At 52.2% G+C, this 71532-nt stretch overlaps 1 long non-coding RNA gene across 2 annotated transcripts; it reads right to left on the reverse strand.

The window, feature by feature from the left end:
• Nucleotides 1-6241: 6241 nt before the first annotated feature.
• Nucleotides 6242-30361, reverse strand: LOC103784345 (uncharacterized). 2 transcript variants are annotated; one of them, XR_609968.5, is made up of 4 exons: nucleotides 27427-30361; nucleotides 25720-25882; nucleotides 24985-25149; nucleotides 6242-7629 (listed from the first exon to the last, which is right to left on the reverse strand). It is a non-coding gene; the product is annotated as an uncharacterized LOC103784345 (long non-coding RNA). The 2 variants fall into 2 exon arrangements; XR_010112167.1 differs by having other exon boundaries at nucleotides 6242-9530.
• Nucleotides 30362-71532: the final 41171 nt, after the last annotated feature.

The following is a 71532-nucleotide window of genomic DNA, read 5'->3' on the forward strand; positions in this document are numbered from 1 at the left end:
CTCTGGAGTGGCTCTCATAACTCAAAATCTCGGCCAGTGATCTACCTTTAGAAAGCCACCTCATTTCTGCATATCAGAGAGGCCATCTCACTCCTGTCACACATGTGTCACTGTAAGCACATGTATTTCAGAGAAGACGTCTGTGCTCTGCATCCGTCTCCTCACAGAGCTGCGTGAACAGACATGAGTTAAGGGCATGTACTTTAATGAGGTTGATAACTTTAATCACATACTGCAAAACTTTACTAAGTTCAGGCAACATTTTTCAGCTACCCAGCATTTCTCTGTGGATGACACAGTGCATAGACTTACATCCAGAAGCGACCTCTTTGACACAAGTAGTGAAACCAGAAAGCCATCCAGTCATGGCAGCCACTCCCTCTGTGTGTACACTGACAAAAAATGGCCAGTTCAGTTTTCCTGATACATAATCATTGAAAGACTTGAATAGTTCTGCAGCTGTGGTGTTGGTTGGCAACAAAAGTGCACCTAACATAACCTCGTGCACAGCCTCCTGAAAATGGATCTCACAACAAGCATTGTTGCCTTGCTATCAACATCAGTAGACTCATCAGCCTGGCTTGTGTACCACGGTGACTCATTAATCGTCTCTGACAATTGTGCCTCAATATCCTCTGGAATTTCATCAATTCCTCTAGGTATGGTGCTAGCCAAAAGAGGAACACGTGCCACCTTTTGAGCTGCAGCCTCTCCTAAAAGTTCACGACAAATGTCCTTAGCAGCAGGCAAGATCAGCTGTTCACCAACAGTAAAGGGCTTCTTAGCTTTAGCAATGCAGTTAGCCAGTAAGAATGATGCGCTCAGTGCAGACACATTTGAAGTGGTGGCCTTCAATCATTGCTTCTGTTCTTCGTGGTCACACTTTTTTTTTTCCTTTTGAAAAACTCCAAAGGCTGGTCTTTTAACGCAAGGTGCTTGGTCTTCATATGGCGAAGCAGTTTTGAAGGTTTCATGGCTTCATTGGATAATCATCCCATATTACACCAAGTGGGCTTGGAAAATGTGAATCACCTGTTGGAATGAACCTGCAATTTAAGTGGGATTCGTGGTATTTTCTATTAAATGCAGCTTGCTTCTCATTGGCAGTCATAGAGTCTTCTGCTGCCTAACCATTGGGACTTTCCCCCTTTTCAAAGCCCTCCTGTGATGTTTCTTTTTTACTCGTTTTGGCTAGGGTTAGCTCGTGGGCTTACCAAAACTGTGACTGAGACAAGCGTGCAGTGCGGGAAAGAGGCATGAACAGAAGTGGTAAATAAAATAATGGGTGGGCCTCACATGGACTAAAATAAGTGTAGGATTCCAACTTAAAGCCTGCCACCAGATGCAGCTTAATTGTCACCTGCCAATCACTAATAGGGTTTTGCTATGAGTCTGCAACCAATTGATTTATTAGGGTCTCTGTGCAGTCAGACCTCTCTGCTAATGTTAATCTTCATTTGCAGCAGCTCCCCAGCAGTAGCCTCAGATCATCAGGCAGTAGATTCTCACGGTGAGTGTGCCACCCAGATCCCTCACATGCACAGTTCACAATAGGGTTCGTGCTCCTATAAGAATCTAATGTTGCCGCTGATCTGACAGGAGGTGGAGCTCAGGTGGTAATGTGAGTGATGGGGAGTGGCCGTAAACACAGGTGAGGCTTTGCTCACTCGTCCCAGCTCACCTCCTGCTGTGCTGCCCAGTTCTTAACAGGTCATGCACCAGGGTTGGTCCATGGCCCAGGGGTTGAGGGCCCCTGCCCTACAGACTATCTTGCTGCAGGTGGAATTTTAGGCTGGTGGTTTCTTCCCTTTCCTTCCACTGTTCACAGGTAGCATTCCATTGCCCCACGACTTCCATAATTTCTGTGGAAAGTCACTCATGTGTCCAGTTTTCTTTCTCCTTTGAAAGTACCATGGAATCATTCTTTTGCCAATCTTAAGCTTTTTTCCCCTTGTCTTTATTCTATTTGTGTTTACTGAATTTCTTGAACCTGTGAGTTGATGTCTTTAAGGGTTTGAAAATATTAGCCATTCTCTCTTCAAATACAGTTCCATTATGTTCCTTTCTCCTTGCAGGATGGGATTGTTGAAAATATTTTCCCCATGTCCTTCACACTCTGTTACATTTTCTTCATTTCCTGTTCTTTCTGGGTTTCAGTTAGTGTATTGTTTATTGATTTGTCTTTCAAATTCCATTTTCAATTAATTAATTCCATTTTCAACTATAGTCAGTTTATTGGTGAACCCATCTGATGAATTATTATTATTATTATTATTATTTTTTGAGATAGAGTCTCACTCTGTCACCCAGGCTGGAGTGCAGTGGTGCAATCTCAGTTCACTGCAAGCTCCTCCTGCTGGATTCAAGCGATTTTCCTGCCTCAGCCTCCCGAATAGCTTGGATTACAGGTGCCTGCCACCACACCAGGCTAACTTTTTTATTTTTAGTAGATACTAGATCCTTCTGGGGATTTAGCTGGGAGCCATCCATGCCATTCTACAATCTGGTGAACATCTTGGTGAGAAGAGCTGCCACCCTTGCTGCAGGCCCCTCACTTTAGGGCTTTCTCTCTTGAGTACTGTGAGATAACAGGAAATTCCACTTTATCTTCCTGGCCCAGCACTGAAATTTTGGTTCACGTGGTTCTCATTGCTTTTATTGTTCTCTAAAGTCTTTAAAACTATGGTTTTTGTAATTTATTCCATTTTTTCCCCTAGATTTTACAGTGAAGTACACTCTGCTGATATTTACTTCATCTTACTCGGAAGTGAAAGCCCCACTGATTTTTTTAAAATACGCTAAAAATTAGCCAGGCGTGGCGGTGTGTGCCTGTAATCCCAGCTACTCAGGAGGCTGAGGCAGGAGAACCGCTTGAACCTGAGAGGCGGAGGTTGCAGTGAGCCAAGATCGCACCACTGCACTTCAGCCTGGGCGAGAGAGCGAGACTCCATCTCAAAAAAAAAAAAGTTATATAAAATATTGGGGTTTCCTTCATAAATGTTACTCGGGCCAACTAGTAGACTAAGTAAAAAGTAAAAGCTTTGTGTTTGTAGAGAGAACTGAACATTTATGGGATGAAAGCTGGGGCGTGGGAGAAATGGAAAATGCCCCAGGGCCGCTGGCCCTGCCCTCTCCAAGGCCTGCTCATCGCCCTAAGCGTGGCTGCATCTTCTGCTCCCTCTGGCTACCATCAGCGTGGGTAGGAGGAAGCCTGGGAAGATGGGGGGAGGGGAGCAGTGCTAAAGGGGGGCAGTGGAAAAATCCACAAGGTTGAAGAGAAATAAAAACCACAGGAGGGCCTGTCTGGAGTATTTTCCCCACCAGAGCTGATAACCAAGAACTAATGCGTCCCACGAAAACCCAGAGTGCAATGGTGGCTGGGGTCACTCTCTTCTCCCGACGTGGCCCTGTGTGCCCCTCCTGGGCTCTGGGGACTCGCCTCCGGTTCAGGAGATGGAGAGGTGGTCTCCAACACTGCAGAGTCGGCCTGCTGTGCTGGCACGTGGCAGGAGTTCTGTGCCTGGCACTTTGGCACTTGTGAACTGACTGCACCCCGGGAAAGACAAAAGGAAGGACCAGTGCTGTGGCGTCTGTTTGCCTGTGAACTGCGACAGAGACACGAGAAGTGTCCCCTTGTTATCGTCAGCCCAGGGAGAGCTGTGTGGAGGATGGAGACACCAGCCATCAATCTCCCAGAGCACGCGGTATCTCTGTTTAATAGCTGATAGAGCGTCTCCAAAGGGCTTTTTTTCTGCCCTTTGTTTAAAATGACATATAATGGGCCTGGACTTATCAGTGTCTCTAAATGCATTTTCTGTGCTCTGTCCCCACTGGGGGATTTCGTCCTTTCTAATGAATATATGCAGGATTGATTTTGAACTTGGTATAATTTAATCCATCAATTTAACATTAAATGAATATGCAAAGGGAGCCTCTTTGTGGATGAAGACCAGAAGGCGACGTTCTCATTCATCCGAAATGGACCTGAGCAATGAAAATCGTCCGCTGCTATTCGTATCTGCTATGGGGTCTGTGACCGGGCCGTCTGGGGACGGGTGAGTCCTGACGCACCTAAACCAGCCCACAGCCCCTCAGCGCCTCCCGGGCACGGCTCACACTCACTCAGAATGGAAGGGTGTGGCTGCTTAGGGGCCTGGCTGCCACGCTGAGAGCTTTCTGGTCAAGCCACGCTAGCATTGAGCTCTGAACTCAAGGCTGGAGCCCGATGGGGAGCTCGAACCCATTGTGCCGATGCGTCATTGAAAGTTACACGCGTGCCCAGGACTGGACAACAGGGTGAAGTGATGTCCGATTTCTTCGATCCTAATGGTCTGTCAAAGCCTTTGGAGAGCGGATCATTTATAAAGCTCAAGGCCACACGGCAGCGGAAGAGCAGTCCTCCAGGCGCGCACAGACGCCAGGAGCTCGGGAGGTCAGAAAGAGCCGAGTGGTTGAAAACACAGCCCCTGAGCTGACAGAGCGGCTGAGTCATTGTCGATTGTGCTGAGTGCGGCCGTGATTCCCTGACTCACCTCTCTGTGTGGGGGTGGGAGCAGGGATCCCCTTTTCCGCAGCTGTTGGTTTCTCACGCGCCGGGTCTTTCCAACGCCTCCCACTCTCTGACTGATAGTCTGTGAGCCCAGCAGCAAGGCCTTTGTTCCAGGGAAACCAGAAGTGTTTCTGGCCCAAGGGATCCCCCACCCAGGCCCTTTTCAGATCCATCGTGCGCACTGCAATGGGTCCGCTCCTGGGTTCTCCACGGGGACTTGAGGGCTTGCTCTAGAAACCAAGCCTCCTCTGGGATCTCAATTATCAATCATGTCCCCACCCTCCCCCATCCAGCGACTGGGCTGGGAGCCTGCTGTGATGATCGGAAGGCAGCAGAGCCCACGATGACACGAACCACTATTGTATAGACCTCCAGGACTCTAAACTGACAGGGGCAAGCAGATATAGAGCAGATGGGCCCACAACCTGGGGCAAAAAGGAACATTTCTATTGCAAATCCACACAATTATTGTGTTTGGCAACGTTTTTCTTTGCACAAACTCTTCCACTCTACTTCCAAAGAGAATATGAGAGAGACTTAGCGCACACATTCGATTTTCACGATTGGAGACTCAGCCTCAATCAAGGAAGAAGAACTCTGGTGTTCAGGGAGCTCTGCAGCAGCCAAGGCTCATACTCCAGTAACATCTGTGCACTCCCTACAAGGCTAACCATGGAAGTGCCCTAGAGTGTCCAGGTTCATAATCACCCCCTCCTCAAAATGACTTCAGGATGGCTAAATGACCTTCCTAAAGTGCTATTAATTCAACCAGAAAGTCTCATTTCCCACGGGCACTCACGGAACTGAGGCTGCCTCTGGCTTCCCTGTGAAGCCTTGTCCCTGGCCCCACTTTCTCTCCTGCTCTGTCCTGTCACCGTCTGTGACTGCTGTGCTCTCTAATCCCGATGGCTGCCTCAGCCTCCAGAAGCCAGGCTGCACCACCTCCCTTTTGTCAGGGCCCTGCCCATGTGCACAGGCCCTCAGGGTCTGCAGAGCCCAGCTCAGCCCATCCCCAGGGCTCCATGTGTTCACAAAGGTGCAGCCCTCCCAGGTCTTCCCAATGTCTTCCACAACCCTCCTGGCGGTGACTCGGGTTCCTCACAACTCGAAGGACACCAGCTCTGCCTGTGTGTGGCAGGACTCAGCCCAGCACCATGATCCTCCTGGACACCCAGCCAGGAAGCACAGGGTGCAGGTGGCCCAAGCTCTCCCCATCGGGCCGTCGCTTCAAGCCAGGCAGCTGGCTACACTGCCTAGGGAGCCTTCCTGACAGTGTGTTCAGAAACAGCAATGCCAGCCAGCAAGGACTTGGTGTGCAGCCGTGAGCACTGGCCTTGTGAGTGCGGGGGCTCGGCACGCTGGCACTGTGCGTACCTGCAAGGCCTGGGTCTGGACAGGCGGGGGCGGCGTGGTCTAGGCCTCCTTAGAGCAGCCCCGAAGCCCCAGTGCTGTGGCCGAATGAGCTCCCCATGGTCAGGGCACTGTGTCGTTGCCTCCTTAGTGGGGACTGCAGATCTACATGGGGGCCCATGGCATTGCCTGATGCGGTGGCTGCAAAAGCCATATGGACTTGAATGATGAGCACCTGAGCTTCCCCCTCAGCTGAGCTGAGCTGAGTCTTTAGAAAATGAATCCTTGTTGCTTCCCATACGAAATAAGTGAGCCTGAGCTGTGGCCAATGGACATCAATGTGGACACGAAGAAGAAACAATCATATTTATTGTTATAAAATAGACTTGCCCAGTTTGTGTGGGGTGTGCCTGGGATGTGAAGGGAACAGAGTGTTCGCATGTCTGGGGTCCCCCGTTCGCTCAGCTGTCATGGGAAGAAGCTCCTTCTAACCTCGCTTACTCTGAGGTGAACGCAGGTGGCCTCTACCCATGCCCTGGCTGGAAAAGAGCCATTCCTTGGCCCTGAGTGCCGCGGGAGGCCGGGGGAGCCCCACTGCCTTCTCCATTCTCTTCCCAGCAGGTGCCCACCCTCCATCTAGATCCTGGGATTGTGGGCCGATCCGGCCCCAGCCCCGTGAAGGTGCAATGCTTGAAGGTGCAATGCTTGAAGGTGCAATGCTTGCCGCCAATCTCCACTGCGCAGAGCTGACCAGGTGCAGGGGACAAGGCCTTGCTGGCACAGGTGCCTTCTCTGGGCTGATTTGCACCTGGCTGGGGGCTTCGTGAAGAAGTGGGGCCAGGGAAGGAGGGCCCTTCTTCACAGTTCTCCGTGTGTCACTGCCATGTTTCTCTGGCCAGCATGGTGTCCCAGAAGCTCTTCCCCAGGCCCAGCAAGGCCGCCCTCCCTCCTTTGTTTCCAAGCTGCCGGTGATGAGTTAAATGAATGCACAGCGAGTGTCCAGAATCCCCCCGCCCGTCCCCCGTGTACTCACTGCTCCCTGGGTGGTGACTCTTTTTGGACCCCGTAAGTTCCAGACCCCAGCTGGGGTCACACTGGGCACCTTTCCAGAACATGCCCTGTGTCCCCTCTGTTGCAGATCTGAGTCAGTTCCTTTGTGTGGGGCAGGATAGATGGCCCTGCCCAGGAGAGGTGGCTTCTGCCTGGTGTGTTGGGGCCCACAGAACCCACTGGGATGCCTCTCAAGGCCCCGCACTGGGAAGGCAGGGACAGTCCAGCCGTGCACTGCGACATCTGAAGATGGTGCTTCTGTGTTCGACTGGTCCCAATGTGGACATAAAGAAAGAGTTCCTTTCCTGCCTAAACTTACAAGAGTGACTTTAGTTACAAATCAGCTGTTGGATCAACGTGTACATTTCATATTTCTCCTGTGGGTTTAGTTGCTCAAAGACTTGAAATTTTAATATTGCAGCAATGATTGTGTTGATGCTATAGAAGTCACTGGAATTGTTCTGCACTTTTCACAAACACTTTGCATGGCTTCAGAATTCTTCAGAGTAAACCGGCTTCCTGGTTTCTCAGCTCCAGCTTTGATGAATCCTGAAGCTGTCACCTTGGGAAGTTACGCTGGGCTTCAGGTGTCAGGTGCAGATTGCACAGATGGGTCCCATCTCATTCCCCCCGAAACACCAAACTGCAGGAAAGAGAGTTTTTACGAAAAGGCAGACCTGCTGTAACAGAGAGGACAAGAGAGTCAATATCAACAGAACAGGACCTTAGAAGCTAGGAAGCAGGAGAAGTGGAGACTTACTTAGCAGAACCAAGAAAGTGAAATTCTAGGTCTGGGTGAGAGAAGCTGAGACAACCCAGTTATGCTGCAGAACCTCTGGGAGGCTCAGAGTCATTATCTCCAGTGGGAGAAAGTGGCGTGCGGGAATGCCTAAGTACCTGGCGATTTTCTATTTTTTTAGGGTAGGTGGTGGGTAGTGAGTGTTTCTTTAACACATAAGTTCCACTATCCTGGCTAACATGGTGAAACCCCGTCTCTACTAAAAAATACAAAAAATTAGCTGGGCGTGGTGGCAGGCGCCTGTAGTCCCAGCTACTCGGGAGGCTGAGGCAGGAGAATGGTGTGAACCCGGGAGGCGGAGCTTGCAGTGAGCCGAGATCGCGCCACTGCACTCCAGCCTGGGCGACAGAGTGAGACTCCATCTCAAAAAACAAAAAAACCATATTAAGTTCCACACAGGGAGTTGTGTTGAAGACACCTGCACAGCAAGAAATCCCAAACACCACCCCCAACATCTGCAAATGTGAAGTGAGTCTCAGTAAGAGCCCCTCATCCGCTGGCCGGAGCAAAGGCCGGTCACTAAACAGGTAAGCTCTCCAGAGAACCAGATCAGCCACGGGTCGGGGGCTTCCTCCGCGGGCGCCTTCCCCGGACACGTATTTACTGAGTGGTGAACGGCATCGTGCGGCCTCACTTGCTTCGTGTTGATTCGGTGGCCAATAAGAAAGATTTCTTTTCTCTTGATCTTTCTAGTGTCTCCCAGGAAGTGACATTTATCAATGGTCAGTACGTTTAATTGATGATTTGGGTTACATATTCAATTTATTTATACGTGCCTTGTCCCATGAACAGTTTCAGTAGGTGTTTTACGTATTCCCGATCGATTTAAACGACGCACAGTCATTCCCCTTTGCAGTCTTGCAGTGTGGAATACAGGCTAACTCTGTTCATAATCTTAGCCTGTAATGCTGACTACAAATTGCCATTGCTTAGTCATTGTTAGCAGAACTCATGATGTGGAGAAGGAGCGGGAATCCCTTTCGATGGCGATGGACTGTTTCTCTGATGCTGACGATCTCTCCCCGATACCGCCAAGAAATTGTCTACAGAGATCAATCTCTCCTCGAAACTGTGGGTTTGCAAAATCACACATTGCTTCACTTTAATAATTTCGTAAGTGCAGAGTTGAGCACTAGGCCGTGGAAGACCCTCTGGGGAGTTATGGAATGCAGGTCTTGGACACTGGTTTCTGCCACCGTGCCTTGTGGAACAAGGGACCCCAGAGAGAGCCACAGGGCACTGGCCCTCAATGGGCCCACGTGTGCAAGAGGGAGACAGCCCCAACTGGGGTTAGCCACGTGCTCTGAGAGGCCTGGGGCACAGCCCTCTGTACTTCAGCATCCGTGAGAGATGAAGCCACAGGAGACCTTTTCTGCAGAGGGAGGGGCTGTGTGAGCTCAGAGGTGCAGGCAGTGCCTCCCCCCAACCCTGACTGCCTGCGCCAGCTCCCACCTGGACTGAAGGTGCTGCTTTTCTGCAGGTTCGCTGGCTAAGGACTGAGGAGGCAGCTGCACATCCTCTCCTCTGTCCGTGGTGTCGTAGCAAGTGGCTCTTCCTTTTTCTCACCGTGCAGTTGGTCTTGAGGTGAAGCTCAGAGCACAGGACACATTGTTTGAAACTGGTGAAGCCGTGTGTTGTACCAGGCAGCGAGAGAAGACATGTGGCCTTATTTCCCATGCGATGAGTTTTCAGAGTGATGTGAAGACGTGCCCTCTTACTGAGCACCACCTCTCAAATGGCCGAGGGCTCCCACGTGGTCCACTTGCAATGTGGGAGGTCATCCTAGCAGAGGGCAAGGGAGGGGAGCTGGCTGCAAAGGTGGACAGTCAGGCTGGAAGGCCTGAGACCCGCAAGAGACCGCTCTGCTACAGGACAGGGGGCTGGTGTTTCTGGAGACGGTGTGCTAACTCCGAGGGCCCAGGGAGGGCCATGCTCCTGGGAGCCAGCCTCTGCAACCTGGCTTTCTGGGTGCCGTGGGGCGGCGGGGCTGAGCCTGGCCTCTCCACACATGTGGCCAGCTGCCACTCCCCAGGGGTACAGGTGATGTGCAGTCTGCACACAGGGGCCCAGGGGCCTGTTGCCTTCCTGGACACCCCTGCTCCCATCTTGGGGCTGGTCAGCTCAGCCCAGAGCGCCTAGTATCTTCTGAAGTTATTTTCTCCTCTTTACCAGGAAGAAATGTTTGTAGTAAAAGAAACGGTGGCATATAATTTTGGAAAACAAAGGTATTTTGAGGGCTAATGCTTGTAGCTGGGTTTCCCAGATGCAAAGTTTGCACATTTTATTGTCATCCTTCCATGTTTTGTGCATACATGATCGAGAAGTGTGTGTGTGTGTGAGTGTGCACGTGTGGGATGCCAATGTGTACATGGTACAACTGTGTGTGCACAGGTGTGTGTTTTTGCTCTGAGTGTGTGCGGTGTGTGTGTTATGTGTATGTTATGTGTTGTGTTGTGGAATGCCCATGTGTGTTATGTGGTGTGTGTGCCTTGTGTGCAGGTGGCATGTCTGTGTGTGTTACATGCCTGTGTTGTGTGCCCATATCTATGTGATTGGTCACTGTTGTGTGTGTTGTGTGTGTCTGTGCACTGGGTACTCGCTATGTGTGTCGTGTTTATGTGCATGGCGCGTCTCTCTGTGGAGCTTCGTGGGAATGAAGAATCAGGTTAATCTCCCAGCTCTCAATCAGAAAAGGACAACCAAAATTTGCAGTCGCACAGAGAAGATGAATTTGTTAATGCCTGGCTGGACTTTCCACTCAGGTCTTAACCACCTGGAATGCTGAGGTGCAGCATATGTGATTGATGAAACAGGGACGAGGGTGGTTTCTGCTGAGCACTTCAGGCATGAAATTCAAACTCAGCAAAAGAGCCCCCTTTGCCAGCCCCCTGCTGCTGTCCCAACCCAATTGCTTGTCCCGCTCTCCTTGGAAGATGGCAGCCACACTTGAGTGGGATATCAGAGTGGCTGCTTTTCATCAGGAAGAGGCAGAGACAGGCTGAGTCAAGTGGAACCACTGCTGTCCCCCACTGTCAGGCGGCCCCTGCCCCCACTTGGAGCCCACCCAGGGGCAGCTTTGTCTAGACAGGGAGGGGCACAAGGACTTGAGCTGAGCAGGGCACTGGGCAGTGGGGGCAACCCAGTGCACTGTGCTCAGAACTGCCTCGACCCAAAGCCAGACAAGTGACCGGGCAGTCACAGCCCCATCTCCTCCCTGCTAAGCACTGGCAGGACCCGCAGGGGAGGAGGAGGGAAGGCACTTCCTGCTGCCTGGACATTCTCCACTCTCAGGAGCAGCACAGACCTGGCCACTCCCATGAACAGAAAGTACCCCTGCAGTGTTGCCCTCCCACACCGTAGGCCACACACCTGGACATTCCACAACATATAACATACACATAACACACACACACACTGCACACACTCAGAGCAAAAACACACACCTATGCACCCACAGTGGTACCACATACACACTGGCATCCCACGGTGTCCCATCTGGCCACAATTGTCTCTCCGCTGTTAATGGCTCTCAGGACACTGCACATAGGGTAGCAAAGGGCAGTGACCCATGACAGATGACATGCAAGTGAGCTGAGCCCTGATGCTCTCCAGCTTCCTGCCTGAAGAGAGTCTCTCAGCCATGACACAGGCAGAGGAGCCCAGGCACGGCCCACAGCCTGGCTGAACGCAGGAGACAGAGCCGAGAGTCTGTGGAGGTGAGAGAAAGTGACGTTTGCCCTACAGAGTCCTGCAGAAAAGAGACAGACGTGGGGCGCAAGCTCCTGGGATCCACAGCAGGTCTGGGTGGAGCAGCCCAGAGTGCTGCTCAGTGCACGAGAGAAAGACTCACGAAACGGGAAGGAGGCTCCAGGAAGGAGTAGAGGTCAATGCCCAGCACTCACACTGGGCCGGCTGCCTCTCCTGCCAGGCAAAGTTGAATACACATTGGGTAGAGCACACAGGAGAGTGTTGCCTCGGTACTGGAGAATAATTCATCCTTAATTGCTCACCTCTCAGGTTCTGCCTAATAAAGCTTAAAAGCAAGATCCAAAAGGATCAATCTTGTTTCAAAGAAACTCAACGTTGTCCTTGGACAACCCTCAAGAATATGTATAGAATCCGAGGAGCCAAGATGGCCCAATAGGAACAGCTCCGGTCTACAGCTCCCAGCGTGAGCGACAAAGAAGACGGGTGATTTCTGCATTTCCATCTGAGGTACCGGGGGCATCTCACTAGGGAGTGCCAGACAGTGGGCGCAGGCCGGTGGGTGCGCACACCGTGCGCGAGCCGAAGCAGGGCGAGGCATTGCCTCACTGGGGAAGCGCAAGGGGTCAGCGAGTTCCCTTTCCGAGTCAAAGAAAGGGGTGACGGACGCACCTGGAAAATCGGGTCACTCCCACCCGAATACTGCGCTTTTCAGACCAGCTTAAAAAATGGCGCACCACGAGACTATATCCCACACCTGGCTCGGAGGGTCCTACGCCCACGGAGTCTCGCTGAGTGCTAGCACAGCGGTCTGAGATCAAACTGCAAGGCGGCAGCGAGGCTGGGGGAGGGGCGCCCCCCATTGCCCAGGCTTGCTTAGGTAAACAAAGCAGCCGGGAAGCTCCAACTGGGTGGAGCCCACCACAGCTCAAGGAGGCCTGCCTGCCTCTGTAGGCTCCACCTCTGGGGGCAGGGCACAGACACACAAAAAGACAGCAGTAACCTCTGCAGACTTAAGTGTCCCTGTCTGACAGCTTTGAAGAGAGCAGTGGTTCTCCCAGCACGCAGCTGGAGATCTGAGAACGGGCAGACTGCCTCCTCAAGTGGGTCCCTGACCCCTGACCCCCGAGCAGCCTAACTGGGAGGCACCCCCCACCAGGGGCACACTGACACCTCACACGGCAGGGTATTCCAACAGACCTGCAGCTGAGGGTCCTCTCTGTTAGAAGGAAAACTAACAAACAGAAAGGACATCCACACCAAAAACCCATCTGTACATCATCATCAAAGACCAAAAGTAGATAAAACCACAAAGATGGGGAAAAAACAGAACAGAAAAACTGGAAACTCTAAAAAGCAGAGCGCCTCTCCTCCTCCAAAGGAACGCAGTTCCTCACCAGCAACGGAACAAAGCTGGATGGAGAATGACTTTGACGAGCTGAGAGAAGAAGGCTTCAGACGATCAAATTACCCTGAGCTACGGGAGGGCATTCAAACCAAAGGCAAAGAAGTTGAAAACTTTGAAAAAAATTTAGAAGAATGTATAACTAGAGTAACCAATACAGAGAAGTGCTTAAAGGAGCTGATGGAGCTGAAAACCAAGGCTCGAGAACTATGTGAAGAATGCAGAAGCCTCAGGAGCCGATGCGATCAACTGGAAGAAAGGGTATCAGCGATGGAAGATGAAATGAATGAAATGAAGCGAGAAGGGAAGTTTAGAGAAAAAATAATAAAAAGAAATGAGCAAAGCCTCCAAGAAATATGGGACTATGTGAAAAGACCAAATCTACGTCTCATTGGTGTACCTGAAAGTGATGGGGAGAATGGAACCAAGTTGGAAAACACTCTGCAGGATATTATCCAGGAGAACTTCCCCAATCTAGCAAGGCAGGCCAACGTTCAGATTCAGGAAATACAGAGAACGCCACAAAGATACTCCTCGAGAAGAGCAACTCCAAGACACATAATTGTCGGATTCACCAAAGTTGAAATGAAGGAAAAAATGTTAAGGGCAGCCAGAGAGAAAGGTCGGGTTACTCTCAAAGGGAAGCCCATCAGACTAACAGCTGATCTCTCGGCAGAAACTCTACAAGCCAGAAGAGAGTGGGACCAATATTCAACAATCTTAAAGAAAAGAATTTTCAACCCAGAATTTCATATCCAGTCAAACTAAGCTTCATAAGTGAAGGAGAAATAAAATACTTTACAGACAAGCAAATGCTGAGAGATTTTGTCACCACCAGGCCTGCCCTAAAAGAGCTCCTGAAGGAAGCGCTAAACATGGAAAGGAACAACCGGTACCAGCCACTGCAAAATCATGCCAAAATGTAAAGACCATTGAGACTAGGAAGAAACTGCATCAACTAACGAGCAAAATAACCAGCTAACATCATAATGACAGGATCAAATTCACACATAACAATATTAACTTTAAATGTAAATGGACTAAATGCTCCAATTAAAAGACACAGACTGGCAAATTGGATAAAGAGTCAAGACCCATTGGTGTGCTGTATTCAGGAAACCCATCTCACGTGCAGAGACACACATAGGCTCAAAATAAAAGGATGAAGATCTACTAAGCAAATGGAGAACAAAAAAAGGCAGGGGTTGCAATCCTAGTCTCTGATAAAACAGACTTTAAACCAACAAAGATCAAAAGAGACTAGGCCATTACATAATGGTAAAGGGGTCAATTCAACAAGAAGAGCTAACTATCCTAAATATATATGCACCCAATACAGGAGCACCAAGATTCATAAAGCAAGTCCTGAGTAACCTACAAAGAGACTTAGACTCCCACACATTAATAATGGGAGACTTTAACACCCCACTGTCAACATTAGACAGATCAACGAGACAGAAAGTCAACAAGGATACCCAGGAATTGAACTCAGCTCTGCACCAAGCAGACCTAATAGACATCTACAGAACTCTCCACCCCAAATCAACAGAATATACATTTTTTTCAGCACCGCACCACACCTATTCCAAAATTGACCACATACTTGGAAGTAAAGCTCTCCTCAGCAAATGTAAAAGAACAGAAATTATAACAAACTATCTCTCAGACCACAGTGCAATCAAACTAGAACTCAGGATTAAGAATCTCACTCAAAACCGCTCAACTACATGGAAACTGAACAATCTGCTCCTGAATGACTACTGGGTACATAACGAAATGAAGGCAGAAATAAAGATGTTCTTTGAAACCAATGAGAACAAAGACACAACATACCAGAATCTCTGGGACGCATTCAAAGCAGTGTGTAGAGGGAAATTTATAGCACTAAATGCCCACAAGAGAAAGCAGGAAAGATCCAAAATTGACACCCTAACATCACAATTAAAAGAACTAGAAAAGCAAGAGCAAACACATTTGAAAGCTAGCAGAAGGCAAGAAATAACTAAAATCAGAGCAGAACTGAAGGAAATAGAGACATAAAAAACCCTTCAAAAAATTAATGAATCCAGGAGCTGGTTTTTTGAGAGGATCAACAAAATTGATAGACCGCTAGCAAGACTAATAAAGAAAAAAAGAGAGAAGAATCAAATAGATGCAATAAAAAATGATAAGGGGGATATCACCACCGATCCCACAGAAATACAAACTACCATCAGAGAATACTACAAACACCTCTACGCAAATAAACTAGAAAATCTAGAAGAAATGGATAAATTCCTCGACACATACACTCTCCCAAGACTAAACCAGGAAGAAGTTGAATCTCTGAATAGACCAATAACAGGATCTGAAATTGTGGCAATAATCAATAGCTTACCAACCAAAAAGAATCCAGGACCAGATGGATTCACAGCTGAATTCTACCAGAGGTACAAGGAGGAACTGGTACCATTCCTTCTGAAACTATTCCAATCAATAGAAAAAGAGGGAATCTTCCCTAACTCATTTTATGAGGCCAGCATCATTCTGATACCAAAGCCAGGCAGAGACACAACAAAAAAAGAGAATTTTAGACCAATATCCTTGATGAACATTGATGCAAAAATCCTCAATAAAATACTGGCAAAACGAATCCAGCAGCACATCAAAAAGCTTATCCACCATGATCAAGTGGGCTTCATCCCTGGGATGCAAGGCTGGTTCAATATATGCAAATCAATAAATGTAATCCAGCATATAAACAGAGCCAAAGACAAAAACCACATGATTATCTCAATAGATGCAGAAAAAGCCTTTGACAAAATTCAATAACCCTTCATGCTAAAAACTCTTAATAAATTAGGTATTGATGGGACGTATTTCAAAATAATAAGAGCTATCTATGACAAACCCACAGCCAATATCATACTGAATGGGCAAAAACTGGAAGCATTCCCTTTGAAAACTGGCACAAGACAGGGATGCCCTCTCTCACCACTCCTATTCAACATAGTGTTGGAAGTTCTGGCCAGGGCAATTAGGCAGGAGATGGAAATAAAGGGTATTCAATTAGGAAAAGAGGAAGTCAAATTGTCCCTGTTTGCAGATGACATGATTGTATATCTAGAAAACCCCATTGTCTCAGCCCAAAATCTCCTTAAGCTGATAAGCAACTTCAGCAAAGTCTCAGGATACAAAATCAATGTACAAAAATCACAAGCATTCTTATACACCAACAACAGACAAACAGAGAGCCAAATCATGAGTGAACTCCCATTCACAATTGCTTCAAAGAGAATAAAATGCCTAGGAATCCAACTTACAAGGGATGTGAAGGACCTCTTCAAGGAGAACTACAAACCACTGCTCAAGAAAATAAAAGAGGATACAAACAAATGGAAGAACATTCCATGCTCATGGGTAGGAAGAATCAATATCTTGAAAATGGCCATACTGCCCAAGGTAATTTACAGATTCAATGCCATCCCCATCAAGCTACCAATGCCTTTCTTCACAGAATTGGAAAAAACTACTTTAAAGTTCATATGGAACCAAAAAAGAGCCCGCATCGCCAAGTCAATCCTAAGCCAAAAGAACAAAGCTGGAGGCATCACACTACCTGACTTCAAACTATACTACAAGGCTACAGTAACCAAAACAGCATGGTACTGTTACCAAAACAGAGATATAGATCAATGGAACAGAACAGAGCCCTCAGAAATAACGCTGCATATCTACAACTGTCTGATCTTTGACAAACCTGAGAAAAACAAGCAATGGGGAAAGGATTCCCTATTTAATAAGTGGTGCTGGGAAAACTGGCTAGCCATATGTAGAAAGCTGAAACTGGATCCCTTCCTTACACCTTATACAAAGATCAATTCAAGATGGATTAAAGACTTAAACGTTAGACCTAAAACCATAAAAACCCTAGAAGAAAACCTAGGCATTACCATTCAGGACATAGGCATGGGCAAGGACTTCATGTCTAAAACACCAAAAGCAATGGCAACAAAAGCCAAAATTGACAAATGGGATCTAATTAAACTAAAGAGCTTCTGCACAGCAAAAGAAACTACCATCAGAGTGAACAGGCAACCTACAAAATGGGAGAAAATTTTCGCAACCTACTCATCTGACAAAGGGCTAATATCCAGAATCTACAATGAACTCAAACAAATTTACAAGAAAAAAACAAACAACCCCATCAAAAAGTGGGCGAAGGACATGAACAGACACTTCTCAAAAGCAGACATTTATGCAGCCAAAAAACACATGAAAAAATGCTCATCGTCACTGGCCATCAGAGAAATGCAAATCAAAACCACAATGAGATACCATCTCACACCAGTTAGAATGGCAATCATTAAAAAGTCGGGAAACAACAGGTGCTGGAGAGGATGTGGAGAAATAGGAACACTTTTACACTGTTGGTGGGACTGTAAACTAGTTCAACCATTGTGGAAGTCAGTGTGGCGATTCCTCAGGGATCTAGAACTAGAAATACCATTTGACCCAGCCATCCCATTACTGGGTATATACCCAAAGGACTATAAATCATGCTGCTATAAAGACACATGCACACGTATGTTTATTGCGGCATTATTCACAATAGCAAAGACTTGGAACCAACCCGAATGTCCAACAATGATAGACTGGATTAAGAAAATGTGGCACATATACACCATGGAATACTATGCAGCCATAAAAAATGACGAGTTCATGTCCTTTGTAGGGACATGGATGAAATTGGAAGTCATCATTCTCAGTAAACTATCGCAAGAACAAAAAACCAAACACCGCATATTCTCACTCATAGGTGGGAATTGAACAATGAGAACACATGGACACAGGAAGGGGAACATCACACTCTGGGGACTGTTGTGGGGTGGGGGGAGGCGGGAGGGATAGCATTGGGAGATACACCTAGTGCTAGATGACGAGTTAGTGGGTGCAGCGCACCAGCATGGCACATGTATACATATGTAACTAACCTGCACAATGTGCACATGTACCCTAAAACTTAAAGTACAATTAAAAAAAAAAAGAATATATACAGAAGTACAAAAATATCCATCACCCAGCAAAGTACGATTCTCAATATTTGGCATCCTGTTATAGACTGAATTGAATCATTCCGCAAAATTCACTTGTTGAAGTTGTTTTATTAATATGGTTAATTACATTGCTGGTTTTTTTTTTTGACAGGGTCTCACTCTGTTGCCCAGGCTGGAGTGCAGTGGTGTGATCTCGGCTCACTACAGCCTCTGGGTTCAAGCGATTCTCCTGCCTCAGCCTCCTGAGTAGCTGGGATTACAGGTGCCTGCCACCATGCCTGGTTAATTTTTTTTTTGAGACAATATTTTACTGTTGTCACCCAGGCTGGAGTGCAATGGCATAGTCTTGGCTCACTGCAACCTCTGCCTCCTGGGTTCAAGTGATTCTCCTGTCTCAGTCTCCCTAGTAGCTGGGATTACAGGTGCCCACCATCACGCCCCGCTAATTTTTGTAATTTTAGTAGAGACAGGGTTTCATCATGTTGGACAGACTGGTCTCGAACTCATGACTTCAGGTGATCCACCTGCCTCGGTTTCCCAAAGTGAGCCACTGTGCCTGGCCCCTTGCTGGGGTTTTAATGTTAAGTCAGTGTTGTAATATGGGCATGAACCTAGTCATGATGTATTATCCTTGTTGTACACAACTGGATAGAATTTGCTAGAATTTTGTTCAGAAGTTGTACATCCATATTAATGAGAGTTTTTTATTTTTATTTTTTTCTGTACTTTTAAGACTGTGTGGTTTTGGTATTGGGGTAATACTGACTTTAAAAATGAATTGGGAAAGAAATTCTGTCTTCAATTTTATAAAAGAGTTTGTGTAGAAATTGTAGAAAGTAAACACTTTCCCCCTCAAAATTTAAGAATAAATCATAAGTGTTAGAAATAATAGTTTCTTTTTAAAACTAACTTCTTTCAAGCCTCCTTGCTTTGTACTAATAACTCTTTGTTAAGCCCTATCCTATGTAGCTGTTAGACATGCACATAGGCACATAGTACCTTCTATGTCCTTGTACCTTAACCAAGATATTTGTGTTGGACGTGCTCATAGGCATGTCCCAGCTCACAGCCTATGCCCCTTCCTTATTTAGAAATGTTATAACATTTATACCTATTTTTAAAAAGTATTTAATTATTAGCCAATCCAGTTTTAGTTTAAATTATGAGGTCTAGCTCCAGCCAACAGAGACAGGACACAGCAATAAAGACCTCAATTAGGAATAAATATTCTAATGTCTCCTTATTCTATATGTACCCTTGCCATTATTCCATCTGCAAAGGGCACTCTTACTGCAAAAAATAAAAGTTACCTCACTAAAAAAACTTTTTGTCTAAATGCTAATTTTTCCTTGCAGCACTGAAGAACAAACATTTTGCATTTCTAACAGAAATAGTATAATTTCTTCCCTAAATGTTTGGTAGGATTCACCAGTGAAGCCACTATAGAAAACAGTGTGGCAGTTTATTTAAAAGTTGATGGCCAGGCACGGTGGCTCATGCCTGTAATCCCAGCACTTTGGGAGGCTGAAGAGGGTGGATCACCTGAGGTCAAGAGTTCGAGACCAGCCTGGCCAATATAGTAAAACCTCATCTCTACTAAAAATACAAAAATTAGCCAGGTGTGGTGGCAGGTGTCTGTAGTCCCAGCTACATGGGAGGCTGAGGCAGGAGAATTGCTTGAGCCCAGGAGGTGGAGGTTGCAGTAAGCTGAGATAGCACCATTGTATTCCAGCCTGGGCAACAGAGGAAGACTCTGTCTCAAAAAAAAAAAAAGAAAGAAAAATGAAAAAAAAAGAAAGAAAAAAAAAGTTGACCACACTCCTAACATGTATTCCAGCCTTCCCCTCCTAGGCATTTACTCAAGAGAAACGAAAGCCTATGTTTTCTCACTAAGACTTTTCCACTTAAATGTTTATAGGAACTTTATTTGTAGTATCCCCAAATTGTAAACCAACCAAATGTTCATCATTAAGTGAATGCATAAACAAACAGAGGATATGCTCATTTTCCTGATTGTAATAATGGTTTCATGGTTGTATATATCTGCCAAAATGTGTCAAATAATACACTTAAATATTTGCAATTTATCGTACATAAATTATACCTTAGGGAAGGTGCTACAATATGAAAGAGTATAATAAAAAATTTATTTTATAGGCAAAAATCTGAAAACAACCATATATGTTGCAAACAGAATAATTACAAATGCTTCTGTAAATGTAAAAATATAACAGTAGAAAGAAAACTTTGATAGGCTGGGCATGGTGGCTCATGTCTGTAATCTCAGCACTTTAGAAGGCCAAGGTTGGCTGATCATTTGAGGTCAGGAGTTTGAGACCAGCCTGAGAAACATGGTGAAGCCCCATCTCTACTAAAAATACAAAAGTTAGCTGGGCATGGTGGCAGGTGCCTATAATCTCAGCTACTCAGGAGGCCAAGGCAGGAGAATTACATGAACCTAGGAGGCAGAGGTTGCAGTGAGCCAAGATTGTGCCACTGCACTACAGCCTGGGTGACAGAGCAAGACTCCATCTACAAAAAAAAAAAAAAAAAAAACACAACTTGATAAATGAGTTAAATAGAAGAGATGACACAGATAAAGAGAGAATAAGTGGACTAGAAGATAATGCTGAAAAATTACTCAGAACACAACATAAAGTCAGACATTTCAAAAATGTCATATAGAGTTTGAAAGATATTACAGATGGGGTTAGAAGTTCTAATATGTTATTGGAGTTCACAAAGGAACTAGTTCAGAGAACGAAGTAACTCTGTAGAGAGTTAATAGCTGAGAATTATCTAAAATTTATAAAAAACATGGATGCCTAGATTCAGAAACACAAATTCAAGCAAGATACATAAAAAGGAGTCTGCACCTAAATGCAATATAGTGAAATTTAAGGATAAATAGAAGATCTGAAAAGTATCTGGAGAAAACATAAAGAACTCATTAAAGATTGATAATGGATTAACAGAATAAAGTCATTTGGTTAAAGAAATTAAAGAACTACTGCAATTAGACTGACAGCTGACTTCTCCATCCTCAATATGGAAACCAGGAGTCAATGGAATTACATCTTTGCAGTGCGGACACTAAGTAATGTCAACCTTTATTCATATACCCAGAAAAACTATCTTTCAAGAAGTTTTCAGTTTCATATTAAAGAAGAAAACAATTCAGACAAATGTAAACAATGAGACGAAGGCCAAAATTACCCTCTTTGAAGTGGTTTTCTCACCCTCTAAAAATATCACCATTGCTATACTCTTCAACTTACCAGTGCTATTCGAAATATGTTTTTTCTTCCTAGCACAATCTATCCCAGAGTCTTTATCATGTTAAACTCAACAATGCGTCTCACTTGCATCACATGTGAATAAAAAATAATGAGAGACAGTTATTTCATCCTGTGTTCTTCCTGAATTCTCTACTTTACTACTTCTATCCCTTAGGGTAAAAAAAAAATTCAGAGAACATTTAGGGTAAAAATGGGAACTCCCTTAATCCCCCCAAATGTGGTAGACAGACCAACATTGTTTTTCATTTCTGCATCTACTCTCCTTTCTTTCTTTCACGTTCAGAGCAAGAATTGCCACCATGTATTTAGGAGTGGTTCCTCCTTTCTTCTGGGCACTTTACTCCTTCTGTCCTGCATGTCTAGTCTCTCAGTTCAGAAGCTCAGCCTGCCTTGCTGGAAAGACTTTGATGTCCTTGTCTTCTGGGTCAAGCCTACGCATTGTTCATGACTACATCGAAGGGTCCTTTTGCTATTAGGCTGTGGGAACAATACCTCTCACCCTGGACAGGTCTTTCAACTGCAGACCCAGCACCCCTGTACAGACTTGGACCATGACTGATATGGTCTTTTTCCCGTGGATGTTTTCACTTTGTCCATCTCCCTCCATTCAGCTGAGACTTCTTTTGAGCAAGAACTGCTTGTTTTCCTCAGCACCTTTGGTGCCTCATGTAACACCTGACATTGATGAGCTGCCATATAGATATCAGAGGAATGTGGAAATAAATTAATGAAATTTTTTTCTATGATTACATCTAAACTTCTGGACCGATGTGTGATGAAGCAGCAGGAGCAGGATGTGGCAGGATACGGAAGGACCAGGAGATGCTGTCAAAGGAGGACAAGACGCTGGGGTGTTTGGGCTGGAGAATGCCCAGGTGGCCAGCAAGTGATGCTCAGATCAGGGGGAGGCCACTGCAGCTGGAGCATCTGTGCAGGCTCTTGGTAGGAATCTTGTGTGGAGCCCTTCGCTTATCCAGTGGTGGAAAAGATTACCTCCAGGTCTCTACTGAACATGAGAGTCAGGATCTGTGGGAGTGCCTGGGAGGCCACTGTCTCTCTCTCTCCAGTTCATCCTCCTTTTGATAAATTAATCTTCTTAAATACTTCCAGCATTAGTTTACTCCATTGCTCACAACCCTCCAAACATGCTGCATTGCCTTTTAAATCAAACCCCCATTTTATAAAAGCCCTCCATGAGAGTCAAACTTGTTCCTGTGATTCCCCTGGTCCCCATGTGCCAAAGCCATTCTGAGCATGGCCAGTAGCTTCCGTCAGCCCCTGCCTCCTCCACTTGCTGTGAGCCTTCTCTTGGGAGTCACCAGGGATTTCCAAGTTAACATATCCAAATCGAATACATGACCTTCGGGTTGTTGGGTTGGGAGAAGGCTTGAATTTGCCCCCACAGGCAGTGGATGTGTCACAAAGTGGCAAATTTTCCACCTCTGGAAGCATCCAAGTAGAGAACAGACTACCGTCTCCTGCGAGTGCTTGAGAAAGCTGGCGGGGGCATTTCACCTCCCAGAGGCTCCTCCCAATGCCAAGCTTCTAAATTCCTGTGAGTTTCAACAATCTGCTGGCATAGATCAATCAGTCAAGTTAAATCAACCAATCATCTCTTTCGTGTGTACTGGCATATTATCGCTTCCACCTCGGCTGCCCAAATAAGACCCCCAGGCATCTTCACCACGGCCCCTTCCTCCTGCCTGTCTGCATGGTGCCTGGCTCCCCATGAGCCCCATGCTGTCTGAGGGAGGGCAGTGCTCACTCATCTTTATGCACCTGCTAGCCACCTTGGAGCAAGCACAGTGCAGACCCTCAATACAGCCTCAGGACCTGTGGGAGGCGGGGAGGTCTTCAGGGAGATACAAGGAAAGAAGCATGTCGCGGGGGCCAGCAGACTTTAACTTTGCCAGGCGGGGGTAGCTGCTTCTGGCACTTCCTTTGCCATCACTTCTGTCAGGGACAGGCTTTTGGAGACAATTATATGAAACCGTACTTCCTTCTGTATTACTTTCCTGCCATTCCTCATAAGCTATGTTTTAATTTTAAACAGCAATTTACAGGGTAATTCATTTACAACAACACAATCCATTGTGATCACAATGCCATACATTTATGTTTTAAGTAATTTTTAATGCTTGTAGCAGCTGGGTCTCTGAAAATAGCTAACATTTTTCACCTTGTGCAGCGAGGGGAGGAAAAATTCTCTGCTCTTTGATTATAGAACCACCAAAGACAACATGCAGTGAGTAGGGCAGTTATAATTGCAAACTAAGAAATGGTTTGCTTGAGAACATAGCAGATCCTTCCGTGTCAACATGTAACTGCCAGGGAGAGCAGGTAAAGCCTGGAGCAGAACTGTGCCCACTCCAGGCTCACAAGCCACTGTAATTTTAAGTCAAATTGATTAACATAAGAAGCATTATTAGGAAGATGGAATTATAGAAAGAGTGGAAATAGTTCCCTCTAACCAAAAAGAGCTGTATTCAAAGGGCAAGAGACTGGGGTTTATTTCTGTTATGTCGTTATTAGAAATGCACACAGCCTGTGCCACAGCCTTGCATGGGTGTGCAGCTGCGGCTGCCACTATGTTCCAAAGGGCAGTACCCTCCAAGGATCACCTGTGCCCTTGCCTACCTGTGCGGCCGCCACTATGTCTCAAAGGGCAGTACCCTCAGAGGATCACCTGTGCCCTTGCCTACCTGTGCGGCTGCCACTATGTCTCAAAGGGCAGTACCCTCTGAGGATCACCTGTGCCCTTGCCTACCTGTCCACAACATTAACTGTTTTTTCTCTCTCTCTTTTTTGAGACAGGGTCTTGCTATGTTGCTCAGGCTGTAATGCATTGGTGCAATTGTGGCTCACTGCAGCCTCAATACCCTGAGCTCAAGACAGCCTCCTGCCTCAGCCTCCCAAGTAGCTGAGACTACAGGTGTGTACCACCACATCCAGCAGACTTTTTTATCTTTATATTTTTAATTTTAAAGGAATCTATTTGCAGAATACTTACTGGCTAATTTTCAAATTTTTTGTAGAGATGAGGTCTCACTATGTTTCCCAGTCTAGCAGGGAACTCCTAGGCTCAAGTAATCCTCCCACCTTGGCCTCCCAAAGTGCTGGGATTATAGGTGTGAGTCCTATACTTAGCTGCCATTTTCTTTTTTTTTTTTTTTTGAGAGTAAAAACTGATTTTTAGTTGTGCTTGATTCAGTTCTCAATAACATGAAAGATCCTATCGTAATAGAAAATTTCACATTTCTAATATCCATTTTTATGGTTCCATTTAAATTGAATATTGGTAGTTTTTATTATTGAAACTTTATATCATGCTTAATCAACTTTTATTCTAACTCTTTTGACACTAATTTTTACCAACTTTTATGTCCTGGTTTTGTAATTCTTTACTTATTTGCTGTTTTTAAATGACTTATATTGGATGAGCCTTTCTAACTTTAACCTTTTAGAACCTTTATAACTTTAACCTAATTGGCATCTCTTGTATTAAGTTTGTTTATTGGTTTAGGCAGAAACTGCCTTTTATTTATTTTTATTTTTATTTTATTTATTATTATTATACTTTAAGTTTTAGGGTACATGTGCACAATGTGCAGGTTAGTTACCTATGTATACATGTGCCATGCTGGTGCGCTGCACCCACTAACTCGTCATCTAGCATTAGGTGTATCTCCCGATGCTCTCCCTCCCCCCCGCCATTTTCTTTTTGAATTAAGATGTTCTGGGAGTGATTAAGCCACCTGTGCTCATATGTAAATAAATCCCTCATTGCTCACCTAGCATCAGAAGTGCGAGGCAGGACCACACGTGCCATGCAGGCACTGGCCTTCCACAGTCATGCCAACGTCCTCTGCCACAGACACCTCAAATCCAAGTCTTCATTTCTTCACGTTTTGCTGACATGCCACATGGAGGGAAGTCCATGTTGGTCTCGTTACCACCTAATGGGATGAGTGTCTCATCTCAAAAGAGCAGGCCCTTCCCGGGTCCCGTGGGGCTCAGCCCTGGACAGACGTGCAGCTCAGATCCCCCGGACAGGGTGCCGGTGGCTCCCCTCATCTCTGCCTTTTCCTCTCCCATTTTAATTTACCCCCTAGAGAATTATGTTAAGATAAAGTGACATACACCTGTGTTCCTTGCCCCCTGCCAATGGCACACTGCGCTAGGCCCATCAGAACTAGAGGAAGGAAACAGAATGTTTGGGAAACTCGTGCTGGTGACCGGAGGAGTTCTGTCCAGCCTCGCCTTCCCTCTCCCTCCCTGCCTCTGTCTCTTCCTCTGTCTCTCTCTCCCTCCTCCTTTCTCTTTTCCTCACTCCCTCTCTCTCCTCTCTCTTCTCCTCCCTTCCTCTCTCCCTTTCCCCTCCTCTCCCTCTCCCTCTTTCTCCTTCCCTCCTTCTCTCTCCCTGTCTCCCCCTCTCCTTCCTTCCCTCCTTCCTTCCACCCCTCTTCCCCTGTCTCTCCCTCCCACACCCCCTCTGGGTGGCGTCAGGTTGGAATCACACAGCTCACCTGGTTTGCCTGCTGGGCACCAGGCTGGCGGGCATAGTGTGGTTCTCCCATGGTGACCAGGCCCAGCGCGTCTCTTTACTGCGTGAAAGGCCTTCCTCTATCCAGAGATTGATAGACCCCGCCTGACACTGCAGAAATGTAATACGAGCCACCTGTGCATGGTCTGTGAGAAGAAACAGGTGAAATTAATTTTAATGATGTATCCTTTTTAACTCATCATCTCCAGAATATGATCACTCGACATGTACTAATATGCAGTTGTTATTGAGCTATTTCACATTCTTCTTCTTATTTTATTGATTTATTTTTTGTACAATCTTTGGAACCTTAGCACCCTTAGTTCAAATGGCCACATTTGGCAGGCTCGGGAGCCATGGGGCTGGTGGGGCCACGGTGGGCAGCTGTAGACCCTGGAGGAGAGTGAGCCTAAGCCAGGCCCAAGCCAGTTCAATGCCTGCTTGATTAAGTAACTCACCCATAGCTAATTCCAAATGTGGCAGAGAGGCCACCAGAGTGTGGCTTGGGTGTGAACCACAGTAACCCCACCAATGAGCTTGTGTGAGGAGCTTCTTTGCAGAAGTGGTGAGGACGGGGCCCGTCCAGGCCTGTCGGTGGCCCTGCTACTCGGCCATGCCAACCCTGCACCACTGGGTCTGCCCAGGCCCTGCTCCTCGGCCATGCCCACCCTGCACCACTGGGTCTGCCCAGGTCCTGCTCCTCGGCCATGCCCACCCTGCACCACTGGGTCTGTCCAGGCCCTGGTCCTCGGCCATGCCCGCCCTGCACCACTGGGTCTGTCCAGGCCCTGCTTCTCAGCAATGCCCGCCCTGCACCACTGGGTCTGCCCTGGCCGTGCTCCTCGGCCATGCCCACCCTGCACCACTGGGTCTGCCCTGGCCGTGCTCCTCGGCCATGCCAACCCTGCACCACTGGGTCTGCCCTGGCCGTGCTCCTCGGCCATGCCCACCCTGCACCACTGGGTCTGCCCTGGCCGTGCTCCTCGGCCATGCCAACCCTGCACCACTGGGTCTGACCAGGCCCTGCTCCTCGGCCATGCCAACCCTGCACCACTGGGTCTGTCCAGGCCCTGCTCCTCGGCCATGCCAACCCTGCACCACTGGCCGTCTCGTGACTGCACCAGTGTCACTCCAACATGAAAGCCGTGGGCAGACAATTATGCACAGGCCACCTTTATCCTTAGGCCCCTCTGAGGGGTGTGGATTGAGTCAGGACTGAAGAAGGTGCACGTGTTGCAGGCTCACTGTTGCCAGGCCCAGGGAGGACTCCTGCGGCATGGAGGAAGCACACAGTGTCACTGGGCCACCCGCTAGAAGCAGGAGGAGGCAGCTCTGCCCACGGCATCCCGGCAGCAGGGTGAGCAACACCTGAGCCCAGTGAGAGAATAAACTCACAACAAGCTGCATGATGTGGGTTTACTACTCACAGACGGGCAGCAAGGATCAAAAGAAGCCTCAAACTCATCATGAGCCGGTCCCCCAAGGCCTGCGAAAGCTGTCTGGGGCGCAGAGTCCCCACTGTGTATGCCCCATTTGCACCACAGCCGAGGGACCTTGGAAGGCAGCCCACCGGGTTCTACACCTCAGGGGCGGCGCTCAGAGGGACCTCCTGCTGCCGGGGAGGGAGGAGCAAAGTCTGCGTGGTCCCCGGTCTGCGTGGTTCCCGGCAGCTCCTCCCTGATCCGCTTACCTAACAGACCTCGGACGGCCCCAGGAGCCCGGGACACAGGCGCAGGCTTCCGCGTGCTCGCCGGCTGTGTTGTTAAACATCTTCATGCACCAGCCCTCCCGGCAGGCCCGGGCTGGCAGAGCAGCGGAGGAGTGCTGGGTTCAGACCGAGTCAGGGTCCGCCTGCTGGTCCTCAAAGCCGTTCCGGGTTAGTTCAGGTTGATTTTCCTCTCTGAGGGCAAGGCCAACGCTAAAGTTGGGAGGGACAGGGGCGGGGACGAGGCTCGAGCTGTGCTGGGCGGTTCCTCTGTATCTTGAGACGCTGCATTTCCCCGCCTGCTGCAGCTCCTCCCAGAACCGCCAGCAAGAAACCGAGAGCTGAGCTGGCCAAGGCCATCAGGGCCGTCCACTGTGGGTGGGAGACGCAGCCTTGCCACATGGCAGATAAAAGAGGCCGAGCAGGCTCTGTCCTCTCCCCTCCCCTCCCCTCCCCTCCTTTCCTGGTATACCCCGGCTTCCCCCTTGCCCTCAGCCCTGCGTCCCGGGCATGGCTTCCATCTCCAACAGAACACAAGGTCGGAAGCCCTTCCCCCAATTTGAGGTTAACGGCACTTTGGTGTTTAGGCTCCATCTGGCTTTGGCCCAAGCTTGGCAGGTGGCCCTCCCGCCTTGCTCTTCTTGGGGCCTGACAGGCTCACCGGCATTGCAGCTCCATCAGGGACAGAGCCCACCATCTCCAGAGAGCCAGCCCCTACCTGAGAGCTGCAGCCCAGCAGCACGCGAGGACCCTGCATTTCTTTCCCGCGGTTGAGGGTGAGGGAGTGTTCAAGGAGGAAGGCCCACCTCGCCCCCTAGAGCCCTGCCTTCCTCTACACGCCCACGCGAATTCCTAGGTGTACGGGTTTGTTTGGATGGTGGAGGGAGACAGGGCCCGTCAGGAGGCACTCTTGGGCAATCATGCAGCCATACAACTTTAGAGCTGGCCTTGGCTGGGAGAGGAAAATCAATCTGAACTCACCCGGAGTGGTTCCGAGGACCAGCGCGCTGACCCTGACTCTGTTAGTGCCTGAGCGCTCCTCCGCGGTCCTGCCAGCCGCGGCGTGTGGGGAGGGCCGGAACCTGAGGACCTGCATGAAGACATTTAAGAACACTGCTACGGTGCATACAAAAGCCTGCGCCTGTGTCCCAGGGCTCTGGAGGCCTTACAATGCCTGTGACCTGCGTCAGACTGACGGCTTCATCCAACAGAGCAGGGGAGCACGAGAGGAGGGAACCTGTGTGCAAACACTGCATTCCTGGGGCGCATGGTCTCAGGGCCGGCTGCACACACCACGCTCAGAACTACTCATTGTCATGGGCTCACTGTGTCTCCCAAATGCATATGTTGACGTCCTAACTCCCAGCGCCCCCAAGGTGGCTGCATTTCTACATAGAAACTTTAAAGAGATGATTAAGGTAAAATGAGGTCATTGGGGTGGCCCCGATTTGCTAGGTCTGGTGTCCTAATAAGGAGACAAGGACACAGACATGCACAGAGGGACGGCCCTGTGAGGACACAGGGAGAGGACACCATCTGCAAGCCCAGAAGAGAGGCCTCGGAAGGAACCGGCCTGGCCACCCCTTGACCTTGGACACCAGCCTCCAGCACGCTGAGGATGAGCTGCTGTCATTTCAGCTGCCTTGGTTTTGGTGCTTCTCCAGGGCAGCCCTGCTGACTCATGCTCACGGCTAGTTCTGGGGTTGGCAGATCCTGCGGATACCTGTAGACACAGGCATGTGTTCAGGCTTGAGCTGGGTGGGGTGAGGGGTGAGCAGCCATAGAAGGAAAAGGCAATCCTCTGGACACACAAACTGTGTTTTCTCTCAAACCCAAACACTCCTACAAGAAGTACAGTCGGTATTAGGATAAAGGCCTCACCACATCCCCCCTGGTTTTCCTCACAGCAAGCTCGAGATGTGGGAACCGCTGCACCCTCCACATCAGGGAACGGACTGAGGGAGGAGGTGACTGTCATCCTGGGGCCTCACGTGGCGCAGGGCTGGGGCTGAGCCTCCCGTTCTGGGGACCTGGACCCAGGGCCTCTCTTGGGGTCTAAAACTTTTGAGGCAAAGGAGATGCAGAGATGCCCATGCCCAGACCCAACAGGCCACAGAGGACTGACTGGCGCTCAGAATTTGATCTCAGAGATCCCGGTAACTCTGGACCTGAGGTTGCGTGAGATCCCCTCCCCTGTGCCAGGTCTCACTGGTGCAGTCATCGTTTAACTTCTGGGATCTTTACAGTATCAGGAAATAACTACGGAAGATAGTCTGAATTGTTGGGCAGCAGAAAACCACCAAAGTTAAGTTAAAAACACAGAAGAAAATCACTCTCAGAAATGCATTGTGAACTCTCCACCATACCCAGTACCGTCTAACATTTTGGCCTGGATGGTTGATGTTGGTGATTTACAGTCCAAGCACCCATCAGCTGCCAAGGGAGCCCTACAGGGGACTGCAGTCCCCACGGCCTGATTACAAAGCAGGGAAACCGCGGGCCCCACGCGGGGGCTTGGGAACAACCCATGACGGAGCCCCTCCTCTGCGGTCGTCTCTCAGGCCTAGGCCTGCTGGGCCTGGACTGTTCCCTCTGCTCTGCTTCTCCAAGTCTCCCGCCTCACACCTGCCTCGGCGGGTGCACAGGTGGTCTCAGAGCTGACGTCTGACCACACCTCTCCCGGGGGCGTTTCTGTCCCTGCTCACAGGTGCATGAGGATCGGACTCCGCCTCCCATCTTGGTTTCGAGTGAAGTGAAGGCTGAGCCAAGAGCTTGCTTTCAGCTTTAGTATTTCCGCAATGAAAAGACAAGAGAAAGCTCTGTGCTCTCCCAGGGCGTCCGCTGGGTGGGAGCCTGTGGCTCCAGCTGCTCAAAGACGAGCCTTCAACTTGAAAGTTCTGCAGCCTGGAAATTGGGAGAATGTTCCCTCTGGAAAATTTCCTCTCACCACATTTTCCTTCCATTTCTTTTGTCTCCATATAGCAGTCCAGGAAACTGGAGAAAATGGGGCAAAGAAAAATAAAATAAAATGAACCCAACATGCAGGTTCCCAACATTCTTCCTTTAAGCACTATTAATGAGAATGAAATGTGATTTTCTTACAATTTGATTCATTCAATGTGTGTTTCTTGGGCAGTGCTCTGCGCTAGCCAAGGTGCTGGGGTCGGAGAAACACTGCAGTTACAGCGGAAGTCGGGGTGACCCCACGGGCTCTTGGTAGCACCTGGCTGTACACACAAGGGAATGATGTTGACGCGGTGACAGGTGACGGCACATGCCCTTGGTGTGATTCTCCCGTTTCTTCCCTTGCCTCCTCTGGTGAACATAAATCCTACCTAGAACACTAAATATCCAGAAACAGACCCTACCACACTTTAATCTATTACTCGTGTAGAACAACGCACAGTAGGCCTGTCCTGAAATTCTCTCCAGAATAACCATTACTTGATTAGACATGGAGTCATAAATGGTATTTTAGCATTCTTTGTTTTATTTATTTTTTATTTATGTTTTGAGATGGAGTCTCACTCTCTTGCCCAGGCTGGAGCGCAGTGGCGTGATCTTGGCTCACTGCAACCTCCGCCTCCCCGGTTCAAGCGATTCGCCTGCCTCGGCCTCCTGAGTAGCTGGGATTACAGGCATGCGCCACCACACCCAGCTAATTTTTGTATTTTTAGTAGAGACAGGGTTTTGCCATATTGGCCAGGCTAGGCTTTCTTTGTTTTAATCAAAGAGTTCTGACTCTGGGACCTTGGAGAGGCAAGCCCAGGCCCACTCTGTGTCACCACTGGCTGCTCCATTCTCCTGCTTGTCATTGATATATGTGGCATGGAAATAAAGGGAGCGCTGGTAACACAGAGGCGGGGTAAACGCACATTAAGGATCGCCGGCCCGCGTGCCCTTATCTGCGTGTGCAGGTCGGCTAGATCCATCACTGCAGGGGCAGCCGGCTCCGGATCTCAGACCCGCCGGAGGCCGGGAGGGAGGAGCAGAGCGAGGAGGACGCCGCGGACCGCGCGGTGAAATGCAGCCGGTTCCATTTAGAAATTTCTGTTGGGGGCAGGGGCAAAGTATCTATAATAATTTTAAGGACATTTCCCAAATGTTTATTTAGATAAAAGATAGATAACGGTCAAGCTCCCGAACCTGCGGCCCGATAACGAGGCTTTATTAATGACCTGCCATATGCGAGGGCTGGGTAATTAAAGTTTTTCCCCCAAAGGAAGGGAGTGGACAAATTTATTTGATGGTTTGATAACCAGGGACACTGGTTGAAAACTATTGATATAATCGGAGCTCATTCGATTTCCTCGCGACAGCCACTCCTATCAGCTAATTTCACCTGTGAATAGTTAATTACCCCGGATGCATATGGGCCGGCCATTAATAACCTGGACTGTCACCGCTCCTTTGTCACCCACGTGTGCCTTTTATCTCCTGAATCTCCTTCTTCTTTTTTTTATTCCTTCCCATTCTCTCTCTTAAAAAAAAATGCTTGGGAAGACAGATGTGAGCTGTAAGATTCCGCGGCTGTGTTAGAGGAGGCGCCGGGGCCTGGGTGCAGAACGAGTCTCCAAGTGCCGCGTGAGCGAGGGTGGGTGGCTGGAGCTCCCGGGCCAGCCCAGGCGGAGGCGCTGCCTCCAGACCCAGCCTGTGTGCAGAGGGGCTGGCGGAGCTCGGACGCCGGGCTCGCTGGCCTTTGCCGATGGACCTCGGGTGTGTCCAGGCCGGGCGAGGGCCGGCAGCTCCAGTGAGGCGGGACCTCACTCTATCTGTGTTGTGCATCCTGTTCGAGTTTCTGGGTCCCGAGCTTGAGCAAGCCAACTGACTTCTCTGATGTTGGTTTGCTCAGATGTAAGGTGCGGTTGACAGTATCTATGCTGGAACACGTGGCGGCTTAAGAGCAATAGGTGACAAGGGCATCTCAGAAGACGCCCTCAGGACATGGGGATGCCATAGGCCTCGGGTGGTGGAGGGTGCCCCGGCTCCGAAGGGCTCCTGAGCCTGGCAGGCTGGCACCCGCGCGTGGGCTGGGGCTCACTCTAGCTGTTCCCTCGGCGCTTTTATGGATGTTCACAGAGTGGGGTGAACTTCTGCTTCCCCCACATTTTGCTTTTCAGGGCTATGTGTCCTCTGTGACCATGGCTGTCCTGGGATCCAGTGGGATCTCCCTGCTGGCCCAGCAAGGAGGGTGGGCTCAGAGCAGGCTAAGGTCAGGGGGAAGGGAAGCCTCATTGTGCAGACAGATGCTCTCTGCAGGGGACGCTGCTCACTGGAGTGTGGAAGATGGCCAGAGATGGGGAGATACGGTGGGGACAGGAGGTTCCTGAGAGCTGCCCCTCCCAGGGGAGGTGACCACAGAGGGGCCTTTGTCTTCAAGGGAGCCCATCCGTGTCCACAGAAGACAGGGCTGGTGCTCCCCAGCAGGCGGGGGTCAGAGGCAGGTAGAATCAGGTAGGAGGCAGGCAGTCCTTCCTCCAGGACCCTGTGCGATCCGCTGGGTCCTGCACTTCCTTCCTCTTTCTCCCTGTTTTCTGCCTGTCTCCCCCAGGGTTGAATTCCCTGAAGCTGAGCAGCTTCCCCTGCCTCGATGTCCGCCCACAGCAGGACCACAGGGGTGCAGCAGGTGCGCAAGGAAGGCTGGAAGAATCAATGACCTGCGGAGGAAGTGTTTACTCAGTGACTGGCAGGATGGAGCCGCTGACTTTAGGGAGGATGCGGACCATCCAGCCTCGTGGTCGTCCCTTCAGAGACCTCCAAGCCCATTTCTGTGTCACCAAGCGGGGGAGTGCTTCATGAGTTTGGGTGTTCAATCAAGGACACTTTGGGGCCCCTGGAGAAAGAACAAGGTGGGTAGCGGGCAGCCCAGGGCATCACTCTAGTTTTGAAAAGTTCTCTGATGGATTCTAACCCGCAGTCAGAGCCAGTGGCCTTCTCTAGAGGACAGCACTAATTTTCAAACTCGGTGGCACTTTGGAATCCCCCCACCCCACCCCACCCCCGCCCCGAGAAGCTTTAGAAATACTGACGCCGCTGTCTCACCAGAGGGATTCATGATCAACTGGTCTGGAGTACAAACTGGGCATGGGGATTGTTAAAAGCTACCCAGGGGATTTGAACTTTGCAGCCCCGGTTGAGACCACTGAGTATGAGACTCCTATGCAAACTAAGCCTGGACTCCATCAAGGCTCCAGGGATGCTGGGCGTGGGGCCATGGGCTGGCCTGGCCCAGATCCAGTTCTATAAGGCCACCTGTGTGACTCTAGCCTCGGTCCTTTGAAAGATGCTTCAGTACCCCCCAAAACCATCCCCTAAGGGCTTTGAGGGGCCAAGGTGGTCCTCAAGGAGGATGAGTGACCCTCAGTTCCTTGCTGGACACCCCCTCCCTCCCCAGACACACAGATTCCCTGCAGGTAGAAGGAAAGAGGGAAACAAGGGGCTCCACCAAACTCCCCGCATCCCGTCCTGTCAGCCCCACCCCAGACACATCTCCTCCCATGGCACAGCTGCCAGTGAAACCACTTTTGCAAAATTATGACTGAGACAGTGAAAGAGAACTAACTTAACCAACTCCACCTTGCTTCTAACCTCCAAGCTCTCCTTGTTCATTCCTGGGCATAGGCTGAACTAACTTGGGGAGAAACTTAGTTTATAGTTTAAACAAAAACAAAAACAGCCCTTTCCCAAGGTAACCTCCTTCTGGCCTGGGGACTAGATTGCCTTTGTAGGACTAACAGCCACAAGATTAGAAATTATGGTTTAGGAGTCATGCGGCTGGAGGCTACTAGATTCTGACCCTCCCTAAACTGGTCCTAGGATCAGTGCTTGAGAAATTTTGCAGACCCTGCACTTGATGGATCAGCTGGCATCACCCAGATGGATAAACTGGCTCATCTGATCTTGTGGCCCCCACCCAGGAACTGACTGAGCGCAAGAAGACAGCTCCAGGTCCCTGTGATTTCATCCCTGACCATTCAGCACTCCCAGCTCACTGGCTTCCCCTCATCCACTAAGTTGTCCTTAAAAACTCTGCTCCCCAAATGCTCAAGGAGACTGACTTGAGTAGTAATAAAACTCCGTTCTCCCGCACAGCCGGCTCTGTGTGAATTACTTTGTCTATTGCAGTTCCCCATCTTGATGAATCAGCTCTGTCTAGGCAGGGGGCAAGGAGAACCCACTGGGCAGTTACACCAGCACCCTTCGCCAGCTCCCACCAGGCCCAGGCACCCCCCCAGGCTGACCTGGGCCCATCATCCTCTGGCCTTTGGGTGGGCCTGGCCCAAGAGAGGCTCTGCAGGGGTGGGGGCAGGAGGAGCTGCGTCGGGTCCTGGTGCCCCTGTGCTACTGCCAGGCCCTGGGTGGCTGCTTGCCTCCCTGGCCCAGTGGACACCACTGTCTCCTGGTTCCTGCTCTCTCAGAGCCTGCAGGGCTGTCTTCTCCCTGCCCTGCTGCCTGGGTGAGGCGCCACTGCCCATGACAGCTCATTCTTGCTGCCCAGGAAGACCAGCGCCAGACAAGTGGAGAAGACAGATTTTACCCAGCGCAGTCGCATGAGGGGCGGGGCCCACTGTGGAGCTGGGCTCCGTGGCAAACATGGCAGGACAGTAGGAGACTTGTGGCCAGGGAGCGGGGGTTGGTGGGTGGGGAGGGACCACCAGGAGACATGGAGCCCCCCTTTTTCTGGCAGAACCAACCTCACAGAATTCCTGCTGACTGGAGGCTGGGGGTCAGGTACTGAGGGTCAGAGAGAGGAATTTTCCAGACACTGACGGTGGCCAGGTAGCAAGGGTGGGGGGTTCTTGCTACACTGACCTCGTGCGGTTCTCCGCTAAGACTGGATTATACAGGGAAGGAGGCAGATGAGGTTCAGGAGAGCCGCTGCAGTCTGGACCACAAATAATCTATCACAGCCCCCCACCCCCAGCCAGCTGCCATGGGACCCTGTCCCTTAACCAGCTGAGCACCCCTCCCATCCTTCATTCCCAGAGAGTCCGCTGCCCCTCACCTCCTGCCGCTACCTGCCCATCTCATCCTGCAGCAGCCGGAGGAATGGTGGGAAACCCAGGCAGGACTCACCACTCCCTCGCTGGGCTCTGCAGGGGCACCCATGGCTCTTAGGACAAATCCAGGCTCCTTGCCTCGGGCACTGGTCCCATGGCCCTGACCCCTGCCCTTGCCACCCTCTCCTCCCTGCCCCCCATGGCCCTGACCCCTGGCCTCACCGCCCTCCCCTCCCCACCCCCAATGGCCTTGACTCCCACTCCGCCCTCCCTTCCCCACCCTCACCGCCTTGACCCATGGTGGGGCCACCCTCTCCTTCCCACCTCCCAGGGCCCTGACCCCCACCCGCTTGCCCTCTCCTCCCTGACCCCCAGGGCCCTGGATCCCACCCTCTCGCCCTCTCCTCCCTTACCCTCACTGCCGCCCTCTTAGCCATCTCCTCCCTGCCCTCAGGGGCCCCTCAGCAGCCCGTCCGGTCCGCCCAGCATAGCCACCATCCCTTCTGCTCAGGAAGTCTCGCCCAAGGCACTCTCTGCAGAGGGCCCCTGCGCCCCTGGAGTGACCCCTCCCCACTCTCCACCACTTCCAAGCCACAGGCATCACTGCTGGGGGAGCCTCAGGCTCTCCTGGGACTGAGCTCCCTCATCTTCCTCCTCCCACTAGGACCTGGTTGGGGAATTCCACAGATGTGCCCTCCATGAATGGGGCTTCCTGAGGACCAGGGTGTTACTGCAGAGGGTGTGGCATGTGGGGTGGATTAGCAGGATTTGACCCTGTATTGGGGGCATGGCTGAGACATGGAGCTCTCACCAAGCCATGTGTTCCTGAGACATGATTTTTTTTTTTTTTTGAGATGGAGTCTTGCTCTGTTGCCAGGCTGGAGTACAGTGGCGTGATCTCAGCTCACTGCAACCTCTGCCTCCCGGGTTCAAGTGATTCTCCTGCCTCAGCCTCCCGAGTAGCTGGGACTACAGGCACACACTGCCACACCTGGTTAATTTTTTGTATTTTAGTAGAGACAGGATTTCACCGTGTTGCTGAGGCTAGTCGTGAACTCCTGAGCTCAGGCAATCCGCCCACCTTGGCCTCCCAAAGTGCTGGAATTACAGGTGTTAGCCACCATGCCTGGCCGAGATGACACTCTTAACCGTGGCTGGGAGGCCCTGCTGCCATCTGCTGTCCTGGCTGTGGGGCAGGCAGGGACCCCAGGAGTGTGGACAAGAGAAGGGTGTGGGCTGGGGCTGGGGTGATGGGGTGGGGCCCAGGAGGTGCTGCCACAGGGTTGGGGTGAGCCCTGTCGTTAGCCAGGGACAGTCCCTCTGGGGTGGGGACACGGGGGCGGGGGTTCCTGGAGGTTCATCATTCCCATAATCAGGAGGTGGCAGAGCCCTGGCTTTGGGGGTTTGTCCGGACCTGCTGTCTTCCTTCAACAGGCAAGAGACCTGTCTGGGGCCGGATGGGCTGCCTGGCCCTCACCTGAAAGGGATACAGTCCTTGCAAGCCCCCATCTGCAAACCTGCAGCCAGAGGCTGGCCACAACGCCCTGTGGTTCTGGTGGGGGCGGGGGAAGGGAAAGGGCCCAGCTCTCAGGGTTCCCCGTCATGCCGTGCCAGGTCTTGCTGACTCAGGGACTGTGCTGGCCGTGGCATCAGGGAGAAAGGTTGCAGCCGGCAGGGATGAGTGAGGTGGATGGATGGGCACCCTGCCCTGGGTGTCATGAGCACCTGCGTCCAGAGAAGCTCAGCAGACATGGGACCCGATCGGGATCCTCGGGCTGAAGCTCTAGCTGTGGGCTGGGCCCTCTCAGGCAAACCCGTTCAGACGACTGCAGTCTTAAACTCAATTTAATAGGAAAGGGAGGGAAATCCATCCTGGGGGAGGCTCAGCCCTGCAGCCCCAAGAGGCTGGTGATGTGATGTTTGCTGTGGGAGTGCAGATTCCCAGCCTGTGATTAACTCCAGAGGATGCGCCCGCATCCCGTCCTTGATAAGAGGATCCGACAGCCAGGGAGTCCTGCACAAACACACCAGCAGGAAGGCACCGGCAGCTCTTAGAGATGAAGGCACCGGCAGCTCTTAGAGATGGGGAGCCCAGGGAGGGACAGGAAGAAGCTGGTCCCATGCTGCCCACGTTGTGACATTTACCAGTGCATCCTCCAGCCTAACAGCTCTAAGGTTTGGTTCACCGTGTAAGCAGCTGGCAGGCTGAGCACAGCCTTCCTTGGCCCTGCACTCCTGTGTGTTTGGGCAGGTGGGCTCATAGGTGCCGGAGATGGTTCGGGCAGCATGCTGCGTGTTACACTCGCCCTGGCACTGGGGAGTCGGAGCTGAGCCAGGCGGAAAGCATCCATACAGGGAGGCACAGAACAAGGCAGCAGCGCAGTGCCCGCCGTTCACTCCTGCCTAACAGATGCCCCCAGGGGCAGCACCTTCAGATGGCAGATGGCAGCCATGTCCTTAGCTCACAACTCTGTGGTCAGCAGCAGGGGGGCCTGGGCTCAACAGGGAGTTCTGCCCACCTCCCCATGACCATGTGACCATGTGGCTGTGGCTGAGTTCTCTGTGGGTTGGAACCTGGGCTGGAACAAGCAGCCGATGTGGCTGGTCCAAGGTCTCACCCCCAGGCAGTCTCGTCCACTCATTCCGGTGGCTTCTGGGGAGGGCTCCAGGACAAGGGGCAGCAATTCCAAGGCGCCCTAAGGCCAGGCTCTGCCCTGACATGAAGTCCCTCCCAGGGTGCTCCATTGGTCAAAGCAAGGGCAAAACCAGCTGTGATGCAAGGACTGCTATGCAAAGATAAGTACATCCATGTAGCATTTAGGACATACTTAAAGCACTACATGATTTGTTGTTTATCTGAATTTCACATTTAAGCTGGAGTCCTGTCTTTTGTCATTGTTCTTGTCGGTGAGTTTCTGCTATGCCTGGCAACCCTATTCAAATCACGATTGATCAGAGACAAAGGCTTGGTGCATGGAGAGCTTTTCTCTGAGTCCTGGTCAGCCTTGCCATGGAATACTTACCCTGGGATGAGGCTGTGTAGAGGGGGATACACCAGGCTTCCTTGGGAACATGGAGCTGACATCTTAAAACCACTTTTAAGAAGGTCAGGGTCCCGATAGACAACTCTGGAGCTGGTGGGTATGAAGGAGGGGTGAGCAGCCCTGCAGCCACCTGGCTTCCCCCAGTCTCCTTGTCATGAGCTGCGGTCAATGCACAGTTGGTCCCTGGGGCAGGAAAGCAATTGTAGGTCCTGGTCCTGGTGGTGCCCATGCTGACTCTGTGACCTGACCAGGCCCCTCCCGGGGCTTCTGAGTCTCACACAAGAAGAGAGAAGTCAAATCAGATGCCTTGCACATCCTATACATCTGCGTAAATTAATTTTCATTTGCGCTGCTATTCAGTGCGACGGAGAGGAACTTCTGGGAACTAAGCTAGAATCTGATTTCACGGTTATTTTCTTTTACATGTGGATAAAGGAGGTCTGGCTGCCTTAGTGACTTTTATGACAGTTCCCATTCTCGGGATGATGGTCCTCATTCTGCACCTTGCTGCTCTGTTCTATGTAACATCCAGGCTGGGAGGGGAGGGGGCCGGCCCTCCTCCTCTGTCCCAGGCTCTGCAGTGGGCGACTTGGTTCCGTCCTTACCTCGTCAGCTGGGCATGTGATCTTGGTGCTCTGAGCCTTGTTCTCTGTGCTAAGAATATGGGGTTCACTGGAAAAACTGACATTGAAATGGGCTTTCCTTTCTTTTTTAGAAACAAGAAGATTTTCCCACTCTGTATCTGAAGATCTGTCCTTTCCTCTTTTTATTTCTTGTAGTCATTTGCATCTCTGCAGCAAAGTGCATCCCTTGGACTTTCTAGGGTTCCAACAAAGTGTCTGCACAGAGGAAGCTGGTGGGGGAGAAGCGGGTGCCTCCCTCTGCTGTCCTCATTCTCCAGCAGCCCTTGCCTCCCAGATAAAGAGGCCACTCTGAACATGGGGAGCCTGGCCATGGCAACCCCAGGGGTGACCCCAAATCCACTGTGGGCCCAGCTAAGGCCCAAGAGCAAAGGCCTTGCTGGCCCTCGGCTCGGTGAGATCCTGGCAGAGGTGGCAGCTGTGTCTCTAACTGCTTCTCCAAATTCCTCGAAACAGGGAGACCCGGATGTGCAAAGCTGAGGACCCAAGATGATGGACCACTGGTCCCAGGGACCCCCTAGTGGGGATGATGAGCGTTGACCGGCCCAGTGCCTTGATGACCCCCTTCTGCCTGGGAGGAGTCCCAGACAAGGAGCCCCTCAGCACTGAACAGAGACGGCCCAGACCAGCAGGCAGCAGACTCTGCAGCTCTGGAAAAGTCCTCCCGTGGGTGGCCCTGCCAGGCCCCTCAGGGAAGTGAGCATCCTCACAGTGCCTTGGTGCCCACTCCCTCCGTGCTGCTTCCTCCGTGCTGCTCCCTCCATGCTGCTCCCTCCATGCTGCCCCAGCACCAGCCAGGCCTGGATACCCTCTGCAGTCTGTCCCTTCGGGACAATGTGGAGACCCCTGCATCCCATCCAGGATCATGTCCCGCTGTCCCTCCTCACCTGACCCTGGGAGGCTGGAGCTCCCTGTGTGCCCTCCCTGTGGTCAGCCTCAGGATCCTGTCCTCAGACAGCCCAGAGACCCCGAGCCAGCTGCACATGTCTACCCTACAAAGGCGCCTTCTTCCTGTCCCATACCTGGCTCTGCTCCATTTATGAACAACTTGTTTTTGAGATCAAATGTCTATTGTTTTCAGAAAATTTAGGGATTAACGTGCTACACAACTCTCTTTTTAAAATTAATAAACTTTATTTTTAGAGCAGTTTTAGGTTCACAGCAAAATTGAGCAGAAGGTACAGAGTTCCAGGGACCTCCTGCCCCGGGGCAGGCACAGGCTCCCCACTACAGATTTCCCCACTAGAGGGCGTGTTACTACCAAACCATCATCATCACCCAGAGTCCACAGCCTGTATTTGGGCTCACTCTTGGCACTGTACAGTCTACGGTTTGGATAAACGTGTCCACCATTGAAGTGTCCACATGTGTCCACCATGGAAGTGTCATGCAGAGTATTTTTGCTGCCCTAAAAAATCCTTCATGCTCTGCCTATTCATCCTTCCTTCCCACTCATGCCTGGAACCACTGATCTTTTTACCATCTCCACAGTTTTGTCCTTTTCAGAATGTCCTAGAGTTGGAATCACACAGTGTGTAGCTTATCAGATTGGTTTCTTTCACTTACTAATAAGCATTTAAGTTTCCTCCATGTCTTTTCATGGCTCATTTCTTTTTAGGGCTGAGTAATATTCCGCTGTCTGGATGTGCACTGTTTATTTATCCATTCACCTACTGAAAGATATCTCAGTTGCTTCCAAGCAAATATAGAATTATTAGGTAAGGAATGGAATTATGAATGAAAGCTTTATACTATAAACATTATGAATAAAGCTTGTATAATGAACAATGTTTCTATGAGCATCATGAATAAAGCTTCTATAAACATCCACATGCAGGTTTTGGTGTGGACATAGGTTTTCAACCCCTTTGGGTAAATACCAAGGAGTATGGATCCTGGATTACAGGTTAAGCGTATGTTTAGTTTTTCAGAAACCACTGAACTGTCTTCCATAGTGGCTGTATCACTTTGTACGCCCACCAGCAATGGATGAAAGTTCCTGTTGCTCCACATCCTCGCCAGCATTTGATGTTTGCAGTGTTAAGGATTTTGGCTATTCTAATAGGTGTGTAGTAGTATGACCTTGTTTTAATTTGCATTTCCCTGAGGACATATGATGTGGAATAGCTCTTCAATGTTTACTGCCATCTGTATGTATTCTGTAGTGAAGTATCTGTTCAGATCTTTGCCAATTTTTAATTGGGTTGCTCATTTTCTTCTTGTTGCATTTCAAGAGTTATTTGTATATTTCAGATAACAGTCCTTAATTTTTCAAAACGGCGTCCTCATAAAAAGGGGATATTTGGACACAGATAAACACACAGAGACCCCTGTGATGGAGAGTGATATTGCCAGGAGCCGAGGAACAATGGATGGCCAGCAGCCTCCAGTCACTAAGGGAGAGGCTGGAGCCGGGCCTCCCTCAGCCTCCAGAAGGAACCAACCATGCTGACACCTTGATCTTGGCCTCCAGCCTCCAGAACCATGCAAAAACAAACTTCCATTGCCTAAGTCCCCATCCCCAGGAAACAAATGCAGTTAGAGTTGTGAAAAGCAGAAACTACTGAATATACGAGGCTTTTTCTGATCTACTCTCTCTGATAGTCAGATGTGGAGTTTGAGAGTTCCTTATTGAAATTCTAGTAAACAAGCTGACTCCACGTTGATTCTGGAAGCCGCTGACAGTGGAGGCAGGATTCTCTGTAAACTCCCAGTGTGGTTTTGTGGCCTGGGCCTCGGGCCTCACTCTGCCAGCTGATGACCCGCTGTCCTCCATGCTCCATGTGGCGTCTTGCTGACCGTCTGCTGTTGGTAGAGCCTGAGGAGGTCAAAGTCCCAGGAATGGTTCGTCAGCATTTGCTAACTCTAGAAATGCAATCCCCAAGTCACTGACCCCTGGCATTAATTCTGGGTGCTGGGGGTGGCCGTGGGCAGCTCGGCCAGTGTCACTGCCTACAAATGGTCCTGGGGCCCTGGGAATGGGTGCGTGACAGGTGGGAAAATGCGTTTCCTCCAAAAGGCAGAGCCCGCGTAAGTAGGGGCCGCTCCCAGCGTTCATCTGCTGACCTCGCAGCTGACCCATTGTCCTTGGCACCGGTTCAGGAAGAAGCTCAGCTCAGGACGATGGCCACGAGAGCCACTTTTCGGCTCTTCTCTTCCTTTCCCTCTTGAGGAAAGCCTCACCTGGGAAGCAACAGCTGGAGGGAGTGGATGGTTTTGTTACGCTTGGAGAAAGAACAGGTTTCGTCACGGCCTTCCCACTCTGACCAGCAGCACCTTGGGATGTGGGGGGCACTGACATGAGGAATCCCCCAAGCAGGTCTCCCTTTCCCCAGGAAGAAGCCCCTGCTGGCCCAGGTGGCTGGGAGAGCTGCAGACAGCACCCAAACCACTCACCGGGGTGCCACCCGCACTCTGCACCCTGCACCCCACACCCTGTAGAGCAACCCCATGTGCCAGCGAGCGGCCTCAGAGCAGCCTGCCCAGGCCCGGGGCTCGTGGCTTGCCTGTTTCCCGGGTGGGGGAGGGCGGAAAGAAGAGTGTGAGGGAGCGGCTGGCTGAGAGATTAGGATCTCAGCTCCTCTACAAGATGCATGAGCCTCGCCGCTCCTGTGCGGGCCCCATTCCTCTTCTGATCCATTAGCGGGGTCTCCATCACGGCTGTATCTCCCTCGGAGGTCGGGTAGCATCCATCCTGGCTGGCCGCACCCGCATTTCCGTGTCGCATGATCCATCCGGTGCCTCTGCAGACGGCAGGCACTAGGACAGATGGGCTGGAGCTGGCATATCGTGCGGATAAACTGTTTATCACTCCATTGACGCCGCTCCATCTCCCCGCAGCTGACCCCAAGCTCACTAATGCCTAGATCGTGGGCAGGAGAACGGCCGTCCCTGGGGGTCATGGTGCGCGTCTCCTCGTTCTTTGGTGCTGAGGAAGGAGGTGGCAGAGGCCTTGGAGCAACAGAGCCAGGGTTGTGGGAGAGGAAGGTGGCTGAGTGTGGTGAGGGCCCTGCCAGGTGCTTTGGGAGTCCTGTGGGACTGCAGAATGAGCACGTTCGCTCCACCGTTTGACGACAAAGGCACCCGGTGTCCCTGAGCCGAGCACGCCCCGTCCACTTGGTGGGGGCATTAGCCTGTCGGAAAGCTGCCTGGTCCAGGGGGGCTTTCAGCCCGCAGGACGCCGAGAGCTGTCTGTAAACCTCTCCATGGTTGTGTGGGCCTCAGGCCGAGGCAGCCTGCAGTGAAGGAAGATGTTTTGGAGAAGCTGTTGGGGGGCTGAATCCCTAAACGCAGGGGACACTTCACGCCCGTGGAATCTGGAAAACCGTGGCAGGGAGCAGGGAAGGGTGTGGGACTCAGGAACGGGAGCAGCTGGTGCTCCTTTAACTCGCCCGGTGGCAGTTCAGGGTGTTTCCATCTGAGATCCTACACTCGGCCGGGGGCCCACGGTGTAGCGGGTCGTCAGCCAGGCCCCGGGCCTTCTGGGCAGCAAGGGCCCTGGCAGGACCCTGAGGGCTGGGCCAAGGAGGGCAGTTCGCTCCGAGGCACCTGTCAGGGGCCCCACCCGGCTGCTTTTAGGCCTGGGGTGGCAAAGACGCTGCTGCCGCCTGCTCTGGGCTCGGCTCCCATGGCTGTGAAGGACCCTCGTCACTCCCCGTCGCCTGCCTGGGCTGCCCGGGGACCCTCCTGCTGCGTCAGCACAGAGCCTGGAACCGCGGCCGAGGCAGGAAGCTCCCGTGTGAAGGCACCAAGCACGGCAGATGCCCTCACAACGCCGGGGCCCGTTTCCCTGTGGACGTGACGTGGGAACGTGACGTGGGAACGTGACGTGGGAACGCGACGTGGGAACGCGACGTGGACGTGACGTGCGTGACGTGGCATGACGTGAGGACAGCGCGGCGGGAGCGGCGCCTCAGATCCAGCAGGGAGTGAGACGAAAGGCGGGTGGAAGAGGCGCCCCCGGACCCCGCCCCTGGAGGCTTGTGTGCGGGCCTGGCTGCGGCGGTCCTGGGCGACGGGAAACAGAGTCAGGACACAGACCAGGGAGGGCCGGGGCGGAGCCAGGGCACCTGCGGGCGAGGACGGCTGGGTGCTGGGTCCCCGGCGTCAGGGCGCAATGCCGCCTGGTGGGCGTCACCCTTTCCCAGGGCTGCTGGGACCCGTGGCCGCAGCTGCTTGGCTCACCACAGCGGAAGTCGGTCTCTCTCATCCTGGAGTCCGCGCGGCTGAGGGTGAGGTGTCCTTCCGGGGGCCCTGAGGGGCTCTGTCCCCGGCCTCTCCCCTCGGCGCCCCTGCCCGGCCAAGCATTGCGCCAAGCCCACCCCCACCTCACGTGGCGGCCTCCTCCCCGGCTCGGGGACTTCTCTCTGTCACTTGCAAAAACACGCGTCCTTGGATTTAGGGCTCTCCCTGTTCCCGGAGGCTCTCATTTCAAAGTCCTGACCTTAAGGACAGCTGTAGGACCCAATTTCCAAGCAAGGTGGCATTCCCAGGCAGGAGGGCTTAGGACCTGGGTGTGTCTTTTGGGGGGACTCCATTCCGCCCCTGACAGGGCCTCAGGGTGGCCACTGCTTCTAAAGTTGGATGTGGGGCTTGTAGACTTGCCACGGCCATCCTGGTATTTTTGAGTATTTGAAATGACGGATTTACCACCTAGGAAAGTGAAGCAGGTGCGAGCGAGTACCGAGGCTGTTCCTGCAGGCCCCCACCCCTCGCTGCAGCCCCCACCTTGACCCAGCCTCGCCTGTCAGTCCTTCCCATCCACCTGTTCTGGGGCCACTGGCACCATGTCCTCTTCCTCCCTAACCATGCCAAGGGGTCATCGCCTCTGGTTGTCAGCCTCCTTCCCATGGATATATGTTCTTCCCACCACTGGTCAGCCCCTCCTGGTGTCCACCGGAATCTCAGCTCAAGTGACTGATCCGGAGGGACCCCCCCCCCCGCCCCCCGCGCCCCGCTACAACCTTGCCCTTGCCTTGTGTGTGAAGAAGTAGAGTTGCTAAGGGCTGGCAGCTGTGAACCCCTGTGGGGAGTGGGGACTTGAGGGCCTGGGCCTGGGGCACCTGGAGGAGCCCAATCGCCACCTGCAGCCACCCAGGGCCGCCAGGCACCAAGGGGCCCCAGGACCCCAGGTACTGTGTGTCCATCTCAAGAGTGACTCAGGCTCACAGGGGCCCCCACTGCTGCCCTCTTGCATCCCCACAGACACGCCCGGAGTTCTCTCAACCTCTGCTTGCTCAAGTTCGGACTCAAGTTCGAGGACATCCAGCCACACATAACTTGGATGAGCAGCCCTCATTTTGTGTTCAATAAAAGATAACACAAGAGATCATTCGAGCAACTATGTCAGAGTAAATGTATTTCCTTGTTCAAGAGTGAAGCTCCTTCAGGAACATCTGCAATTTGCTTTGTCTTGCTGAAAACAATATTTTCCCAGAAGACCCCAGCATGAGGGCCATTACAAAATGTAATTCATATTGCATAAGTTCCGAAGCGTTCAGCACGAATAACAAATGGAAGGTTAGTGAAGTATTTATGCTCTGCTGTGAGCGTGGCATCTATAAGTCATGCGGGTCCCAGGCGCCCGGCCCAGCACTCACTCAGGATGCACACGGCTGCAGCCGAAAAGAGCCCTGCTTCTTCTATGTGGGGGAGTGCGGTACTTTGGGCACAGATGCAGCCAGACTTGGCTTTCTTGTTACCTATGGAGAAAAGGGAGGGCTGATAAGAGGAGTGAAAGACACCCTACCTAGCAGGAGGATGTGTCTGAGATATAAACAGCGGATGAAGGGCTGGGGTCTAGAATGAGCAGGAAACAGCCAGCCTGATTGAAAGGTGCCCAAAGGCTGGCAGGGCCCTTCCCGACTGAAGGAGTGCCACCCAGAAACTCAGCACCCAGGGAGGTGGTGTCCTGTGAGCTGTTGGGGACATCCAATTTATGTCACAGAAATGCACTGTCACACCCACAGTGGGTTCAAGACTACAGTGTTGATGTGCAAATATTGCCAGAATGAGGGACACTGAGAACTCCTTCACACTTCTGCGTGCGAGTTGGCACAGCCACCTTGGAAACTGCAGGAGCTGTCTGGGCCTCCAGCAAGTCCACGCCTGGTCTGCTCCCGTCCTAGAGATCCCTGTGCACACGGACGGGGCGTCCACACCGCCTGTCTGTAGTGGACCCCGAGGAAACCACTAGGCTGCCGTCAAAAGTGCATGGACGAGTAAAGCCTGGCATCGCCAGGGAATGAAAAACCGCACAGTGAATGACCTCGGCCCAGCAGTCCCACACTTAAAAATCGATTGTGAAGGCATGCTGAGAAAGGCACCAGACGATTTGTGTCCAGACCTGTTCGCTAGACAGAGTGAAAAGGTGTTGCAACACGTAAAGGGCCGGCGGAGTGCACTGATGAGAGCCCCGGCTTCCGTGGTTTAGGAGAGAAAAAAGCTGGGCACAGAAGGGTCGGTGTACGATGTCCCCTCTTTTATGTGGAAATGGGGCAAACCATGTATTTTCAGCTGTGCTGCACCAGTATCCCCACCTCACACACATTCATCCTGCCCCGAGAGGGTCGATGCCCCACTTCCCGTCTAAGCAGACCTGTGACTGGGGTGGATGTGGCCTTGACAAAGCTGGGTCACCAAAGGCAGTGATCAGTGGCCAGAGATTGGTCCATCTGGGACGTCCACCTTGGAACCCAGCCGCTGTGCCACCGAGAAGCCAGGCGGCCACGGGGAGACCACGCGGAGCCCCCAGCCACAGCCCACATGGGGTCCCCCCGACAGCCACACCATACACCGAGCACCTGTAGGATGTGTGATGGGCCTTCCTAGGACTGAGGACCCAGCTTCCCACTGCCTCAGGGGCAGAGCCCATGTCTGTCCAAACTGGATGAAAGAGCAAGGCTCATTACCTTGTTATTTGAAGCATGGTGCTCTGAGGCAGTGGAGGACCGGAACCGTGACCACAGTGCTGTGGACACACATATGTACATACGCTGTAAAAAGAAACGCTGGGAGGCTAAACCCAAAATCAACAAATCTACCAGGCACCGTGGCTCATGCCTGGAATCCCAGCACTTTGGGAGGCCAAGGCGGGCAGATCGCTTGAGCCTAGGAGTTCAAGACCAGCCTGGGCAACACAGAGAAACCCAGTCTCTACAAAAAGAAGAAAAAAAAATAGCCAGGCCTGGTGACTCGGACCCGTGTTCCCAGCTGCTCAGGAGGCTAAGGTGCGAGGATCACTTGGGCCCAGGAGGTTGAGGCTGCAGTGAGGCGAGATTGCACCACTGTACTCCAGCCTGGGGGACAGAGCAAGCCCGTTTCAAAAAAAAAAAAATAACAAATCTATCTTGAAGTGGAGGTGTCAGGGAGGGGTCAGAGGGGTCAGGGTTGGGAGAGAACCTTCTCGTGGCATATCCTGATAACACAGTTCAGCTTGGAATCATTATATTTTGTACAAACAAGAATAAAATTAAAGCCAAAAGAAGAAAATGCCATCCTAAAAACTGAAAACAAGCCAAGATAAAAGTACCTAATGATGTATCAAGTTGGTGACAAATCCCGAGAGAAAAGCATTGCTTCAAGTGACTTTGGAGCACAGCGTTTTGACTTCAGTCCTCCATAGAAAATGGCATCGGGACAAAAGAAGACCTGAAGAAATTGGGGGCATCACACGGTTATCGTCACACGGACATTGTCACACAGTCATCGCCACATGGTCATCGTCACACGGTCACCGCCACATGGCCACCGCCACACGGCCATCACCACACAGCCATTGCCACACGGCCACCACCACATGGCCATCATCACACGGTCACCTGCAGTCAGCTGACATTGTATTGATGGGGAGCGCACGCCCAGGTAATCAAACATAAAGGAAGGCGGCCACTCAGCCGCTGGGAACTGCAGATGAGGGGACTGAGCTGTAGGGAGACATCATGGCTTCTGGGGGCCGGGGCTTGTGCAGCCTCTTCCAGCTCACCTCATTGCCTCCTGCAGGGAGCAGGTTGGATTTCGCGGGCTCAGGATGGCAAGTGTGGCTACTAAAGTGGGGTCTGTGGCCATGCTGAGCGCAGGCCAGTGGGGCGTTCCCCGAGCATTCCGCAGCAGCTGCTTCTCCAAAATTAAAAGCATCCGAGGCAATCAGATACCATGCTTGACACATTCTCCATGATTCCAGGCTTTTACCTATTGCAAGTAAATAAATCCTGCCAGGATTTTGGGCGACCACAGTTAGCAATCTGCCTTCCTGCCTACTGACACCTGAATTGTCACCCTGGCTCTCCCTGTTGCCCGGCCACCTGGTGACAGCTGCCGGATATGGGCACCTCCCATGGCCTCGGGACACCCAATGTTCATGGGCACTGCCTTCCTGCATTCCCATGAGCCCTGTGGGGACAGTTTCCACACTCACCCTACCACCTCCAGCCTTGACGGACCCCAGGCTGAGTGTGTGGGCACCGTTTCCCAGCCCCCCAGAGACTACCCTGCATGGGAGCTCACACACCCATTGCACAGGTGGCCTGGCCAGGAGCCTTTCCCGGGAGGAAGGTGCGCCTTTGTCCTCTCCCTCCATGGGGACCTCCACCCCCTTGTCCCTCTCCTTCCTCCACGGGGACCTCCACCCCCTCGTCCCTCTCCTTCCTCCACGGGGACCTCCGCCCCCTCGTCCCTCTCCTTCCTCCTCGGGGACCTCCGCCCCCTCGTCCCTCTCCTTCCTCCACAGGGACCTCCACCCCCTCGTCCCTCTCCTTCCTCCTCGGGGAACTCCGCCCTCCCCTCCCTCTGCCACCCCACCTGGGCCCCTCGCCCTCCCCTCCCTCACACTCAGGCCTTGGGCTTTGCGTTGCTGTGCTGACAGCTCCCTGCTGGCTGCCCTGCTGTCGTAGCAAGTCTGCTCTGCTCACCCTGCTGAGTCCTGGGTCTTCCCGCTTCTCGCAGGTCCCTTGCCTCCTCCTGTCTCCTGCTGCTGGATGTGCAGTCCTGTGAGGGCCACGGGCTTTGTTTGGCTCTCGACGTGTCATAGCACCTAGAACTGGCCCTGGCAAGGCCTTGAGGCAAAAACTCACTCATGCCTTCCACGTGCTGAGAACAACCCCCGGGAGCTGCGACCGGTGGGGACCCCCGTCCCCCAGGCAGCTGAAACCTCCCCACAGCCTGTGCAGCTGAGACCTTTCCCCTCTTAGCTGAGATACCCCCTTGGGCAGCTGGGACCCCCTTTAAGGCGACCGGGATCCTGGTCCCGTGGGCAGCCGGGACCCCAGCCCAGGGCAGTGGGGCCCCTACCCCAGGCTGTGGGATCCCTCTTCCCAGTCCTGGTGAGGCGGGCCTGGCTGATTCTCAGCGCTTTTCCGACATTATCCCCCACAACTGACACCCTGACCCAGCCCAGCAGGCATGGGACTGGTCCAACCCTCCCTGCCCCTGCTCTGTGCCAACACCCTCTTAGGACCTCTCCCCATGGGCAAAGAAAAGAAGAAAAATAGAGGGACCTGGAGAATGTGGGATATTTTGGGTAGAAAATGAACACCTCCTCCTTCCAGGAAACTTTTCTCCTCTCCCCAGGGACTCGGTTTCCACTGCAGACGCTGGGTGGGGGGCAGCCGTGCACGGCTCAGTGTCCTGCCAGGTATGACTTGTCCCCGTTTGCTCCGATGACATTTTGAAGCCACTCTTTCACCACAAAGATGACAGAGCAGGGTGTGGAGTGCGTCTTAGGGCAGAGGAGTGCCACTTTGCTGTGATCGTGGCTCAGAGGAGCTTCTTCTCCAGGGATGCTGCCTTCATGACGCTGACCACGCCATCCCAGCCTTTGCCGCCCGTTTCTGCCAGCCTGGCTCTTCCCACACACGTTTCTACCACGTAACAAAGAACTGGACCCTCCAGTGCCATGGGAAACCAGGCTCTCATGTGAGTTCTTTGGGAAAACGAGAGCTGGGAGAGGAGAGCGTGAGATGGGAAAACACACAGCGAGTTAGTCTCCTCACAAGGAAACGAACAAACTCCACGAAAACGTGACTTTGCAGGACAAGAGGCAGGACCCCGCAACCTTCAGTGATAACATAGGAGGACCCCGGTTGAAATCCTGGCCAGAGCAAACTGTTCTTTCCACTCTGAGCTCCCTAGACCTCCATCCACCCAGATAGGTTTAGCTGTCCTGTGGGGACCGGCCCCGTGGACCTTTCCCTCCAAGCCCAGATGCTGGCCAGGACAGCCAGGCGGTGGGAGGTGCCCCACAGGCCCCTAGAAGATGAGAGACCCCCAATGGGGAGGAGAGACCCAACCCCCTGGGGGCACGGGGAGTGCTGCAGACAGGGAGGATTTCCTAGGACAAGAGCTTTTCCACCGGCTCCCTCTGGGCCTGGGGAGCCTTCACCCTCAGTCCTCTGGGCCTGGGGAGCCTTCATCCTCGGTCCTGAAATGAGGTGGTCACCCCTGACCAGGGGGCTTTGGCTCCTGGTATTTCCCGGTCTGTCACAAAGGTCCTTTTCCTTTAAGTGCCGGCCAGAGCCTGAGCGCTCCGAGGGAGCCCCGTCTGGCCACCTTGCCTTCAGCAAACCGAGTGGTTTTATCTGGATACACACGTGTGCATCTTGTATCCAAGTATGTAGAATTGTAAAAATGAAAGAACGATCTGTAAAACTTTTAGAATGTTTTACCTTTGAGGGTCGAAAGGGGAAAGGGTGGAGGGGATGAGGCAGAAGCTCAGGTTCTCTGAGCAGCCCCAGCTTTGTTTAGAGGCAACTTTGACCCCTCATCAGTATTTTACGTAAGTATGAAAGAATCAATCCCTAAAAATGGAAAGCAAAAACAAGCAACAGCCTAACTATGCACCAAGTGATGGCAAAACCACGCTGATGACTCCTGTTTCAAAGACAATAAAACATGGAGATGTGGCTGGAACTCCCAGATGGGACAAAAGCTGGGAAAATAGAAAACAAAGGGCCTCGACATCCTGCTGTGTCTGGGGTCCATGCTACTATGGGCAGCATTGGTGCTGGTGCCCTGGGCCCTGGGTGCAAGTGTAGGGGAAAGTAACCGGGTCCTCAGGGCAGTCTGCTTGGGAATAGAGGTTTTCAGCTCAGGAGAACAAAGACACACAGTAGGAGGCGAGGAGTTACCTAGAACCTTTTTCAGACAGAGTCTCACTGTCACCCAGGCTGGAGTGCAGTGGTGTGATCTCGGCTCACTGTAACCTCTGCCTCCTGGGTTCAAGCTATTCTCTTACCTCAGCCTCCCAAGTAGCTGGGATTATAGGTACACACCACTACACTTGGCTAATTTTTGTATTTTTAGTAGAGACGAGGTGTCACCATAGTGGCCAGGCTGGTCTCGAACCGCTGACCTCAGGTGATCCACCCGCTTTGGCCTCCCAAGGTGCTGGGACTACAAGCGTGAACCACTGCGCCTGGCCGTGTTTCTTAATAAAACATAATGAACGAGGACGGTGTCTTTATTCTGAAAAGCACCAGTTTATACAAAGTACAGGAGACAGAGGAACCTGACCCAACAGTGATTCATCATCCAACCCCTCAGCAGGGAGACGCAGGGAGGACCTGAGCTGGAGAGCGTGGCCACTTCGAGGGCCGCTTGTGTTTTTCTGTTGCTTTTTCTTTTTTTTTTTTTAGACGGAGTCTCACTTGTCACCCAGGCTGTAGTGCAATGGTGCGATCTCAGTTTACTACAACCTCTGCCTCCTGGGTTCAAGCGATTCTCCTGTCTTAGCCTCCTGAGTAGCTGGGATTATAGGTCCCCACCACCACACCCAGCTAATTTTTGTATATTTAGTCAAGACGAGGTTTCGCCATGTTGGTCAGGCTGGTCTCGAACTCCTGACCTCAGAAGATCTGCCGCCTCAGCCTCCCGAAGTGCTAGGATGACAGGCATGAGCCGCCGTGCCTGGCCTGGGTGGCTGGTTTTATTCAGTGCCCACACAGGGTCTGGCACCTTTGACCTTGGCAAAGCCTGACAGCCTGGCTGTTTCCTTAGCTGGCCTGTGCTGTGGACTCATCTCTCCAGGGACCTGCTCTCCCTTGCCTTTCTCTGATCAAGGGTTTGGCTCCAACTCAAACCACTGTTGCCCCTGCTGAGGATGGAGCGTTTGTGCCCCATGAAATTCATATGGGGAATCTATCCTCCATTGCAATGTGTTAGGAAGTGGGGCCTTTGGGAGGGGACGAGGCCACGAGGGTGCAACTCTCGTGATGAGATTAGGGCTCCTATGAGAAGCAACACCAGAGCCTCCTCTCTCTGCTGTGTGAGGACACAGGGAGGAGGGGCCGTCCGTGAACCAGGAGGGAGCCCTCCCTGGACCCCACTGCTGCCAGCATCCTGACCTCAGACCTCCAGCCTCCAGACATGTGAGGAACCCATGTCTGTTCTTAGAGCCCCCCAGCCTATGGCATTTTGTTATTCCAGCCTGAGTTGGCTAAGATACCCCAGAAAGGGAGGACTTTGTCCCCTCTCCCCAAAAATAGTCCACACTCTACTTTTGGCTTTGAGACTAACGTTGTAATCTAGCAATCTAAAACCTTATGATTTTTTTTCCGCTCTACTTGATTTTTGCTTTGTTTTGCTTTCTGATGTTTTAATTACCAAAGTAGTGTATGCTCATTGTAGCAAGTCAGATAATGTGATGGAAAAGTTAGCGATCTCCCTCCTGCGTCAAACTCACCTGTGAGGTGCAACGTGAGAAACCTGGTTTATCATTAATCTGTCTCTGTGCCTTTCTCTATGTGCGTGCAAACACACACACACCTCACATTACACATACGAGTGGGCTTCTTTTCTGTCTCATTATTTTTAAGCAAAACCAGGACCCGTCCCACACCGGACTCTTAGAACACGGCCTTCTCTGCTACTTCACATCTCCAGCTGCTGCTGAGCCAGCTCTTTTGGTGGACAGCTGCCTTGGGAAAGTGCCTGTTTGCACATCAACAGTATGGGGACCAGGGACCCTGGGGTCAGCCATGGCTTCACATAAAGGAAAGCCTCTTCCTCCTGAGGCTGGCTGAGGACAGGCGCCGTGTTCCACTCAACGTCTGCTAAAGGCAGGCAGCTGGCAGGGCTGCAAGGTTTTGTCCTCATAAAAAGGCTTCAATAAACACCCCTAAACCCCTACGTTTATGCACAAATGCTAAAATGCCTGCGTGATACTTTTCCCCTGGCCACCGGCCCCCGCCCCCCTGAGCAATCACTGGATAAATCACATTCACTTTTAATTTAGCAGACAAGGCCAGATAAGATTCTCAAAAGATCATTTCACTATGCACTTCTGCCAGAAACGTGAACTAATTCCCCGCACCCTCAGCAGCTCCAGAGGTGTGGAGTTTCGATGTTTGCTGTTCCAAAGCGGAGAAGCAGGCTCTGCTGTTGCCAGAGTTCGCATTTCCCTAACCCCGCGCTGTGCCTCATTTTCAATTCTTATTAGTTGTTCGTAGATCGTCTTTGGCACATGGCTAGTTCCTGTTCTTTGCTATTTTTCCCATTGCATTGCTTGACTTTTTCTCAACATGAAGTAAGAGAATTTGGTCAATGAAGGACACTAACCCTTTATCATATGAACTGCAAGCATTTTTCTCAGTCTCTCACTTGTTAGATTGCTATAATTTGTACTTGCCATGTAAAAATACCTAATTTGACATTGTAAAATATATTAACTTTTCTTTAAGGTTTTGGGTTTTCTGTTCTGGTTAAGGGAAGATCTCCCAACTTCCAGGTTACAAAAGTAGCATTTCAAAACTTCTTTCTAATATTTTGTTGTTCTATTTGTAGCATACTTAAGCTTTCGTGCTGTTACATCTTTTTTCTTTCTAAAGTAGAGGCCTACGTTTGTTTCCGTTCAGCCGGAAGATGCCTCAGTGCTCAGGCAGCCCATCGCCTTCCTCTACAATGTTTAATTTGCATTTCGTGCCTTGGGTCTTAGATCCCAAGTCACTTCCTCAGAGCTTTGAATGCCCAACTTAATTAGCTCCTTTTCCTGCTTGATCCAAATCAAACTGGAAGACCGAGTAAGTGCGTACGGTTCCTTTCCACTCAACATTTCTCTAAATGTGAGAAAATATAAGTTAAAAATAATAAATCCTGGCCGGGCGCAGTGGCTCATTCCTGTAATCCCAGCACTTTGGGAGGCCAAGGCAGGCAGATTGCCTGAGCTCAGGAGATCGCGACCAGCCTGGGCAACATGGTGAAACCCTGTCTCTATTAAAATACAAAAAATTAGCCTTGGGTGGTGTTGTGTGCCTGTAATCCCAGCTACTCGGGAGGCTGAGGCAGGAGAATTGCTTGAACCCCGGAGGCAGAGGTTGCAGTGAGCTGAGATGATGCCATTGCACTCCAGCCTGGGCGACAGAATGAGACTCCATCTCAAATAATAATAATAATAATAATAATAATAATAATAATAAATGCTTAGGAACATTGGAAATCAGTGTCCAGGAGTTGTGACACATTCCTGAGAAATGAAGACAGAATCCGACTGAGCTGAAGAGAGAAGACTGCAGCCCAAAATATGGGAGAAAGAAGCCCCGGGGAAGGTTGAAGCCAATCAGGAGACTGGAGGCGCGCTGGAAGAACGGAGCCAGTCGAAGCCCAGTTCCCATCGCGAGCAATGAGACGGGGTGTTTCCACCAGGCAGAAGCGGGGAAATGCTGTCCAGAGCTCACCACCTGTCTCCAGAAGACCATGGGGTGAGCAGAGGGGCTCAGGGAGAAAGAGCCGCGTGGAGTTCCTCAAACACTTACTAGAGACTCAGAGGCGATTAAATGTACGGATGGGTAGCAAAGCCGGTAGTCCCCAGGAGGGGAGGAAATGGAAGCTCCACTGCAAGGTTCAGCTCTCACTGTGGCTGAGCCCGAAGCTACGGGACCCCTGCCTGGCCCCTGCCCAGCTGCCCCGGGTCCAGCCTCTCCCAGCTAACTGGCCCATGCCAGCAGTCTCCTCTGGTCCAGAGTCACAAGAGGTTAGTAAAGTAGATCCACATAAATGCAGATGCCACAGCAGCCAGGGCGGCCGATCGACTTAGTCCTGTGTTCCACAGCGTAAGCATCAGGGCCTCCAGATACTTGGATCAGCCCCACCCCCGGGCACACATGAGAAGCAACGGGGTAAGCAAGCACAGCAGATGGCTCTGGGAAACAGAAGTGATATGGAGACCCAGAAACATTATTGCAAATTTTTTTTTTTTTGAAACGGAGTCTCGCTCTTTCACCCAGGCTGGAGTGCAGTGGTGCGATCTCGGTTCACTGCAACCTCTGCCTCCTGGGTTCAAGTGATTCTCCTGCCTCAGCCTCCCGAGTAGCTGGGACTATGGGCACGTCCCACCACGCCCAGCTAAGTTTTTTTTTTTTTTTTTTTTTGTATTTTTAGTAGAGACAGGGTTTCACCATGTTGGCCAGGCTGGTCTCGATCTCCTGACCTCGTGATCCACCCACCTCGGCCTCCCAAAGTGCTGGGATTACAGGTGTGAGCCACCATGCCCAGCCCATTATTGCAAAATGTTAATTCGTATCAGAAGTGATATCCAAGAGTCTAATGCATTCATAAGATTAAACAGATGGGCCCCCTCCAAAAACAAAGATTAAAATACTATCAGAAATTAAAAATCTGAACATCTCCAGCAAAAAATGCAAGAACAAGTCAAGTCAGCAGCATGAACATGGCTGAAGCCCAGATTAATGAACTGGAAGTTATGATCAAAGAAATCTCTCAGAATGCAGAGAGATAAGTAGACACTGATGTTCACTGTGTGTGTTTTACCACAATAAAGAAAATTCAGAGGAGATGACACTTACATGCAATCCAGGGTATCCAGCGTTTCTCTAGGATTTCCAGGAAAGAAAACAGAAAATCCTAGGAAGAATAACAGAGAATTAATAAAAGATCTCAGAGCTGATACGATACAAAGCACTGGTTTTGACTCAACAGGGGTAAAGGGGTTAAACGACACAATCAGGCCGGTCCCAGACCAGTAAGCTCTGAGTCTCTATTCTACCTGAGACTGAGAACACCAAAGACAAGAGAAAGCATTGCCATCTTCCAGAGAGAACAGACAGCTTACCTAGAAAGGAAGAAAACCACACATACATCAGACCCTCCTCATTGTGACACTGGGTACCAGGAAGAACAGTGAGCCTGTCCAGGGGCAATTTCAGTATCCATTAAAATTAAATCAGTCTCATCTTTTCCTGTTTTATTTCTAGGTAACTTCCTTAGAAATATACTTGCAAATGGACAAAAAAAAAAAAAAAAAAAAAGAGAGACATATACAAGGATGCTCTTCGAAGCTTTGTTTATGTGAGACAAAAACTAGCACACACATGGCTGTGAATAGGGAAAGTTACATCAGGTTTGCTGGGTTTGTACAATGGAGGGCCAGGCAGCCGTTTAAAAGAACAAAGTAGAACTGCGCACACTGCTGGGGCGAGATCGTCATGACAGCCAATGAGCTACAGAGAAGTCAGGTCCCATCTAAAATATATTTTTACAAATATATTAATATTAATAAATATACTTAAATATATCCAAAATTTATATATGTATATACACACACATATATATATGTGTGTGTATATATATATATATTTTTTTTGAGACAAGGTCTCATTCTGCCACCTAGGCTGGAGTGCAGTGGTGTGATCTCGGCTCACTGCAACCTCCACCTCCCTGGTTCAAGCAATTCTCATGCCTCAGCCACCCAAGTAGCTGGGATTACAGGTGCCCTTCGATGCTTACTAAGGTCCCCTGTGGAGGTTTTGGGAAATGTCCTGCTGGTCTGAATTCTGCACACACTGAATGCTCAGGATGCCAGGGAGCCTGGTGGATGGGATTGGATGGGGCTTGAGGCAGGTGTTTGCTAACTCCCAGGGTTCCAAGGGTGGTCTCCCAAGCAAGTCCCATCAGGCCCTGTGACAAAGGCCCTGTGACAAAGCCTCAGTGGGCAGGAAGGGGCGGCCCCCTCTACTGTGGGGCTGGGGAGTGACCACCTGCTTTTGTAGATGGAATCACCTTGAGAGGTGGCCACACTCATCGTTCACTCATCGTCTGAGGCTGCGTTTGAACAAGAGCAGAGCTGAGCAGTGGAGACAGAGACTGTGTGGTCCGCGAGGTGGAAAGTACTTGCTCTCTGACCGTTTAGGAACAGGCCTGCTCGCCTGCCCAGGGCATCTGTGTCCTGTGGAAGCTACAGGTCACCTCCAACTCACGCCTCGGGTGCCGAGAGTCTCAGGGAGGAGCCTCCGGGACCCCAGGAGTGGAAACTTTTGCAAAGAAAAGTAACTTTATATTTTCTATAAAAAGGGTTATACAATATGATGTAATTATTCCAAGCCCGTGGTAAAGCCCACATTCTCAACACATTCTCCTGCTGCTGTCAGCCCATTCTAATGAGAGGGTGTTTATTTTGACAAATGCAGTGTCTTACTGAGAACTGTTAAAAATTAATATTAAGTTTAAATCTGAAAAGTGATTATTGCAGGTGACTAGTAAATTCCACACTATTTGAACTCTTTAAGAGTCTCCTTTCTTTCCAAATACATTTTGCATCCAAAATGTGAACACAGTGTTAAGTCTTTACAAAATGGTTTAAAAAATATTGTTTTAAAAAGTCCATTCTTGCTTAGAGTTTGGCAGCAGAGCAAAATGAAATCCCATCCAAATGAAATGTTTTACCATGTTCAGTTCCATAATGAAAAGCTGGCAAAGTCAATGGGATGGGGAGGGGGTGGCAATCACATTTGGTTTAATTTATAACAAGAAATCCAATCCAACGCATTTTTAAATTCAGGAAATACTAAAATGCAGACTGTGAAGGCCAACTCCATGTGGACTGCGCAGCCCATAATAGTCGGCTGGTTTAAAACCTGACCCATATGAACTACCCAACTAACGAGACTTGAAAAACCAGTACAATTAATTAATAAAAGTAAATGTAATAGTTAGAAATGTACTGAAACAAAAAGGGAGCACTAAAAGTAAGTATTCTCAACAAGCTGCAAACGCTGCAAACAAGGACACACCCTGCTGGAGGCCCCTGAGTCCTCAGGGAGAAGGGCTGTGGCCTCCGGACAGGGACCCTGGCAGCCTCACGGGGGAGGGACAGGGACCCTGGCAGCCTCACGGGGGAGGGACAGGGACCCTGGCAGCCTCACGGGGGAGGGTTTTTGTTCATCGGTCCCCTTGCTCTCCCATTGTTTGCAAGCGAGGACTAAAGGAGAAATCCTCGTGACTTCTGTGGCCTAGGTTAGAGTTACACAGACTCACTGTGCTGAGACCGGAAAACCTGCTCTTTCCCTATAGGTTTCAATCACGCTCCTCCGACTGGGGTCTGGGTGAGGAGCGCCGGGCCAGGCCCCGGGGCGGGGAGAGGGGTTTGTGCTGCTGTCTCGGCTCAGGATCCAGCAGTGCCTCTGGGGCAGGTCCTGAGTTCCCAGATCCAGTCGGGGCTCTCCCAGGCAGCATGGACCCTGTGGTTCTGCACGTCACAGACTCTTTGGGGGTGTCCACAGCCCTTTGCGCTTGAGGCTGGTCTGATAGGCTTGGCAAGGGCAGGATCACACCGAGTTCACGCGCAGCCCCAGTCACCTGGTTGCTCCATCTACAGACTTGATAATCGAGGGCCGGGTGGTCTCCTCCCAGGTTATCTGCTCGAGCCCCAGGCAATATCATGTGGCTCACTGCTCATGGTGTGGTCCCTGGGTGGCCACGTCTCTTCACCTGGAACCCACCAAATCAGCCCATGCATTTCAACAAGGTCCACCTTCCACGTCTGAAGCTCCCCCTCAGACTCCCCCGCTGGCTCCTGCACCAGCCCTCGGAGGCAGTCACTCCCAACCCCCAAAGCCTCCTGTGCACCCTGTGACCCTCAGAGTCAGAAACACCTCTCCACGTGGTGCCCACTGCCCGACTCCCACCTGCCCACTGCACCTGCCATCCGTTTGTCTCGCCGGCCATGCAGGCAGAGCTCAAAGTATCCCCCATCGCCTGCTCTCCTGGAGGGGCACCTGGCCACAGCTGTGGTCACTTGTGTTCTCACAGTCGTCTTAGGTTCCAGAGGCAATGGCTTTTAGTGTCAGAATCCATCAGATTAAGGAATGAGGTGTATTAGATATTTTTAAAAATTAACACTGTTTTATTTTTTCTCAGCATAACATTTAAATGATCTAGAAGTTTACCAAGTAAAAGTGAGAGCCAATCCTCACACCCTCCGGCAAATCACCAGGTTCCCCAGAAGTGACCTCCAGTAGCTCTTCTGTGTGCACTTTTTTTTCTTTTTGAGATAGAGTCTCGCTGTGTTGCCCAGACTGGAGTGCAGTGGCACGGTCTTGGCCCACTGCAACCTCCGCCTCCTGGGTTCAAGTGATTTCAGCTAACTTTTGTATTTTTAGTAGAGACAGGGTTTCACCGTGTTGGCCAGGCTGGTCTCGAACTCCTGACCTCAGCTGATCCGCCTATCTCGGCCTCCCACTGTGCTAGGCTGACAGGCGTGAGCCCCCGCACTCGGCCCCTGTGTGCATCTCCGTGTGTATGTGCTTGTGCAGGTGAAAATCTCTTTTTAAGTATGAATGGGATCTGACTGTTCCGTAGCTCACGTGTTTACCCTCTCAACACGCCTCCCACAGCGGCATGCACAGTTGTTCTGTCCTTTTAAATGGCTGCCTGACCCGCCATCATATGGACTCAGCAACATTGGTGGAGCTTTCTCTATTCACGGCCAGGGTTCGGCACAGCAGTCGAGGGGAGCTGGAGCCACTGCGCTGAGTGGAGGAGGCAGAGGCAGAGGCAGGGGTGTTGCTGCAGCCCAGGGGTCCCTGTCGGAGGCTGGACTCAGGCAGAGCTGGCTCTGCTGGTGACAGTGGCTCCTGTGTAGAGGTCTGTCCCCGCAGAGGGCCGTGAACTAAGGGGAGTAGAGGACTGGCCTCACGTGTATTTTCCGAGCAACCTTCTCCCAGTCAGGGTGTGTAAAAGCAATGCCCGGTTTCCTTACCCGTTCACCACACCGATCATCTCCGCATGGCGGACGGTGTGTGCAGCCGACTGTCAGCTCTGCCCAAGCTTTCGTGACTGCCCCCAACTCCTGACAGTCAGCACTTAGCATGGAGGGGCACAGATTTCCAACTGACCAGCTTCCCTATCAGGGAGATGGGCTCTGATCCGGGATTTGGCTGGGCCCAGGGAAAGGAAATGGGAGTGGTCACAAACCAGGGTCACACCCTGGCCTGGCAAGGTCGGCAAAGCCAGCCAGTGACCGTGCCCAAAAGATGAGGACAGTTTAAGTCTCAAATATAGACTTGAAGTCAGAGATTTTCAGCCCTAGGTGTGGCTGCCTCCCTCCTCTCCCTGGAAGCCACACTGAGGACCCCACACTGAGGACCCCACAGGGACCCTCAGGAAGCACCTGCTGGGTTTGGGGTTTCCTCCTGCAGCAAAACGTCCCCCCAGATTCGGAGAGGGAGCAGCGGTGGCACTGGTGTCTCCAGACCTGGCAGCTCATAGCCTTCTCTTCCTATCCCTGGGTTTAAAATTGAGTTTGCAGCCATGCAGGCAGCAGCTGTTTCTCAGGTGCATTTGGTTGTATGACATTGACCTGCGTATCTTGTTCTGGACTCCCAGATCGACCCCTCAGAAAAGCTGCCTGTCCTCCTCCCGTTTCCTCGTCCTTTCTCTCTGACTGTGGATACCTCTCTAGACACAGAGGGTGGCCGGGACCAGCTCTGCACGGCGTGTGGTGGCCTTGTGTGTCATGCGCATGGAGAAAAGGCTCTTTCTCCCTGGGGTCTCCAGGCATTCCCCAAATCCTGCTGCTGTTTGAGAGTCTCAACCTGGAGCCCTGTTGGCCTGAGAATCTCCACTGAAGTCTGAGAATTACAAGCCATCGAGAGCCGTGGAATGAGGGCCTGACCCTCTGCGTCCTGCTCCAGTGAAAATGGACGGAGACCACACCCCCGAGCCCTGCTGGGGGTCCTGAGAGACACGAGCAGAACATGCCCCTCTCTGCTGGAGGCTGTGTCATTCAGGAAGCGACGTTTATTTCTTCGGGTTCACATGCGGCCTCCTGTCCAGCTGGAGGACAGGGAGCTAGAGAACAGGTCAGCCGCAAGGCCCCGCGTGTCCATAGAGGGCAGTCTTGGTTTACCAAACGGATACTACACTCCAAATTGCATTTGTTCTCACTTAGTAGAAAAATATGCTATGAATTTGCCATTACAACACAATCAACATGTCTTTTTTATGAAGAATGTCATACAGCCAATTATTTGTGTTTCTGTTACAGCTGTGTGTTGTTCCTTTAGAACAAACAGTACTCCCCTTCTGCTGCAGAAATAGCATATGTTGGTTTGAAATGAAACCTAGTAGCGAAAAAGTTGAACGCTGCTGGATGGCGAGAAAACCCTGAGCGCACCGGGTCTTGATAGAAGAAAATGGGGAGGCAGCCGCTCGTCGCCTCTTCTTCCTTGACAGTAGAGTGAGCGAAGCTGCTGTCCGTGAGAGGAGGAATCGGGGCGGAAAGCCTCCATGTCCACAGCCCTGTTGTTTTCTCTTGCAATGTCCTCCTCCGTGGGGCCCCAGGAGGACAAAGCTCGTCCCTTGGCACCGCCAAGGCTGAGGACACCAAGGCAGGAGCCCCAGGCTGAGGACGGGGCCGGAGATGAGCGGCTATAAAGTGAAGTGGAGCCCTGACCACAAACGCGAGGCCCGTGGGATTCAGCACGTGCTGCCGTTTTAGCCGGGTAGCCCTTTGATTGTAAAATCACAGAAGGCCCACGAGCAAGCTTTGTAGTTAAAGAAAGCTGGTTGCAAAGAAAAGTGATGAGTCTCGGGAAAGGACGTGCTCCTTCCTGGGCCTCCACGAGACACGGGCGGCCTTGGAGGAGGAGCCGCAGCCGGAGAGCTGGTTGCTTTTCTCTCGAGATGCAGCCCCACTTGTTTTACATTTGACTTTTATGATTTCTATGTGCATTCCTGTACTGCTCTTTACTACTAAAAACAAGCGGGGAGCAAATAACCCCACGGCTCTGGCACCTCCTCGCTCTCTTCACCCGGTCGCCTGAGTTGGAGTCCTGGGGTCGTCCCCGACTCCTCACGTCCCCCGCTCCAACGCCACAAGCCCGACCGTCCTCCCCTTGGGTTCTGCTTCTCCAACATCATTGCCAAAACCTCATTCATTACAAATTCCAACTTTGTCCCAGAATAACAAGCACAGCTAGGACTGTTGGCCACTTGCTGGGCTGTGGTCCCTGCCCTGTGCTGGCTGGTTGGCACAGATGCTCTTTAACCCTCCAAAGAAGCATCCCCAGGAGCCCCTCCTCCTCCTCCTGGCATGTCTGGATTCTCTGCAGGTATTTGGGGTGATACACCCACCTGTCTTTCTTCCCCCACAGGTGCTGGGTTCCTGAGGCAGGGGCTCAATGCACATGGTCTTAGCATCTGACCAGTGCCAAAAAGTGGCAGCAATGTGGTGCCTGACTGACTTATGAAAGAATGCATCGGGCATGAGCTGGGCCTCAAGCTCTCCGCATTCCTCCTGGGTGGTCGCCTTAGTCTGCAGCTGTCTCCACCAGGGAGGAAGGTATGCAAAGCTACAGAACCACATAGGGTGGGGCCACAGCACGGGCACCTCTCAGCTCCCCCTGCGTGAAACTTGCTTCACGGGGCCAGGTGTCAGGTGGAAATGTTCTCTTTGGTGCCACTGATCCCATGGTGGAGGAGGAGGAGGGCTGTTGCAGCAGCCCAGGTGGGAGCTGCACACCCCTCTGGTCAGGTGGGGGATGGCCAGCCTCTGTTCAGCACGGCCCGCTGCACACCCCTCTGGTCAGGTGGGGGATGGCCAGCCTCTGTTCAGCACGGCCCTCTGGCCAGGTGGCGGGGATGGCCGGCCTCTGTTCAGCACGGCCCGCTGCACACCCCTCTGGTCAGGTGGGGGATGGCCAGCCTCTGTTCAGCACGGCCCTCTGGCCAGGTGGCGGGGATGGCCGGCCTCTGTTCAGCACGGCCTGCTGCACACCCCTCTGGTCAGGTGGGGGATGGCCAGCCTCTGTTCAGCACAGCCCGCTGCTGGCTGCACATCTCGCGGGTCTTGTCCTAGCCTGTTTCTCCCACCACCTCTCAACAGTTAGGGAGGTTATGTTTTTAAGGATGTTTTTGCTGACTTCAGTGGTATGACGGACTCCCAGAGACCAACCCAGTCGAAGGATTTGAACCTCTAGGGGTCTGTCACCCCTCACAACTCCTACAGGGTGGGAGTTGGGCCATTGCCAGGGCTGGGTCTGGTGCTCCATGAGTTAAAGACTACACTGTCTGTCTCTTGGTCTTCCCATCATCCTTTGTTCCTCATAGTTGCAAAATGGCTGCTGGAGCTCCAGATGGGGGCCACATCTCCCTTTTGTCAGAGCCCTTCTGACAGTGAATTTTATGTATCAACGTGGTGAGGCCCTGGTGCTCAGCTGTTGAGTCAAATGCCAGCCTAGATGTTTCTGGGAAGGTATTTTTAAGATGTGATTAACATTTAAGCCAGCACACTTTGAGTAAATAGATTACCACCTCCCCTCCCACCATTGTGTGGTGGGCCCCATCCAATCAGTTGAAGGTCTTAGGAGCAAAGACAGGTTTCTCCTCAAACCTGTACCACAGACTTCCTGCCTGTGTTACTAGTCAACCCAGCAGATTCCAGACTCAAGATTGCAGTGTCATCTGGGCTGGGTGTGGTGACTAACACCTGTAATTCCGGCACTTTGGGAGGCTGAGGTCGGCGGATCACTTGAGGTCAGGAGTTCAACACCAGCCTGGCCTACATGGTGAAACCCCGTCTGTACTAAAAATACAAAAAACATTAGCCAGGCATGGTGGCATGCACCTGTAGACTCAGCTGCTCGAGAGGCTGAGGCGGGAGAATCACTTGAACCTGGGAGGCAGAGATCACAGTGAGCCGAGATTGCAACACTGCACTCCAGCCTGGGCAACAGGGCGAGACTCTGCTCAAAAAAACAAACAAACAAACAAAAAATAGAGTGTGACATCCGCTCTTACTGAATTTCCAGCTTTCTCTGGAGAGATCTGATTATGTCAGCCCTGGATCCATTCCTGCTCCCACCTAGAGGGCAGGTGGCCCATCCCAGCTGTGGAAAACTCAGGTGTGTCATCGCACCTGTCCCGCCTCCAAGGTGGAGATGAAAGAAGGGGTTGTGGTGTCCTTTGGTTTCCTCCCCCAGGTCTGCAATCCAGATGTGGTGGAACCAAAGAGAACCAAGGCATCCAGAGTGTCCTCACCCCATGCCCAACAGCATACCCAACATCATGGTGGGGTGACAGTCCCATGCCTCAGTCATCACCACGCTGCGTCACCACGGACAGGGTGGTCTCGGGAAATCAGACATGAAAGCAGGAACCCAGCTTGCAGGCTTGGAAATTTTCCCCGAGCGTTTGGTATTAGATTTGTTTGCAAAGTGCTCAGATAACTAGGAAAATAGCAAGATTTTCCAGTATTTCCCAGTCCCTAAAATTCAGTTTCTGCTTCACTGCACATGATCTCACCAAGAAGGGGATTAATAGAGTTTTAAGTTCTTTTCGCTGTTACAGTCATCACTTTCCTTCACGTGTGACTATGTGTGAAAAAACCATAAAACCATTTTAAGGAAAAAAGAAACATTTTTGATTGAACTGGAAACTAATTCTTATTTGAATCTGTTGTATTTCTAGATACGTAAATAATTTATTCATATCAATGGAGTAAAATATTCTTATAAGTAGAATCCACAGGGCTAATTCAGCATAGTATTGCTCATACACAGAAAATGCTGGTACTCTAAACAAGCAGAAAATATGGTCATTTTCAAAATAAACTCCATGTTTTACACACAGAATTTTCTGTGTTAATTAAAATTCTGAAAAATGAGATGGTATAAAAGGGTAGCTTTATTTACTTTTTCTTCTGAAGTAGAGAAACAGACATTTCAGTTTGGCTAAAATATTATTTTGGTTGGGAGTGAGAAAAAGAGATAAAAAAATTTCCTCGTTAAAAAGCAGCAAAACCAATAGAAATTAAATCTTGTAAAAATAAGAGCCACATCTGGAGAAAGAGCTCACAGCCAAGAGGGGGTTTCCCTGGCCGGGGTGCACGGGGCTCCTTCTAGGTGATGTGAACTCTCCGGTTCCATGCAGAGGTGAAAGGATAAGCTATGAGCTACTGCAGACAGGTGCCCGGCCGGCTGTCATGGAGGGAGGCTGATCCCTGGGAGGGCCCTGTGTGTGGGGCGGCCGCCCCCAGGCCTGAGAAGGACCAGGGGAGAGTTCCTTGGGGAATACTTGAAAGCATCTCTGTATTTTTAACGGTTTACATGGATTTTACAGAGACGAAGAGTGAGCCAGAAGGAGCCCCACTGAGGGTGGGTGGGCTGCTGCAGTGGAGGCCGGCCCGATGCCCCCTCCTTAACCCACAGGGGAGGTCGGCCCAATGTCCCTCCTCAACCCGCAAGGGAGGCCAGCCTGATGCCCCTCCTCACCCCAAAAGGGAGGCCAGCCCGATGCCCCGTCCTCAACCTGCAGGTCCCCTTCTTCACCAGTCTGGGGCCCTGGGCTGAGGGAGCCCTGGGCTGAGGGAGCACGCAGGGCCCAGCCAGGGACCCCCGGGTGCAGCTGCCCACAGCTGCTTTTGTCCAGGGACTCATGGGGCGCTGGTCCCTGAACTGTGGGTGATGGACAGGTGTAGGCAGTTTTAGGAAGGCCACAGTCTGGGTTCTGGAGGCCCACCCAGGTGGAGCAGGACCCCTGCCATGGGGTCTAGAGAGCCCCATCTAACCCAAGGAAGAAGAGGTATGTGGGTCAGAAGCCAGGTGGGTGGCACAGGCCAGCCAGACAGGATCAGGAACCAGGGAAGACGAGGGGGGTGCCCGGCTGCAGGGGCGCTGCACTGGCATTGTTGCTTTGGGCATCAAGGCTGAATCCAGGCCCTGCCCACGGGGCGTTCAGGGTCAACTCAGATGTGTGGAGGGGGCTGCTCTGCAGCTGAAGGTCACACAGAGTCACTTCTGTCCAGGGAAAGGAATTCAGGAGCAGACAATACCCGCCCACCTGCAGCCAGCCTGGCGTCCAGGCGGAGTGGAGCCCACAGATGCCGGTGGGGGGATAAGCTCACAGACACCCTCGTTGTCATGGAGGCTGTGGGGTGTGTGGGTGGGGCTGAGGGGCTCCTGCCATCCTTTTGCTGCTAGCCAGGACTTGATGAGGGGAGGGGAGCTGACTTCCTAGAGATCGCACCACGTGCCTTCCACCATTTCTGAACAACCCGCCGATGAGGCCCAGCCCCGGTGGTCATAAGAAATTGGTGCCTGGCGAGACGCCAGTGATGTCCCACGCGATCACTTGGCAGATCCCACCACACCGCTGGACCTCACCGCAGGACCGCACCACAGGACCGCACGGCAGGACCGCACCGCAGGACCTCACCGCTGGACCGCACCGCAGGGCCGCACCACTGGACCTCACCGCAGGACCTCACCGCAGGGCTGCACCACTGGACCTCACCGCAGGACCGCACTGCAGGACCGCACCACAGGACCTCACCGCAGGACCTCACCGCAGGACCGCACCACAGGACCTCACCGCAGGACCGCACCACAGGACCGCACGGCAGGACCGCACCACAGGACCTCACCGCAGGACCTCACCGCAGGACCGCACCACAGGACCTCACCGCAGGACCGCACCACTGGACCGCACCACTGGACCAAACCGCAGGACCAAACCGCAGGACCGCACCACTGGACCAAACCGCAGGACCGCACCGCAGGACCGCACCACTGGACCGCACCGCTGGACCTCACCGCTGGACCGCACCGCTGGACCGCACCACTGGACCAAACCGCAGGACCAAACCGCAGGACCGCACCGCTGGACCGCACCACTGGACCGCACCACTGGACCAAACCGCAGGACCAAACCGCAGGACCGCACCGCAGGACCGCACGGCTGGACCTCACCGCTGGACCGCACCACTGGACCGCACCACTGGACCAAACCGCAGGACCAAACTGCAGGACCGCACCGCAGGACCGCACTGCTGGGCCGCACCGCAGGACCGCACCGCTGGACCTCACCGCTGGGCCGCACCGCAGGACCGCACCGCTGGACCTCACCGCAGGACCGCACGGCTGGACCTCACCGCTGGACCGCACCACTGGACCGCACCACTGGACCAAACCGCAGGACCAAACCGCAGGACCGCACCGCAGGACCGCACTGCTGGGCCGCACCGCAGGACCTCACCGCTGGACCTCACCGCAGGACCGCACCGCTGGACCTCACCGCAGGACCGCACCGCTAGACCGCACCGCAGGACCGCACCGCTGGGCCGCACCGCTGGGCCGCACCGCAGGACCGCACCGCTGGGCCGCACCGCTGGGCCGCACCGCAGGACCGCACCGCTGGGCCGCACCGCTGGGCCGCACCGCAGGACCGCACCGCTGGGCCGCACCGCTGGGCCGCACCGCAGGACCTCACCGCTAGACCTCACCGCAGGACCGCACCGCTGGGCCGCACCGCTGGGCCGCACCGCAGGACCGCACCGCTGGACCTCACCGCAGGACCGCACCGCTGGGCCGCACCGCTGGGCCGCACCGCAGGACCGCACCGCTGGACCTCACCGCAGGACCGCACCGCTGGGCCGCACCGCAGGACCGCACCGCAGGACCAAACCGCAGGACCTCACCGCAGGACCGCACGGCTGGACCGCACCACTGGACCAAACCGCAGGACCAAACCGCAGGACCGCACCGCTGGGCCGCACCGCTGGGCCGCACCGCAGGACCGCACCGCTGGACCTCACCGCAGGACCAAACCGCAGGACCGCACCGCAGGACCGCACTGCTGGGCCGCACCGCAGGACCTCACCGCTGGACCTCACCGCAGGACCGCACCGCTGGACCTCACCGCTAGACCGCACCGCTGGACCTCACCGCAGGACCAAACCGCAGGACCGCACCGCAGGACCGCACTGCTGGGCCGCACCGCAGGACCTCACCGCTGGACCTCACCGCAGGACCGCACCGCTGGGCCGCACCGCTGGACCTCACCGCTGGACCTCACCGCAGGACCGCACCGCTGGGCCGCACCGCAGGACCGCACGGCTGGACCTCACCGCTGGACCGCACCGCAGGACCGCACCGCTGGACCTCACCGCAGGACCAAACCGCAGGACCGCACCGCAGGACCGCACCGCTGGGCCGCACCGCAGGACCGCACCGCTGGACCTCACCGCAGGACCGCACCGCTGGGCCGCACCGCTGGGCCGCACCGCAGGACCGCACCGCTGGGCCGCACCGCAGGACCGCACCGCAGGACCAAACCGCAGGACCAAACCGCAGGACCGCACCGCTGGACCTCACCGCAGGACCGCACCGCTGGGCCGCACCGCAGGACCGCACCGCAGGACCAAACCGCAGGACCAAACCGCAGGACCGCACCGCAGGACCGCACTGCTGGGCCGCACCGCAGGACCTCACCGCTGGACCTCACCGCAGGACCGCACCGCTGGGCCGCACCGCTGGGCCGCACCGCAGGACCGCACCGCTGGACCTCACCGCAGGACCAAACCGCAGGACCGCACCGCAGGACCGCACCGCTGGGCCGCACCGCAGGACCGCACCGCAGGACCAAACCGCAGGACCAAACCGCAGGACCGCACCGCAGGACCGCACTGCTGGGCCGCACCGCAGGACCTCACCGCTGGACCTCACCGCAGGACCGCACCGCTGGACCTCACCGCTAGACCGCACCGCTGGACCTCACCGCAGGACCGCACGGCTGGACCGCACCGCTGGGCCGCACCGCAGGACCGCACCGCAGGACCGCACGGCAGGACCGCACCGCAGGACCGCACCGCTGGGCCGCACCGCAGGACCGCACCGCTAGACCGCACCGCAGGACCGCACGGCTGGACCTCACCGCTGGACCGCACGGCAGGACCGCACCGCAGGACCGCACCACCGTCCTGGCAGGTGAGCGTGGAGCCTGGCGCTCCCTGGCGACGACCCTGGTCAGACTTCCAGGAGCGCCCCTGCGGGTAAAGTCACACGTACGCTCTGTTCTGGGCTCAGCAACTGAGCCGTAGGAGAGACGGAGTGGCCTGGGGCCAGGTCCTGAGTCCGACGAGCAGCTGTCTGGGCTCTGCCTTGGCCACGAAGCAGCTCACACGGAGGGCAGGAGCAGAGGCCTCCTGGCCCCGGGCGGAACCCCACAGGAGGGCCTCCCTGAGGCCAACGTCTCTGGCGCCACCTCCCGCAGTGTTCGCTGGAGCCCGCGGCCATGCAGGGCCACACGGACCCGGGGGCTGCGCAGAACTGGGGCCTTCGTGCACCGTGGGTGGGAATGGAACGTGGTGCCGCTGCTGTGGAAAACCAAAGGGCAACTCCTCAGAAAGTTAACACAGAATCTCTATAGGGCCCAGCAATCCCACCTCTAGGCCTATCCACAAAAGAATCGAAAACAGGGGCTCCAAGAAGTACGAGTACACACATGCGCGTAGAAACCGCATGCGCAGCCGCCGAGAGGCAGAAGCAGCCCAGACGTCCCCTTGACGGCTGAGTGGATAATGGGGCCACCATAGAAGGGAATATGTTTCCGCCACAGCAAGGGACGCCGCACTGACACGGGGAACCGCACGGGTGAACCTCGAGACACCGTGCTCAGTGGGGCTCGCCAGACACAGAAGGCCACAGAGCGCACAATTCCTTTTACATGTAATATCCAGAACCGGTAATTCCGCAGTGACAGGGGGCTGCCTGGGGCTGGGAGAAAGGAACGGGAATGACTGCTCATGGGTGCGGGGCTTCCTTTTGGGGTGATGAAGCTGTCCTGAAGTGTCCAGAGGTGGCGGCTGCCCACTGCGAGTGTGATAAATGCCATCGAGTTGCTCACTCTAAAAGGGTTAATTTTGTGTTGTGTGAATTTCACTTCAGTTTTAAAAAGAAGAGGACTCTGCCCGGTCTCCCGAGGCCACCATGACCCCTGGAGGTATAAAATGTGCGTGCAAAGGGCTCACCCAAGCTCTGCCCTTCTGGGGCGAGCACAGCCCCGGCCAGCAAGCACCACGCGCTTTGGCTCCTTCGGAGGCTCCCCATGGAGTGTTTTCCAGACACTTTTAATGTATTCAAGTTTTATTTTACAGAAAAGTGTTTGGTGGTTATGTGTGGGCCCAGGGGCTGAGACACTGCTTGCTTGTTTTATTTTTCCTTGTTTTGAGGCACGTCGTCTGGTTTTTCTAAGGAGCACTGAGAAGGGCTGGAAACCCGAATTCACGTAACCCCCACCTCGCCGGGTGGTGCCTGTGTGGCAGCAGCAGCCGCTGTGACAGCAAGCACTGGTGGCGGAAAACCTGGACGGCTTCCTAGAGAAAGGTGAAAGTCAGGGCATGACACCCTGGCTGTGTCCTGAGGCACATCCAGCAGCCTCTCCTTTCTCCAGGCTTCTGGGGATGCCTGTTTTGTGAACACAAGTTCCCTTCACTGTCCATAGTGCAGGTTTCTGAAAAGCTGTGGGAAAAATCTTCTACATGTACATTTAAATATCAAATGGAGGAGACCTCAGTGTGTAATCAAACCCATCCTTTGTGGAAAAGAAAGAATTCATTTGTGAAACAAATCACCAGTCCCAAAGCATCGGCTCCATGACACTGGCATTTTCTCTGCCACTCACTATGATTTTGACCTTGGACTTCACCTCCTCAAGCTTCAGTTTCTTTGTGGCTTGTTCCATAGTTTGTTCTCATGTGTAACTGTCTGGGGGAGAGGGGAGCTCCTCGGAAGGGGGAGATGTACTTTAGATGGTTGATGGTGAAAGAAAAGGAGAAAGTAGCTGATGAGGATGCACTACTGACCCAGGGTGTTATCAAAGAGTCAGAAGGAAACAGAGCCCCAAAGTTGCCATTTATTAAATACATTGAACTTTACTATAGCAAATAAGAGGGTGCTCTTGACCTATAAAACAGGGATCATAATTTTCATCTCACAGTGTTTAGTGGGGATGATATGAGATCACGGAGCAATGGCGAGTACACTCACATTTTTGTGGACATTCCGGTTGGTGTGGACTAGCTCATCCAAGTCGACAACTGAATTCTATGCCTGTTGTTTACAGTGCAGAATAACAATGTGCACCATGTAAATGTAAGGTGACACTGCAGTCATTACAGGATGTGATTGATCAAGATTCACCCGGCTGCTTAGGAAAGCAGGGGCAGCCTCATAGGAGGTCCCCTTGGCAGGGCTGGGAGCTCTGTCAGCAGCAGGACAGGTTATGGGTCACAAGGGACTGGCCCAGGATCAGAAGGACCTCATGGGGCACATCCAGGGCAAGCACCCGGCTCAGATCTCAGCCATGTGAGGGCTCAGCTTTCAGGGAGGGCTCAGCTTTCAGGGA

Source organism: Pan paniscus, chromosome 4 (genome assembly GCF_029289425.2).
Source record: "Pan paniscus chromosome 4, NHGRI_mPanPan1-v2.0_pri, whole genome shotgun sequence".
In the NCBI taxonomy this organism is placed as follows: domain Eukaryota; kingdom Metazoa; phylum Chordata; class Mammalia; order Primates; family Hominidae; genus Pan; species Pan paniscus.